At 40.6% G+C, this 72,089-nt stretch overlaps 1 long non-coding RNA gene across 2 annotated transcripts; it reads left to right on the forward strand.

The window, feature by feature from the left end:
• Window positions 1-5,476: 5,476 nt before the first annotated feature.
• LOC138918522 (uncharacterized) lies at window positions 5,477-29,544 on the forward strand. 2 transcript variants are annotated; one of them, XR_011427978.1, is made up of 4 exons: window positions 5,477-5,656; window positions 26,477-26,533; window positions 27,463-27,612; window positions 29,475-29,544. It is a non-coding gene; the product is annotated as an uncharacterized lncRNA (long non-coding RNA). The 2 variants fall into 2 exon arrangements; XR_011427977.1 differs by lacking the exon at window positions 29,475-29,544 and having other exon boundaries at window positions 5,515-5,656; window positions 27,463-27,750.
• The last annotated feature ends 42,545 nt before the right edge of the window (window positions 29,545-72,089 follow it).

A 72,089-nucleotide genomic window follows, 5' to 3' on the forward strand; every position in this document is an offset into this window, starting at 1 on the left:
AGACTTCACAGATGGACAGTTCTTTTAATCGAGAAGGGGTTGCTTTACATAGGGTGGATATCTTTTATTTGTTAATTGTTATTACCATGAGTTTATAAAAGAAATTTAAGGAATTGTAAAATTGTGAGAATTCATAAAATGTAGGGAGTGTATAATCTGTCAAAAGGTTAGTTCTTCAGATATATCTGGCTTTGTGAAAAACTCTCAATATTGCCCTTATTTTTTTCTATGCCTTCCCGATAACTTTTGTGGTCTAGTATTTGCAAACTTCTGCTCTGAGAGACTAAAATGTGAACCACATACATAGGGCATATGCACAAGGAGTTAATCTTAAAGAGCCCAATGAAGTATAAGAGTTGAGGCAAGGTTTTACTGGTTATGCAAGAAGAAGCTAGATTGTCAGGCTGAGGGATAAAAATGAATTACTCTCTCACAATACTGGCTTGTAGAAGGCTTGACTGAACAGGCCAAGCTAGACTCTAAAAGGAAAGGAGGAGTGAGCAGTACCCTAGGCAAAAGGTTTGGAGCTCAGCTTAAGAGGCTCAACCATGGGACTTTTCAAAGCTATGTCTAAAGGTGACGGAAGTTCAAGGGATGCATGGCATATGCTTGGAATTGGAAGTCCTGGGATAACCAGATACTTGGGCAAGTCCCTTAAACTGCAGAGGCCTTTGCCTCTTGGAGCTTCTACATCTGTGTGAGTTGATCTTGGACTCTGGTGTCTGCAAGAGGGAGCAGAGGAGAGGAGATCTTTGGAGTCTTAGTGGCCTTCTTGGATCCTGAATATTCCACATAGAAGATTGTCTATTCTGTTGATCAGTGAAGGAAGCTGTAGAAAGAGCTACATGAGAGGGATGCTTTACTTTAAGCTAAAGCAGAATTTGACTACTAATTCATTGTGAAAGTAAAGGAAAGACAGGAGCTGAAGATTAATCTGTGGTTTCTGTCTTCAAATCAGAGTTGCTGACACTTGCACACACCAGGAACATAATGTTAAGGGTGCCAGGAGAATCTACTTCATCTGGATAGAGGGAAAAGGAATCTACTAGAGTATATAGTATTATCCAATTTTGTAGTCCTCTTCCCTCTCTTAAGAAAAACACCAATCATTAAGGAACTACCATGAGAGCCTCCCCTTGCACTCGAAGACGTCCATGTTTTGCACAGAGCACCAGTGCAATCATTGGAAGTGACAGCTTGGACATTAGATTCTGCTCATCAAAACCCAGCTCAATAGTGGATCAGTAATTCCGGGAAATATGAGTTGAGTTGCGCAAACTATTCTTTTCAGAAAATTACCTAAATCATTCCCAGACATCGTAAGGTTTTATATGAGGGGTTATCATACAGAAATACAAATTTATAGCTACTGAGGTTTATTACAGAAAACGTGGAAAAAACATGTATGAAAACATCTTTACCTTAAGAAATACAACAACAACAACAGTAATTTGTCTTTTTTTTTAAAGATTGGCACCTGAGCTAACAACTGTTACCAATCTTCTTCTTTTTCTCCCCAAATCCCCCCAGTGCATAGTTATATGTTTTAGTTGTGGGTCCCTCTAGTTGTGGCATGTGGGATGCCACCTCAGCATGGCGTGATGAGCGGTGCCATGCCCATGCCCAGGACCCGAACCCACGAAACTCCAGGCCACCAAAGTGGAGCGCGTGAACTTAACCACTCAGCCACAGGCTGGCCCCTGTCTTTTATTTAGTGGGGATTTTATTAGTCTTTCTGTTAAGCTATTAAAGTGGCCTAGAATCTCTGGTGTAAAGGGATTTTGAATTCTTGCTCAAGGAACTTGCACATCCAGGTAAAGTGGAAGTTCACAAATGCTACTAACTGGGTAAGTTGGAGCCTTGGGCGTTGGTCTGGCTGTGTTCACTGTGGGTCTATAGGGCCGTCACATAACTTCTCTAGATCTCCACTTCCTCATGCATAAAATCAGAGGGTTAGATTGGATGACCTCTAAGATCTGTTCTGGTTCTAAGATTTTATTACTTTCTAGTTCTCGAAATGAAAATATAAAATGGCTCCTGGCAAAACTGTATGAATTTCCTGATTGTTCAACTAAACAATGATGGTTGGACTTTGTGCCAATCCAAAACCCTTTCAGAGTGGCCTGTGTTTTTTCTGGCCTTTCTTTTCCATTTGATTACATAGGATTTTTTGGTGAAAATAAAAATTCCTTTTTGAAATTAAGCATTCCTCTACTGTCTGACTCATTCACTTATGTTACAACCCACAGCTTGAGATACAATATTTCCTTTCATTCTGATGAAATTGTGATGTCACAAAATTTGAATTGATGCATCCAACTGAATTAACCAGAAGGATCACAATAATTACAAATGAAATTGCTCTTATCTATACACATATATGTCTAGGTAATCAGCAATGGTGGGAAAGGAAATATAGGCAAGGCCCTTGGTAAGAGTTTGCCAGGCTGTGGCCCTATGCTAGTGCATTTTTAGACTTAACTTCCTCTTTTAGAGATTGTTGCAAATGCTTGAGTATACCCTGGGAATGAAGCAATTCAGCATCACCTGTGCACAGTGGACCACCACCAGCTAAATCATATCACTTGCCCTTTGATCCCAAATTCATTAACCTCAGAGGTGCTAATTGTAGGGCCATAGGACCTTGCTTTCCCAGCACTGGCCTGCGTGCCCTATAAGAACCATGTGTCCTTCAGGCTCCCTTCAAGGCAGAACACTAACCATCTGGCATTGTAACAATCCAGGGCCTGGCCAACCTGGATCTGCTTATCTCAAAGAACATCATGTCTTGAAGAAGACATGTCTTGAAGACATGTCTTGAAGAGCCCTTCCACATGAGCTACTGGTCCTTGGAATGCTGATCATACAAGGACAGTCCTGTTTGGCAAGCATGTAGACTTTGTTTCCCTGACTATTTAAGCAACCCCCTCTCTGTTCGTGGTAGCAGTGTGCAACTCGGTCCAGCCCACTGCTCCTGGACTCCCTGTAAGTAAGTTGCCAATAAACTCTTATGTCTTGTATGCTGTCTCTGGGTCTTTTCTTTGGTCTCTCTGCTGTGTGTACAGAACTGCTCAGCCAATGCATGAAGTCAGACACTAATGTTTCTTAAATACGTAATTTCTTCTAATGTAAACAAAGGTAGTTATCTTTACTTTGCAAATCATAATACTGATAGACAGCTTATCTCCAGAATCTTTGGGATTCTCACCAGAGAATTATATTCTGGTTCATGGACCAGTTCTGGTTCATGGTGGGTCCATGCTTCAAAATTGAGAAATGCACACTATTTTAGCACCAATCCCAAAAATGTCAACAGTATTGCATCTTCAAGTGAAAGAGCCAAAGTGATATATGTGTTTTTTGCTCTTTGTTTTCGATATGAACTCTTGATGACAATGCTGAATATCCAATGTCATTAAAACGAGCAATCTGACATGTTGGTGAAGAGCTCTTCAATTTTCACCATAACAAAGAGGGTTACCCCTTCAGCTGATTGTTTGTTGTGGCAATTTTTAGAGAGTTTTAGAGCAGGACAATCCATCCAAAGTAGGACAGAGAAGTTAAGTTATATAGAATTTTGCTGCTTACACAATGTGTTCATCACCCTGTCACTGGGGACACAGAAGCTTTTATTATTGACGTGCCGAATTAGTCTTACCCACAGATCAAACTTAAGAAAATACACATCTGCTCTTGTTTTCCAGAATTCAGTTATTCCTCTTGACTTCACTATTTCTGAAGCTAGTACAACTTTTCCTCCCACTTTTGAGGCTTGAAACATTGAATTGATATTTAATATCTCCTTTCTTCTTCTTTACTCTTCACCTCTGATCATTTGACAATTCCTAGCAATTTTGCCTTTCAAAATTATGTTTGTATCTGTTCTTTGTATCCCTTTGGCCAGCAGCCAAGATTAGGCCATAATGACTTTATATGCAGACTATGGCCCTGACCCATCCAGTTATCTTCCTGTTTCCAGAATTTTCCTCATCCAATCCATTTTGCACATCATGTTCAGATTAATTTTATTAAAGGGGCACCTTATGTCATTCTTCCACTTAAAAATCTTCAGTGGTTTCCAATTTTCTACAGAATGAAATTTCAGACTGTGGAGACTGGCATTGGAAGATATCTAAAATTTCCATTTCCGCCTTCAATTTCCTAGTATTCACCACCTGAATCCTAGGCTCCAGCCAGTCTAGTAACTGGAAGGTAGTAAAAGTAGAAGTTTACCAAGCATATATTGTTTGTTTCATCCCATGGGCTTTAACTTTTTTTTTTTTTAATTCCTTAGATCTGCAAAACCATAAGGAAAAGAAAATGAGAAATGTTGAAAAAATGTAATGAGGTGACTTGGATAGGATTGTAAAACAGAAAAGGACTTTGGATAACAACTGAAAACTTTGAAATGAGAATAATGTATCAATCTTGGTTCATTAGTTGGAAAAATGTATCGTACTAATGTAAGATGTTAACAGTAGGGGAAACTCTGTGTGGGGAGCGAGGTGTATATGGGAACTCTGTACTATCTTCACAATGCTTCTGTACAACTATTCTAAAATTAAAAGTTTATTAAAAAAATATGAGAGTAGGGTATTTAGGAGAACCAGGATGTGAAAGACAGAGATAGTAAGGTACAATGAGAAGTGAAGTGGTGTGGGCAGAGAGAGAGGGAAGAGAAAGAAATTGATTAGATGTTGCATGTCAGAAAAATAAATATAAGAATTTCTTTAAAGTTCTTTAGCCCAATTATCGATTTGTAATGTGATTATGGACTCCCTTAACTAAAAGAAAAGATTCTGAGTTCAGATCTCTCTCTGAGAGTTGAAAGTAGTCCTGAGATGTGCAGACTTTATCACTTGGAATGGATGTGGCTTTTGTGGAGTAAGGGTGGAGATCAGTCTATGCCACCAAGAGCCCTTGGTGAGCTGGCCACGCCCCCTCAGTGAGGCTCTGGATGGGCTTTTGTGTGGCCATCTGAGGGCATCCTCGTGCCTTAAAAAAAGGACACCTGAGTGTGCGCCTGTTTTGGGGGTAGGAAGCTTACTGGCAGGTTCTGGGGCTTCCTTGCACATTCTCGAGTGTCTGGTGATCAGCTTCACGTTCCCCTCAGCTTGACTAACCTTCAGACAGGTTTCTTCCTTTCTCTAGGTCCCTGACTTCCTTTTTCTTAGAGCATTTACTTTAGAAAAACTACTGTTATATTTTTTTCCCTCTTTGAGATGAAAATCTTCTACAATCCAAGAATGACTTTCTCAAGGACCTGGGAGCCATCCCTTTGAAATATAATAATCAAGAAATATAGGACCCCTATCTCCCAGTCTTTGTGGGAGGACAGGAGCCTAACTTTGGCAAGGGACAGTTAGCAAACACAGATGGCCTAATCACCTTAACCAACCTCCCAACTAATGTCCTCCAGTACTTTTCCACTAGCTCACCCCAGGGTTTAAAGTCCTCCCACCTTTTGTTTCAGCAAAGTTGAGTGCAATTTCTCTCTCCTATTGTAATAGTCTTGAGTAAAGTCTTCCTTGCCCTTTTTATCAAGTATCCAGTGAAGATTCTGAGCAGGTCCTCCTGCCCCAAGAGAAGATCCTGAATGAGGCAAAGAAAACATAGCACAGCCAGGCCGTGCAATGGAATGGTGAGCAGAGTTGAGGTGAGAACTTTAGAGGTTGAGATTACTTTCAGAGGACTGAATGTAAACTTTGGAAAACTCATTTAAGATACTGAGATACTATAGAATTCTCTGTCTTGTTGGGGAATACATAACATTTATTTTTCTAAATCTATTCTCTAACACGTTGGTGATCAGCATGCTTATGCTCTCCTACTGAGCTAGCAGATGAGATTTCTCCAGGATACTGAAGGGAAGTTCAAATGAGAAGATGCAGGACAGTTAGGTGTAGTCTGGAACTTTCAATTCACGGATATCTCTGACACTTCGTTTCTGAACTTTCTCATTTAGGGACAACACATCTGTAACTGTAGTATGGTTGGGAGATGTGGATCTCCCTTTGAAACTGCTAGTGTTAAGGGGTCAGCGAACTAAGACCTGTGGGTCAGATCGGCCCCTGCCTGTTTTATGAATAAAGTTTCATTGGCTGTCAGCCATGCTTGTTCATTTTTGTATTGTCTGTGGCTCTGTTCATGCTACTGTGGCAGAGTTGAGTAGTTGTGGCAGAGACAGTGTGGACCTCAAAGCTTAAAATTTTATTGTATGATCCTTTATAGAGAAAATGTACCAACTCCTGGCTTATATCACTAGTCAAACTGCATTAATACAATGTTTTCTTTCCACGAGAAAAAAAAGGCATATACTTAGTTATCAATCCATACAATTCAAATAAATATACAAGCGGCATGAGATAATTGTTAATAGTATGGGTTATGGTACTCATAACTAGTACTCAAATACATAACAGATACTCAGCCTGGCTTTGAAATGTGTCTTTCCCATTTACTAGCTGGATGACAAGTCAACTTGCTAGTAACCTCTCTATGCCCCAGTTTCCTCACCTGTAAAACAGGTAAATCATTGGGCAACTTAAGGAGATTAAATGAGTTAGTAAATTTAAACACTCAGAACATGGGCACATAGTTAGCTTCATATGTGTATTAGCCATTATTATTATTGATAGCGGTATATCACTACTATAGACAGAATCTCTCTTTTATGAGGAGGCATGAAGAACCAACTTGGTAATTATTGACTAAGCAAGCCTGTGATCTACAATAGTCAATGCTTGGAATATTCTGTAAGGAGATGTTTACCTCTTCTCCATTTTATTTTCAGCACTGTCCTACCCATTCCTGACATTTTACTATTTGGTGTTCCATTTTAGCAGGGACTTTCCTAATTTGTTGATAACCAATATTGGATACCATATTTATGGAAAAACTTGTAACACTCAAAGGAATAAGTTGCAAATGGTGGGATTTCATGTATAATGGTGGCAGTGGGGAAAGTAGCAGCTATCCCATTTTTTTCCCTCCCCAATTACAGTACATTCTGAAATTTTACTTCTCCCTTCAAGTTTGTTTAGTACATTCCCAACCACCACTTCTTCTTTTTGTCCCATCTACTAACTCTCCCAACTTACAGTAAAGGAACTCTGAATTCAGTTGAACTTGTTTCTCAGCTGTATAGCAGGGATAAAGCTGCTCTGCCTATCCTTTGGAGTGTTCTTAACATCAGGTATGACTAAAATCCAAAGTCTTTCCCATGTTTTAAGTCTTTCCAAAATTTACAGGTCCTATGTGACATGCTTTTGGCTACCGCTGATCATGTCTGCCCCGCTCCCTTTTGCTTGATTCTCATTACAATGCCTCCAGGGTGCATTTCCAACATGAAATCGAATTTAAACCTCAAGGTTTTTGCACTTGCCTGGAAAGCACTTCCCCCAAGTGACTTCTTTCAGGTCTCTGGTTAATTGTCATTTCGCCCAAAAGGGCTTCCTTGACCATCTTATTTATATTGTCACCATTTGCCATTTTGTAACCTCTTACCCTGCTTTTTTTTTCATCACTTGTCATTACTTGCTTGTCATTACTGATCTTTTAGTTTATTTATTGTTGTCTGCCACCCCTCTAGAATTTGAGCACCATGAGGATAAGATTTTGTCTATTTTATTCACTGCTGTGTTCCCAGAACTGAGAGCTGTGACTGGCACACAGCAGGTATTCAATACAAATTTGTTGAATAGATGAAAGGACATGAGGGTTTGCATATTAACTTGCTTTGAAAATCACAATGATGGAAGGCAATTTAAGAGAGGAGGCTGAATAACTTTTGCTTTTTATGTTTCTTGCCCATGCCACTGCTAAAGCATACTTTTTTATCTTTCCCGACCAACCTAGTTCTTTGCTGGACTCCCCTCATTGGCCCCTGGATTCCTTTCATCAACTTTCTCTCACTAGCTTTCCATCTAATTTCCAATCTCATCTGAAACCTCATTGTTTCTTGCTTGCTTCTTAATCTCCAATCCCACTTGGTACTCCATAACTCTATCACCGAGAGAACATCAATGCATCAGAGAGCAGAGCTGTTCTGGAGGTGTGAGACAGTGACACAATTAAGTAATGGATAAAAGATTTGAAAAGTCATAGCATCTTGTGAGCTATTATTAATTTAGAAACTATCAAAGAAGCTCAAAGTGCATGAATTCTATAATGGCTTTGGAGAGAGGAATCTTTGGCAAACACTACAAAATACTGTACATGACTTGAAATCGCATACCCCCTTTGGATAATTCTTCCAAATCATTTCTGACAAATATCAGGACAAGGTTGGGAGAGAAAATTTGGTGGGAAGAGATCCACAGCCTCTATTGTTTTGATGTTCCTTGAGTTAGGTTCTCTTTCCCCTCTCTCACCTCTTTTTGGTTGTTGCAGAATTTGGAGCAAGGATAGCTTCCTTCACCCAGACCATGGCCTCAGGGACCACATTGATCCTTTAAATTGAATTCTTTTGTTTTTAAAATAAGACGTCTGAAAGGATCTCTTAATAGGGACTCAGGAAAACAAAGAATCTTGACAACAACAATAAAACAACAAAAGAAACAAATGAATTAAGACAGGTCTAGAGGGTGGGTGGATAGACCAGTTGAGGTCTTTTTTAGGATCTTGTAGGAAGAACATAATAAGGTTAATATATTGCTTCTCAGGACTATGATTTCTAAGCATTTGGGGAACAAGTGTCATTAGCTAATCTTCCAAGCAGAATATCTGAGGAAGAAAGAATTTACATCAAGTGGAGAGAGGATTAGGACCAAAAGATTGGTCTGTGGATGATGAGTGATTGATTTTGAAGCATCCCTCAAATTGTCTCCAATCTTGCCCCTCAGAAATGTATGCTAGGCTCAGAAGAGAGGCAGTAATCAGAAGTGAGTCAGAAGTAGAGGGCCTTGAAGAACTAAGGATTGTTTCCCCCTGCCATAAGGCTTTGTAGTAGAGGATAATGCAGTTCCAGGGCATGGGGTGATAGAATGGGCATTGAGGTGATGAGGTATTACACTTGAATGTGGTGCATGTTGGGAGAGCAGTTGGGACCAGGCCCACACCGGAAACATTGGAAAATGTCCGTGCTGTAACCTAGGAGCCATGTGGTCATGCCAAGAGGGGCTGAGAAAGTCTTCAGAAACTGGCTGAGAAAGATGTATAGGACCTGGATCCTCCTCGCCCCTCACGCCTATCCCCGCACCAGTGCCCCAGTGATAGGAGTAGATTTATCGCTTCACTTTTATTCCTGGGGTTCATTTACATTTCTAGGTTTGTGTTGGGGAAATGAAGATTGGACAAAGAAATGGGTTTACAGTCAAGCTCAGCTTTCTAGGCATGCAGGTCCCATTTCTATACCTTCAGCCTGTCTTGTACTTTGTCCATCTATTCTTTGGCCTCTGACAACGAAGCCATCCCTAACATCCCAGCTATCATTTCGGGACTTGTTACTATGTGTGCTTACATTGTGCTATCTGCTTTCCGAATTTGTGTAATCCTTCCCAAATGCCAGGAACAAGAAATCATTGTGATCCCAATTCTACTTGCTCAAGTTCACATAGATAGTAAGATACAGATGTAGGACGTGAACTTGGTCTGGTCTCTCTGATAACAAAACCCAGGCATTTAACTTCTATCCTATAAAGATCTTTTATGTGGCTATAAATAAAAACACTTAGTATAGGGTTTGTCCCATTGCAGGTACTCAAATATGTTAAGGAGAGTATTTTTTATCATGGAAATAAGGCTGGCCCATACATCTAGAGTCTTAAAAGTGAATTTTCACCACCCTTCCAGAGAACAACCACAAATATGGAAGCTAGGAAAACGTTTTAGGTCAAACAGATATTGGTGTGACCTGAATTCATTTCCTGGAGTTAAAAGAAGATATTATCCTGACAAATAGAAATGGCAAGCAATAGGATATATTAGAATATATGAGGAAGCCATTTGGTGTGAACCTAATTTGGCCTGACTTTGTTTTTCCAAAAGGGCCTGACATGGCCATTGAGCATGCATTGCATATCTGCTTTAAACATTTACTATGGCAAGAACAAATGACCTTAAGATAAAGGTGCAACTTCTTCCCACATTGGCATTTCCTTAAGGATAAGCACCTTTCCTTAGACTAGGAACTGATTGCTGTGCTCGCCTTTGACCACCCAGCTCACGTGTGACCACCCAGCTGGAGACAACAGACCTGCCACCCTGCTGTGTCCACCGGGACAGCAGACCTACCTGCTGTGTCCATCAATCGCTGTGCCGACAGAGCAGTCTCACGACTATTATAAAAGGGACATTTCAATCATATGTGGAACATCCTCTTTGAGGGTATATAACCACTCTGTACACCCCACTTCTTTGGTGCCCTTTCTTCCTTTGGGAAGAAAGGCCCTGGGCCATGGTCTTCACATTTTAGCTCAGAATTAACTCACCCCAAATTTTCATTTATAGATTGGTTACAGATTATTTTTGTCGACAATCCCATGTTAATAAGCCTTGAAACTAGAGATATTGGCAAAGTTGGCAGTGTGGGAAATAGATTTAAATTCAGTCAAGTTAAAAAAAAAAACCTCAGTGTAAGCTAGCCTTGAGCCACCAGGGAGTTCTCCAGGCACCAGCTGTCATATTCCTTCCATGCCCACCTCTCTTTGCTCTCCCACAAGTCCCTCGAAATCCCTGGCTTCTCTCTCCTCCCAGCCTTTGTTCCTGTCAGTCATCTCTTATCCTCTTCCACCACAAGCCTGAGGCCACAAGGAAGGCAAGCATTCTCTCTCCCATTCAAGTCTCTTGGGAAGAAGAGGTTTTGCTATCAGCAGCCTCCTCTTTGAGAAAAAGGTCAAAGTTTATATAAGACTTGCTTGACTTTTAGGATCAGCATCCATTTATCCCTTCTTCCTGAGTGAGATAAATTGTGAAGGGTTGCAAGGAACTTTATTTTACGTCAACCTCTCAGGGCTGCTCAAAAGTCAGTTAGAGCCACCAAAGGCAATTACTTCTTAAACAACACAGTTTTCCTGAGTTCCTCGAGTCTGTTGGGATGGGAAGGGGGAAGGAGAGTGGGCAGTCAGGTAGGACCGGATGCTGTGCCAGCTTCTGTCCTTCTTTAGTCACTTATTCTACCTGGAGGATTGAGTTGAACACGCAAGAAGGGATTATTACATTCTCTCCCCTCAGGCAGGGCTAGTAATTCCTCAGCCCCACCAATTTTTGATTCCCTGGGTGTGCTCAGAGCAATTATAAGTAAAGCAAACACCCAGTGCTCCTGCACTAATAAATTACACAGTCCTCACCTAATTAATAAGGTAACAGTGCCCTGCCGAATTATAATCATAAGGTATCAACCATTTAAAGAATCCATTCTTCAAGAATAGCAAGTGGAACAGAACTCAGTGAGGGCAATAGGGAGGCATATCACATGACCAAAGGCAGGCGTACCGAGTCTCGACAGGGGTGATGGAGTGCATGGGCTAATGTTTCCAGCAGTGGCCTGCAAATTAATGACTCTGAGCCTTTCCAAAGATCACAGCGTTTTGGACAATCTCAGGCAAATCATTTAGGCATGTTAAGTCGGCAAGAATCAATCTCATCATTTCTGAAATAGTCCCAATAAATGCCGATAGTTTTCCTTTCGGTGGTGCTGGGAAAGACTCATGCCATGCCATGATACCTTGAGCAGAACAGTGACCAGTAATTATGGGGAATTGAAGCTATCTCTTTACAATGTTTTCCCTAACAAGCCCAGGTGGTTTGGAAAGGTAGCATAAGGCAACCCTGGACATTTGTTGTTTTGTACAATATTTATTGTTTTGTTGTGAAGCCCTCCCACTGATGCATTGCGAATAATAGCAAGGTTAGAGCTCCCTGTTTCCTTAAAGCATCCAGTGGCTGTCCATCAGTCGAGGAAAAAAGGCTGTGAAAATTGTTGTTTGATTTTAACATTTCTCTGTTGAGGCTCAGTAATGATGTTAATAAACCGCAAAATGTACTCTGGAGGCAGCTTGCCCTGGAGGGCACCTATCCAAACATTCATGTGTTCAAAAGCCTGATTCCATTTGAGATCTCTGCAAATGAAGGAAAAGCGAGGTATCACCATTTGTAAGGAGAATACAGTTGTTAAATGATTACCTTAAGGGGGAGAGGCAATAAATACGTTGTGTTTCTCATTCTTTGTAGGTTATTTCCTTCTCTACGTATTATTTCTCTAACTCCCCCTGCTGACCCACATTTGCTTTCTAATCCCCAGTCTCTTGTCTGTGGTTCCCTTTAAGTGTTACGCTTTGTAGTTTATGTTGGATCTTAAGGAAGTCTTAGGGCATGCTGTCATCACAAAAAACCCTCTAGAACATACTCTATTCATAGCTAGACCTCTCCTGAATGATCTAGAATGCCAGATCATACACAATGCTAGGGATAATACATGACGCAGTTGATATCTGCTGGAACTGAGCTAGGACTCCCACAGTCTTTGGCCAGTTACATACTTCTACCAGAGTTCCACGGGAACAGACAACTTGTGGCTACTTCAAGAAAATCACAGTCTCCTGGTGAGTTAGGGGGGATCATTGAGAGCTATAGAACTCCTTTCGCTTGGCATCAGTAAGTCTAAAGAATAGATAAGAAACAGAGTAAACCTCAAAATATAAGCAAGGGCAAGCCCTCAGGAAAGTATGTTAAAGCAAAGAAGGGGACTGAGAATGGTCGCCCCACTGCCTGGAACAGCGCTCAACTAAGGGTTGAATTGTGCCCCCTATGAATTCAGATGTTGAAGTCCTAATCTCCCGTTCCTGCAAATTTGACCTTGTTTGGAAATAGTTTGACTGTTTGGAAATAATTTCAAATGTAATTCATTAAGATGAGACTATTACAGTAAGCCCTAGTCCAACAGGACCGATATCCTTGCAAAAAGGGGAAATCTGGATACAGACATGCACAGAGGGAGAACACCGTGTGAAGATAAAGGCAGAGATTGAGTGATGCTTTTACAATCCAAGGAACGCCAAGGATTGTCAGCAAATCACCAGAAACTCAGGGAGAAGCATGGAACAGATTCTTCCTCACAGCCCTCAGGAGGAACCAACTGGGCTGACACCTGGATCTCAGACTTCCAGCTTCCAGAACCGTGAGACAATAACTTTCTGCTGTTTAAACCGCCCAACTTGTGGTACTTTGTTATGGCAGCCCTAGTAGACTAATGCAGGTACCCGTGCCAACCCTCTGTAAAACTGGGGCAATAAAGACCCCCTACTCCTGAGTTGTTTTGAGGGATAAAGTCAAATACTTAGTTCATGACACACATTTGAAGCTGAATACATTTTGGCTGTTCTTATTACATAATTATTATACCTCTCACTATATATGTTTGAAGAGCCTTCCTATTCCCCCTTCTGTAATTCTCAACACAGTTACATTATTAAGTTCTGATGTTGATTGAAAGCTAACTCCCTCAACCGCACAGAATGATTCAATGGTTTATAAAACCAGGTTTTAATTTCAGAGCTGAGTTAAGGAGATCCCATCCTGCCATTGTGCTCGCATAGAATGGCAGGGATGTAATGCAATGTAATACACATCCACTGGGAGATGGCATGAGAGTCGCCTCCCATAACTTAATCTTTAAAGCTACTTATGGAAGGCTTTTGTTGAAAGAGACAGGGTTTTCGCAATTAAATTGCCATATATTTAAAAGATTTCATTATGGTGCGATTCTATTATTAAAATAGGCAGCAAATAAGCAGTGTGGGCTGCCTGGCTGCAAGCCCACATTACTGAGACCAGCATTCTTTGTAATAGGTGAAAGAATATTAACCTTCAGATAGCTCTAAAATAACACGTTCTCAAGAATATGCAAATGGTAAGTTGTGCTCCACAACTCGTTAAAAGTGAAAGATAACCACTGAGAAGACTGATCTTGCTAATTTATATGGCAGGCTATTGGCTGCTAGAAACTCCTCTCTTTTGAGGGAGGGAGAGAAGTGGATGCTAGGTAGCTCAAAGCTGTCAGGATTAGCAAGACTTTGATGCTTTCCTAATGCCTGAATGATGGCTGGTCCAGATCTTTCATCTCTATCAGCCTCCATCAGCCAACCTCCCTATCTTAAATAAGGCATTTATCTTTCAAAAGACTACTGGGACTCCAATGAAACTTAGTGGACCCAGACAAATGGAATGCCTTCTCAAGGGCTTGTCATAATTCTCCGTGTGCAACCCTTCTATGGTTGACAGGAGCTGGTTTTGTGGATGTTGGGTTGCCAATTTGAGACGGACTGAGCGTCCAAATTTACAGTATGATTTTCTGAAATCAGCCGCCATGCTTGACCAAATTGATCTTTCTTAACGTGTTTCTATTTTGAGGTTTTGTCTACTACAACCCACTGGAAAAAAAAATCTTCCAAACTTTTCAAATCTGGTTTTATTTTGCACTTGCTATTTGAAAAAGTAGCTGTTGGGAATAATAACTGAAATAAAATTATATCAGACAAATGGTTGTTTCCAACCAATGTGCTGCAGGAAATAATCAATAGCTCCAGTGTGGGAAAATCAAATATGTTGACATTAATATTACTATTGTTTTCCTCTTCCCACTAACATTTTAGATTGTGCCTCTAAAGCATTTATCTTTCAAGGTTAGCAATCTTATTTCAGATGCTTCTTAGTAATTCAGCATTGGTATTTTATAAGCTGCTAATTGTTGTCTCCTGCATATGTTATATAATTTCATTAGTCTGTTTTCATGTTTGCGTATGCATATATTATTTCTTCTCAGTAATAGGAGGTCAGTGTATTTTAATGTATTAATCGGTTTCTGTTTGCATATGTATATTTTTCTCTGCTCACTAATAGGCTGTCACTGTATTTTTACATATTTATATAGTTTATGGTGATGTTTGCTATTAGTTAAAATATACACATTTCATTTTCTAAACATAATTTATTTTTATGCATTTTATATATAAAAAATTACTCATGAAACAAATAACCAAAAAGCACTAGCAAATATCCAACCGAACTGCCCATGATACTTGTTCACAACCAGTGGTGACACTAGTCTCCATTGTGAGAATTCTCACCTATAATGACTTGGTTGTGGTCATTGCTGTCGTGGGCTTAGCATTGTCTCTAATCGTGGTGGTATTCTGCCTATGCTTGGCACAGCCTATATCAATGACATGTTCACATATTTGAAAAAGGTTCATAAGCTCAGATTTTCTTGATTCTGTGGTGAGAGCTTTTCAATTTAAGTGAAACATATGCATTATATTTCAGGTGCATAAAATCTGGTTATAAAATAAAACCTTTTGCTCTCCCACCCCTTCCCAGGCTCCCCATCCCCCAGGTTTATCCCCTAGAGGTAACCACCTCTAGCCACTTCCCCACAACTCCTGGCAAAGCTACCAACCGTCGTTGGTGTTGGGCCCCAGGCGAAAGAGATCATCAGCTTTTTGAAGAAGCTGAACAAGCCACTGGGGACCACTAAGGCTGACATGCCCACTGTTTCTGTTTCTATCGATAATTCTTTGGCTATTTCTAGTTCTTCAGGTGGTTGTCTGTATAACTTTGAACGCTATGTTTTTATACCTCACTTCCTCAATTTACTGATTTCAAACAGTATCTGTTGTCACCCTGTTGTGAAAGATGAGGAATATAGCATACTTACATAAGCCTGTGTCTTTCTCTCCTTTTATACCTATCAGTTTGCTACTTATTGTTTTTAGATCTTCTACTGGCTACCTTTATGATTTCAAGTAATAACTTGAACCTCTGTTTCTTGATATATCAAATGTAAACAATGTCTCTTGACTCCTTATTACATAAGATGAGAATTTTATTCCTTCTCCCAACTCCTATCAGTTGGACCATTATTTTTACACCATAACATCATAACATTTCAACTCTATAAGGCTGTATTTAGGTGCAGATTTTTTTTTTTTTTTTTTGAGTCAGTGGGTTCTCTCAAACTAGGCTCTTTTTTTTTTGACATTGGGGAATTTTGTTTTTATTTTCTGAGAATTATTATCTATCTTCCGTTTTTTCCAGTTTCTCCTTCAGAAACTTTGATTAGATGAATACTGGATATCCCAGAGTGAAGTTTTCATCTTTTTGTAATTTTGCTCCCTGTTTTGGGAGATTGCTTCACCTTTATCTTCCATGTCTTCCACTGAATTTTTCATTGTGATGATGAAAATTTTCATTTCCAGTTCTCTCAGATTTCTATCTGTTCATGGTATCCTCTTCTAATTTATGGCTGAATTATCTTTTTAAATCTGCTTACTAGTTATATTTAAAAAGTTATATTTTATTTCCTAAATCATCTCTGTTTCCTCTGGGCTAATTTTTCCAGTGTGTTTGTCTTTATCTTTTTCTGTGATGTCTGGAGTTCCTTGACTGTTTATACTGATGTCTTCAGTGCTAGGTAGCTGGCAAGGGCTTCCTCTGGCATTGTGTGGGTGTGCTTCCCTAAGAGGGCTGTTCTTACAGAGGAGTAACTGCAAATTCAGTGTCTCCTCCCCACATGGCGTATTCAGGTTCTTCGGAGAGCTGGTCTTCTGCTTCCCTCTGGGGGCCGGCATCACTACTGTTAGCATCTCTGCACTGAGTTATGGGGAGGGAGACAAGTGTGCTGCACCATCCTGAAGTTTTCCTGATTGATGTGCCACTCCTTCTCGTGCTTTCAGAGTCCAGGCCTCTCCAAGCTTCCTTGACAAAGAGTGGGCTCTACTTCCACTGCAGCGCTCTCCAAACCTTCTTCTGCTCATGTTAAACTTCAGTATGATTCTGTTTATGTCTGTCTTTCAGAAATTCAGCAGTGTCCCTTAACTAATGAAGATTGATCTCCAGTTCACAATGTTCTTTTGGATCAATTTCCCTTTTGGACAATGCTCATGCTATTTCATTACTATTCTTTTTGAGAATGTGGGGGTAGATGTGTGGGCAGTCCTGTGAGGTAGATACAATGTATGACCATCTCAGGATGCAGCTGTGGGAATACTGGCTTTTCTAAAGTGTCTTCCTGCTTTTTTCAAAGGGGAGCAGCATCAAAGCCCAGATCTACTTCTAGGAATACATTTAAAATGAGAAATGTACTCTTTTGTTATGGAAAATGTGAACACATGCAAAAGTAGAGAGAATAATAGTACGATGAACTCTCATTTGGTCATGACCCAGCTTCAACAAATATCCCGTAAGACTTGTTTCCTCTTCACCTCTGTCCACTCTGTCCCCACATGGAATGACTTTCAAGCAACTCTTAGACATCACATCAGAATAAAAACTAGCAAAATGGGAATAGATTTTCAAGGCAGACTTCAGAGGCTACTTTTGCCCTTCCTGAGTCCGGTCTACTATTAGGTGAGCGACCTCATGTGTCCACTGATGTCTGGGATTCTCCTCTTCTCCTAGCTAGACACAAGCAATAGCATAGACAGCTGAGAATGGATTTTTTCCCCTCTCCTTTTCTAATTTATTTTTTTTTAATGAAAGTGTAAGTTATGCAGTTAATATTTATAAATACCAAAAGCAGGTAAGTAGAATACAATAGCTTTAAAAGGATATATAAAGCTGCTTCTTATATATTGGCAGTAGGACTGTTATTTTCCTCTGGGCTTCTTGTACTGCATGCAGGAGGAGGGCGTACGGACGTGACAGGAGTATGAAAGTTAGTGCTAGCAGAAGGCTCCTCAGGCAAATGTGGTAGAGATTAACATAAAAAGCCAAGGGTGGCCCTGATAAAAAAAATATTTCTGAAGACAACTAGCATTATGCTTTGTCTCTGGCTAGAAAAATAATTCTATATAAAAATAAAAAGAGATCCCAAGGACTTGTGTAGTGTCACATGTGTTCAGTACTATCAACTTTTCTTAAAGTTTCCACTGTCATGTCTATATGAATAATTCCCATACAGCTCTCTTTTCAGCTCAGATTTATTACTCAAATTTCAGGCTTTTTATCTATGTATGGGAAGTACCTGCAACAGTATCTAGGACAAAATAGGAACTCGGATATTGATCTTGATGGACTATTAGACATTTCAAATGGATGCTATATCAGAATTTTACAGTTGTTTTCATCTCAAAGCCATCTTCTCTGGTTCCACAGGTTGTGAGGGGTACCATTGCCATCCTTGTTTGAGCAGATGCTAACTGTGGTTCCTCCTTGTCCTTCATTGGCTACATTCAATTGTCCACCAAGGCCTGTGTTTACTTCCTTTGCATTCTCTCCCATACACACTTTTGAATTTCCACATTCACTACCTTAATTTATCTCCTCATTAACTACTGCCTGGACTAGAACAGTAACTTCCTGACTAATCCCTTTGCTCCATTCTTTCCTCCTATCTTTTGTCCTGAGATCAAGTGTCTCAAAAATCCACTTTGATTGTCACTTCCCTTCACTTTTCTGACCAGAAACCCTCGGTGAGTCCTCATTGCCTACAGAAGGAAGTGCAAATGCCTTTGTCCTGCATTGCAGGCTCCCTACACTGCAAAACCAATGTACCTTTGCAGTCTTCAGGCCACTTATTTCAACTCAATCACTTTATTTGTTATTCTTCTTTATTGTCTGCTACTCTCACTGGAAATAAGCCCTGTAAGACTTATTTCATCCACTAATGTATCTATCCACAATGCCTAACACAATGCTTGAGATGTAGGAGACATTGGATAAAAATATATTGGATGAGTGAATGAATGAATGTTCTTCACTCCACTCTATAATTCTATACTGAATCAATCTGAATTATTTACTATTTCCTCAGTTACAAAATGGTATTTCCTACTTCCTCACTTTGGCTTCTGCTTTTCTCTCTCTTTGGAAAGTTCCCATTTTTCCCATCTCGACCTTTAAGACCCACCTCAAAATCTATATACTGCATATTGCCTTCCCTCATCTACCCTCTAAGGGTCCCTGGTACTTGATTTGGATGGTCTCAGAGCATTTTTCTCATCCTGTCTTATGTTGTAGTTATTTATGCTATATCTTGGCTTTCTGTTAAAAATTGTAAACTGCTAGAAATTGGGAAGCCTATTTCCCATATTTTGGAAGCATGATTCCTACTTTTTTCTATCTTCCACATTGTGGTACCCGCTAAGGATATTTGAATCACTCACACTTGCGTTCACTGGTAAATGAGGAATTGAGATCTATAAATATTTCACCCTTTTCTTCTCCACTTATTCTCCAAATCCCAAATATGTTCTTTATAGTGTCAATCATTGACTGGCTATTGAGTTTTCTTCTATTTTCTGTACATTATATATTTATTATGTGGTGAAGTTCATCACTGGCATTGGGATTTGCTGACCCAACACAATGTGATTTTAGACTCAAACTCTATAATTGACCCTTGGGTTCCTGTTCACTCATTGTTAATCTGGATAGATACACTGTACTGAAACCTAGCTCCAGCTCTGAGAAAAACACTGTGTAGAACAGCTTCTGAATTTCATGTCCTTAATTTGAAATTGCATTAGTCTTTCTAAGGTTAAACTCTGGGAATTCAGGAGCCAGTTCAGCCATTTGCTAGCACCTTTTTAGTAACTTTGTTAAAATTCTTTCACTTCTTTCTGACTCAGCTTCCTGACCCGTGAAGTGGGGGGAATAACAGGGCCTAAGGCACAGGTCTGTTATAAGGGTTAAATGACCTAATACAAATGCATTAATTATGCCTGGCATGCTGGAAACAAGCAGACAAAAAATATGACACTAAGTTCCGTGATTTTCACGTTCTTCCCCAACTCTTTCTCAGTAGCTTCTCTTCCACAGACTCAAAGATTTAGCAAATAGATACTGAGCATCTAATACATGTGAGATTTTATTGATGATTCCTATGATACAGCAGTGATAAGACCCAATTCTTCCCCTTCAAAGAGCTTCAGAACTGTCAGGTCCTGACCCAGAGCTACATAAATGGCTTCAGATCATTGCACATAATGACTAAGGCTTGAGATTGTGGTTTAATGGAACATTGGATGAGGTGATGGAGACCAGGAGTTCTCAATCTGACTCTGAACCCTGATCTTTCTTACCCATTCTATATATAGGTTTCCTCACATCTCGAGTGGAAATCATGCCACCTATCTTTTCCTAATTTAACACAATGTTGAGAGGACAAAGGGAGGTAATGTCTGTGTAAGTAATGTATTAAGCTCAAAGTAGCACTGTCAGCACACTCTTTTTGAAAATGTGAATAAACAGTTGAAACATATTACAATATACAAGATCTCCCCTTTCTCTCTCCAATTTGGAAACTTTGAGTGTAAAATTTATGAAGTGCCTATTAATCTCAAACCACAAAACAGGGAAGTACAGCTCAGATTTACTGTGATAGAAACCAATCCCCTAGACCAGGGTATCCCTTAGGAGAATAGAAGAGAGAGAGAAGGCAGGTTATTGAACATCTGCTATATCTTAGCACGGGCTGGGCATTTCACATGAGTCATCTCCAGGCAGAGCCGTACGTGGATGCATCCTGTCTTTGATGCATACCTTCCCCTTATGATGCCCTGGGAGCCTGTAGGTGGTTCTTTTCCCTTTGTCCTTTCTTACCACTCAGTGCTCAATGGATGCAAGACTTCTCACCTCCTTCCTTGCCATCCCCCCACCTTCTGCATCCCGTGCCTTTGCACCCTGCTATGAGTCAGGCTCATATATTTCAAAATACCATCACTATTAAGATATTGATGAAGGATACTGGTATTATGAGGGCTTTGTATATTAATTCAAATAGTAGTTTCAAGGCTGAGAATTTCAGGTAATAGCATTTAGCAGGAGATAAATTTGGAGGACAAAGTGGAGATTTTGCTACTTCTCAAGTGACATCACATACAATACCTTTCAACAGGGCTTACCCTGCTTACATCATGGTGTCAAGCAACTTGTGGATAGTTTGACTATGGAGAAGACAAAAATTCCGTCATCATTATCAATTCTCATGTATCTGACTGCAATAAGACAATGACCTTTTCAGGTGTTAAAATGGGACATAGCAAAAGCAAGAAGAGTACAGGAGAAAAAATGTTACCTGAAACCAACAACATTTTACTTATGAGTTCCCTAGGTTTCTGGATAAGTGGAGAGTCTCAATAATAGTATCTTTTTTTGTTTCTCTGACTCTACTGTTGGCTCTGGACTTCCAGCCTACTGAATCAGTCCTTGATAAAAGAATAAGGAATGATAATTCTGATCTCAAACATTGACAGTGCTATCCCTGTCTCAGACTCATTCATTTAGTTCTCAAAAATGTTTTCTCTTTTTAAAAGGATTCTAAAACTGAATATTCTATTTCATTTATTGTGATATACATTTCAGTTGTAATTATCTGCATATGCAAGTGCCTTTTGCATGTATGTATAGTTTCCATGTTTCTACGTTTCTTAAAACCCATTGTGAAGAGTAAGAGATAACCACAAACACTTTTCCTATTTGTTTAAGTTCTGGTTAAAATGGTTTGCTGCAGGAGGTGTTCATTTTTATAACCTGAAACTACATTCAAGTAATTGGGTTTGAGTTTCAACAACAATGTCAAAGTATATCAACAGAATTTATTTGCTTTTGTCTTTTAGGACTCTTCCACAGGGTCAAACTTAGAGTTGCATTTCACAATTAATCTTTTTTCCTGGACAAGGGCACATTTCTTAAAACAGTATTTTATGATTTAGTAATTTAACATTTCTGATGAGGAACAAAACCTTAGGCAAAACACCAACAGCTTTTAAGAAACTTTTTATTTGACTTTTATATTACAAAACAGTCTCAGAATCTGAAAAGAAATAGAATCTGGCACATTGCTAGGTAAACGTTGTCAACTCAGAACGTGACTGATTGATCCAAAGTGCTTAGAGGGGAAACTAGAATCAAGTTAGTTGAAATTCACGTGATTCCTATGGGTTTGTACAGAATGCTATTACCTCTAGAATGGGAGACTCTATCTCCTTATCATGGAAATTTCTTTAAATAGACTAATGCAAGCAGGGGCTGCACAGTTTTCCTCCTCTTCTTCAAAAAAGCTTTTACTTTGGTCGGACTTTGCAGATATCGGTAGAGACCCATGACCAGGCAGCTCTCTTTCCATTCCTTCCTGTCCTGCCCCATCTTCTACACCTTCGCGTGCCAAGCCCAGCCATTAATTTACTTTGACCGTGTTTACCGCTTAATCCTAAAAGAGCAGAATTCAACCTTGCTCTTTGATAATTAATGCAGATGGTTTTCCTCTTATGGCAATTAAACTGTGGTAAGCAATAAAACAAACTTTGAAAATAAAGCAGCATTTTTCAACATATATTTCCTTAAATACCAGAGTCGTTATACTATGTGAAAATCAAAGATTTGTGATCAAATATGCGTGGTACATGCTGTGTCCAGTGCTACTCAAAGTGTGGTCCATGAACTGGTGCCCATCCACAACCTGCGTCCTGTCTATGATGTGATACATACAAAAGCTGAGAATAAACATTTAGAGACTTGAACGGGAATATCAGTGCTGTTCAAAGCGTGGTCTGTGAACTGATGCCAGTCCACAATCTGTTTCCTGTTTGTAATGTGATACATACGATAACCGAGAGTAAATATTTAGAGACTTGAGTAGAAATGTGAACCATAATTTTATGTCTAAGTCAAATAAAAAATTCACTATATTTCATATGATTTTTGTTTTTACTTCTTTTCTAGTAAATCACTTTTATTATATTTTAGTAAAGTTATGCTCTGCTATGAGGTAGGAAAAAAATGCAAAACCAATCCTTCATCATGGACAGTTAGAGAAACACTGATATATATATATATATTATTGTCCTCTGAGAGATTCACAGTATGTAATATGTAATAAATTAAAGGCTCTGAGAAGTCATGCAATAAAGAGACCCCTTTAACTCAGTGTTTCCAATACTAAGAACTTTTTTTTTCTTTTGGGTTACTTCTATTAATATTCTATGTAATTAACATTCTCTAGAACACGTTTTGGAAAATACTGAATTATAATGAGCAATGTTTGTAAAGAACTTAATGGTTTAAAAATCACAGTAGTATCTTATCAAAAGTGTACTAAAAATGGAGTCAGTAGGCAAATATCACACACTAACATGATGCCGTATTACATATCCAGGAATGTATGTTTTAGCATTTTAAAGTAGTATAGTAATCCCTTTATCTGCAGGAGATACATTCTTAGAGCCCCAGCGGATGCCTGAAACGGTGGATGTGTTTTGTTCTATACATACATACATATATACACATACCTATGATAAAGTTTAATTTATAAATTAGAGACAGGAAGAGATTAACAATAACTAATAATAAAGTTGGCTTTGGGGCTATTATTAAGTAAAATAAGGGTTACTTGAACACAAGTACTGTGTTACCGTGACAGTCTATCTGATAACTGAGACGGCTACTAAGTGACTAACAGGCAGGTAGCGTATACAGCACAGACACGCTGGACAAGGGAATGATTCACAACCCAGGTGGGACAGAGTGGGACAGCACGAGGTTTTATCATGCTACTCAAAATGGCGTGCAGTTTAAAACTTATAAATTGTTTATTTCTGGAATTTTCCATTTAATATTTTCTGACTATGGTTGACTATGGATAACTGAAATGGGATAACTACAGATAAGTAGGGACTACTGTACCTACTCATGTACCTTGAAGGTGTTTGAGAGAGTTAATCCATGTTAGGATGAACTACTTTTACTTAAGGAATAAGAAATAAAAATAAAGGCAGAGGAAGATTTTGACTATTTATTTATGTCAAAAATAGAAGGATATTGAACTCAGTTTTCATGCGTGATATGTTGCCACCAGTGATCATGTTGTGAATTGCTATCATGTTCATGCCCTGTCTTTAACTGTCTACAGTTTGGGTGCTATTTGGAAAAACTCAAAGCAGAGTCTGTAGATTTGGTTTACACAAGTAGGAGGCTAGGTCACTGGCTTTCTAAATTAATCCACACAAGAAATCCAACTTCTTGGATTCCCAATGATATAGGAGATCACACTACCTTACTCAAGTGACAGATAATCTGAACACAGTCAAACTGAAACTGCAACAAAGAAAACGAGGACATAGTTAATTTCTTCAAGGGAGGAATTTAAAAGTAAAGGTGCACAGGGACGGCAGTGTGCAAAGATGTTTCCCAGGGACCATGAGGGGCAGCTCATCCAACAATCTGCTGTTTCCTTCAAGAATTCTCTATGGTCCTGGGTTTAGCTGTAGCCCTTCAGCGTTGGAAACATGATTTTATTAGTGCTTCACAAATGACAGGCATTAGAATGCCAATTAGTGATATCAAAGCTCACAACATTGATGATTAAAATCAGATTATTGGGAACACAGTGGTGAAGGGTACACATTCTAGACACCGGTTTCCTAGGTTTAGATCCTGGCTTCTCCACTAACTATCTGTATGACCTTGGATAAGTGACTTAGCTCTCAGTCTTGTTGAGAGGACTGAATGAGATAATAGATGTAAAGTGCTTAGAATGTTGTCTGGCGTGCAATAAACAATGCATGATGGTTAGCTATTATAATTTACGTTGATAAATGCAATGTCAAGTGGACTGTATATTCAAATTGACTTGATTAGCTTATCTCACCTTGTAGGCAAGCTACATAGGAAGCCAAATTATCAGCAGCTGCTTAGTAATCATGGCACTGGAAGGAGTTACTTCTGTCTGCATGCTTTATAGCATTTGGCTATGACCACATGATGCATCCATTTTGATGTCCTTAGAATCAGGAAGGGGAGACAGTCCCTGTCAGGTTCATGGATGCAGCTGACTAACAACTTCCAGCAGACTGTGGGCAAGAGTTCGCTGTGTTAAAAGATATGCTGCCTTTTCTTGGTGACTCTGTATACTTACGTTCTGACCCTGATTTGCTCACTTTAGAGTGCAGCTCTCAGAAGACAACCTTATTTCCCTGCTCACAGAGATCATCTAACTGTTGTCCCACCATATACATACCTCCTATGAGAAATGTATGTATCCAAATTCAAAATATATCTAAGAATTGAACAGTGAAGACTGAGAATTGTATTAGCAAACAAACCATACTTAAAAGAATCATTCAATTTGAAGATTTGCAGAAACAAAGTCACAATTTCAGAAATGATTTATGGATTTTATTGAGTGCAGTTAAGTTTCTGCAGTTGCCTATTGAATTAAAACCTTAGGATTTATCCAAATTGTCAAGTGTTTGCTTTATTGAATTTGGTCAAATTTCTAAAGAAATGGAGTGAGCTTAAAGAAAATCATGCCTACCTAACAAGGAATCAGAGAATAATCCTGAGAAGTTGGACTCCTTTGCCATACTCTGGCCAATGTTTGGGCCCTTCTGGACTTGTGATCATAGACCACCTTGCATGCAGGAGGCCTCATCAGTGACATGAACCTGTGGTGAAATTAGAGTTGTGCGTGACCTTTCTCACTCATGGTTCAGCCTATTAAATACCAATATTTCTATGATCTTGTTAAATAATGTTGAATGGTTACAACTAAGCTTGCTCTTTTTATGAATAAAGTGGATTGAGCTGTTTTTGAACTGCTTTTGTTTTAGTATAAAAGTCAATGTCTGTGATTGGCTGCAATTTAACAGTGAAAAGCAGCAGATTCATTCGTATATGGATCATCGTAGAGCCAAATATTAAGAAGGATGAATATTCCTGTTCTTTATTATCCCCATTTAACATGGCAGATAGATTTTTGTGCATCATTCATTTCCCCTGCATTCTAAGATTAGAGTATATGAAAATAAACTTTTAATTAGCAATCTAGTGAAGAAAATAGACTCCTATTCAGATATTGTATTATGTCTGTTTTCCCCCACTTCTATTGCCTTTTAAAAATAATCTCCATCATTTCTACTTGGCAATGAACCTCTAGTATCACACTCAAAATTAACTTATAATTTTCATTAAGTGTAGTCTAGACTGTCTGTGTCTTTCCCCTAATCCAAACAAACAACTTGATTTGCCACTTATCCAAAACTTCCTCCTAAAGAGAAAAAGTGAAAGTAATGTACAATTGCTTTCAAACCCTAGATGAGGTAAGTACAGTGCTCAATAACTTCATCAAATAAGATCTAAATTTTATGGTGCAAGTGCCAGCCTTCACAGGTCAGCGAGCTTTTTCGAATGGTACACAGGCTGCCTATATCAAATTTGTACAAAAGAATTGATTTTGGTGGTTGGAATAAAGCCATTTTAATCTTGCTGCAAGCTTTCCAGAAATAATAGTGCTAAATTAGAAGATAAATTATAAATAGATTACTGTTTTTAAGTATTATTCAGAATGTTAACAACTAGTATATGGCCTTTCTACTGCAATCCTAAATAGCAAGTGTCAACCCGATTTTTAAAGTTCTCCAGTACCTCTCAGCAGTGAAGTGGATTCCAGGGGAAGCTGTGCGGTCTGGCTGACAGAAACATCATGTTTTATTCTCACCCTTTGTTTTTTTCCTTGTGGGGCTGCTGTGCCTGTGGTTGGCAGGACAGCCAAAGGAGGCAGACAGGACCTTTGATGCCTGGCAAGTTGCACCACTGGGAGGTGAGGAGAAACGTGTCTCCAAAATGGAGGTTCTTGGTGTGTTTTACTTCTGTGTGAGCTATTAATTGGCAGAAAGATTGGTTGGTACGTGTAACGCATCATACCTGGCCTTCTATAATGCATCATTCCCCCTTGTGATCCACCTTTTGCCTGTGGATCATCTCTCAGAATGGGATTTTTTCCTAATTTCTCAACTTACCCATTCTAAGACATCACGAGGGCTTTGTGTAGCACAAATAGGCACCGTGTCTTTTAAGACTGCCTTCCACAGCTGTATGTCTGCAGTGGCTAGGAACTGAATGCATGGAGTGCTCTGTACACATGAAAATCAGAGGTCTGTAGAAAAAGCCTTCAATTCCTTTAAGCAGACTTAGTCATTTCTGTCTCTGTACACCTGCTGCCCTTTCAACATCCCTCTGTTATCTCTTTGCACTTTTGTCTTCTTGACTAGGGTGGGAATTCGTGCCATCTTTGCTTCCCTCTCAGTATCTAGCATAGAGTCTGGCACATAGTTGGTGGTATTGTTTGTTAAATATCACCCACCACCCACGTACACCTTGGGGCTGAGGATTAAAATCTGGCAAAATCAAACAGAAATCTCAAATATAGAATATTTGCAACTGTGAATGCAGGGCTTAGAACTGAGTCCATATGATACTCAGGTGGGAAGGAATTCGGAAATAGTATTTATTTTCTTAAAAAAGTAAAGCAAAACTTTACTTCAAACCTTAATAAGAAAGAGATGCATACTTCCACAGTGTAAACACCTTGCCACTGCTGACTTCCCATCTGTAAATGAGGAAGTTGGATGGATCTCAATGGTCCTTTCAAGCTTAAAACTTTTCAACATCTTTGGCGTAAGGTATCAATTGTTTTATTTTGCTTTATTCCTTATACTTCGAAGATCTGATGTTCTCTTTGCTTTCCAGAATGCTCAAAAATATGGATTCAATCCAGAAAGCCTTTATCAGTCATGAAACTTACAACAGATCTTCACTACAACCAGGACGCTACAAAGAAAACTTCCGAACATCATTTTGGGTTTCTCAATGCCTAAGAGATTAAGATATTTGCAACTAGTATGTCAAATTACATATTTAATGTAAATATTGGTATCTGACAACTGTACTTTGAAATGTCACTGGAGAAGGATAATTAATTTTAACAGAATTATCTCAAATTGCCCTCCCTCCCACTATTAAAATGGCCTGTCTAGGTTTATAGTTGTTTATTTCATTATTAAGTAAAAATCATCTCTTGTTTCTCAGGGCCCATTGTGCCCACTCAGGTGGTTGTTGGACAGCCCGCCATCAAGGACAGCATAACTGGTCCACTTGATTTCAGTTGAACCTCCACTCTAGTCTTGGCAGTTCATTTCATCACTTGGAATAAAAGCAGTTCTCAGATATTTAATGTATTCCTCAGAGCTGAGGTATTTAGGGTTATTCCAGGCAAGGCAGTCCTTTATGAAAAGGGGGGCTCTGACTCTCTCCTTATGCCAGCCACACATCAAAAGACCTCCCTTCTCTTGCTCCATCCCTCATGTTCCGATTCCTGTCCTCACTCCTCCTCCCTGGGGAAGCACGTGTTCCTCTGTCTGTCTTTTATCATAGAAACTTGGACCTGAAAGGGACTTCAAAGATCATTTGTAAGTTTGACAGATGAGGAAGCTGAGGCCTTGAGAGGTCATAGGACCTGCTTGAGGTCACACAGCTAGTTAGAGGAGGGCTAGATCCAAACTCCAGGTCTTGACTTCTACACCAGAGACTTCTCTTCCATCAGACTTGAAAATGGGCCACAGCAGTAGAGGCATCAGAGATCCCATATTGCATTTTACAGTAATAAGACTTTCCTTTAAGTTTTTTCTCTCTTGTTTATTTATTTTTTTAAACTTTCCCAGTTCTCCCATTTTCTTACATGGAATGCTAATTCAACATCTTGTACAGAGAATTGACTATTTCCTACAAAATAAACAGTGGAAAGCAAGTAGCATGAGTAATTAGGGACATTCAAGCGTTCTTAGTGCTCCTAGCTCCTACAGCTCAGTAAACATGCCTGTCCTGATTCTTGGGAAGAGGAAGAGATAGGAAGAAGCTGCTTTCAGAGGATTGGGTACCATAGGAGGAGGAGTGTTTCAGTGAGTGAGCGAGCAGTACACTTGGCATAGCGATAGGTCCATTTTTCCAGAAACTATAAAACATGGAGAATCACCATCCCTAAAGTTCAGAGAGCCTGGCTTCCAACAACACTCATTTCTAAGACTCCAAGTAAAATGTCAACAAGACATTGCACATCACAGCAGAGATCCCAGAAGGCAAACCATGCATCTCTTTATGTTCCACATAGATCCACAGAGACTGTGGTTTCAGTCTCATTTGGGAAATTCTAGCCTTCTGCAGTAACACCAATGAGTATATGCCTGCTTGGAGGAGGCAGACTTTTATAGGATACTGGAGGGATGTCCTCACTTCTAAATGTCTAGATATTGGGGGCCCCTGTGTAGGAAGTTTAAAAAGACTAAACCAGGCATGATAGAGGGGCTGTGGTTTCTCTTGCCTTTGGCCCTTGCCGTCTTTTCTGCTCTCAAATCATAACTAACTTACAAACTACAAGGCTTGCAAAAATGTCTCTTGAGAGCACTGTTCAGACAGTTATTGGGATAGGTTTGCACCAATGATCTTGAGCCATGTTCCAATTGTGAGTTTCAGAGCCATTAAGGATGAAAACTGCTACCTGAGTGAGATCACAGGATACATACCCCTCTCTTCGGCTCATCCTATAAAACTCCAATCCTGCTTCTCTTCCTCTCAGAGATTCCCTAGTCTTCAGATGTGAATGGGATGAATAAAGCCATTAATCTCTATTTGAGTCATTGAAAGAATTTTCTTTTGACAGAAGGAGTGGTGATCTTAAATAAAAGGTTTTTATCTTTGATTTTTAGGGTGATCCCAGGAAAGACACATCTCAGGACACTGAATGGAGTGTTACCATGAGGCTGAATTAGAAAGAAAGGTATGAGGCATGAGTCAGGGCCTATAGAAGAAGCAAGTGGAACCAGATTAACCAACTACTTTCAGAAAGTGGATTTGTACCTAGAATCAGCCAAACTCAAGGTTAGGGGCATAGTTCTTTATACTACCAAGTCTACCCAAGACTTCTGACACCAGTAACAATTTGGGGGATCCCCAGGGCAATGCTTAATTCAAACCAGCTGGCTACAAACTTGGGAGTCCCCACAGAATCCCTCAGGTTTGGTAATTCACTGGGGTAACTCACAGATCTCAGGAAAGTGCTATATTTACAATTACAGTTTTATTATAGCAAAAGGATACAAATCAGAACCAGAAAAAGGAATAGAGGCCTAGGGTGGAATCTGGGACCAAGAAGGTTCCAAACACGAAGCATTTGTGTCCTCAGGGACATAGTGCCTTCCTAGCATCAATATGTGGTAATACACAGGGAATTGTCAACCCAGGCAGCTCACCCTTGCTTCAGTGTCCAGAATTGTTATTGAAGTCCATTGCGTAGACATGATTGATTGAGTCAGCCCACATGGTTCAACTCAGTCTTTGGCCCCACTCTCTTCAGAGATTGGGCTGATTTCATGTGGCCCAAAGCTCCAATTCTCTAATCACGTTTTTGGTCTTTCTAGTATGGCTAGCCCCCACCCTAAGCCTATCTTCATGGATGGCCCCACCAGGCACCATCTCTTTAGCATAAACTAGCTGGTACCCAGCATGAGTCACCTTGTTAGCATACACTATATGTATCATTTGAGGGATCCACCACCAAAAACAAAGACACTCCTGTCACTCAGGAAATTCCAAGGATTTAGAGGTTGCCTCCCAGGAGCTGGGACAAAGGCCAGACCTCTCTTTGGGTAGAGTTAATTCCTCACTGCACAGCTTGGCAATACGGGTTGACCCAAGGCTCATCTATGTGTAAACTTGTTAGGTTGTGAAAGGGTGTGGCACAGAGGGAGGGAATGAGTGGTGTGACCATAGCACTGTCAAGAGAGCCTTGTTCACCTGTCATGGCCCAGAACTGCATGTGCGAAATGGTGCTCACCAAGAGCGTGGGTGGGAGAGGTCAGCTGAGTGGAAATGAAAGCTACTGAGCATATTTGGTCAAAATAGTTTAATTTCTGGACTTGTCCTACTTTCTACATTCAAGTAGGTCACTAATGGCTGTGAAGTTTTCATCCTCACCCAAATGAAAACAGAAATACCTAATGGTGTCAGAATAGCAAACTTTGTTACAATCAACTCTCAAAATTCTCAGTCCTTTACAGTAGGGCCAAGAGAGGATGGGTTTGGAAAAATTGTCAGGTTACCTCCAAATTATTAGCATCTGTGTTTTAATGTGCTCTGAGGTTCGCATTTGCTCACCAAGACACGCTGATTTAGGGAACAGTCAGCAGTCTTGTTCTGTTCTTCCTTTGGAGCTGGAACAGGCAGTTACAAGGTTTGTCTCTGAGGCTAATGCAAAGCAAGAGGCTAAGCTGATTCATGTTTTTTCAGACTCTTCAGGTGGCAGGAACTGGGTGACTTATTGGGCTTCAAAGGGCTTCTCTTCATGAGAAGTAAGTGAAGGGAGTTAAGCAGTACCCAGAATAGCAAAAGACCAAGGGGATGCTTCTCTCAGCTCAGCTGGAGGTAGGGGAGGAAGAAGATGGGAGGCAGAGGATAGTAGGGTAAGGGTAAGGAACAATAAACCCTGGGCATTTAGTATTCCTCTGTTACTTCTCAGGACTTTTAGTCAGAGAGACTGTAATACTAGATCACTAGTCTTCTGTTACAAGGAAACTGCTTTCCACCATCCCCAGCAGGGGTTAGTATAACAAACATTGTGTATGGATTCAGAAGAGCTAGGTTTGAATGAGACTGCCTCACTAGCTGCGTATCCACGGTCAACCCACTAACCTTTCTAGCTGTGTTTTCTTATCTGTACAATGGGAATCAAAATATCTATCTTAATAGGTTATTATCAGAGTTAAATGAACTAATGAGTATGGAAATATCTAGCACGCTGTCTCTGACACAATGGGTGTTCAGCGGCATTTCTTTCCCTTGCTTTCCCTGCTTCCTTCCTCCCCAGCACGTCACATTCTAAGAACTCAAAGGATTTTGAGCAGCCACTTTGACACAGAATTCTGTATTGTCTCTAAAAGTCTCAAGCAGCCTGCAAACCCAACTTCTGCTTAATGGCTTCCTCTTGCCATTTCTCTTGGTAAGCTCTATATAACTCAGTTTGAAATTTAACCCTATTTGCCCCTTGTCAAGGAGACTGTGCTTGGGGGGTAAGCTGTTTCTGAAGAATTGTGCAATTTAGGAAAATTAAGTTTCAAGCCAGCCATGTGGCTCTGACAGCTTATACTGCTCAGTACTTAGCAATAATGGAGAAAATGCCAGTAAAAATGACAAAACGGCAGAGCCCTGACCCACCAGGTAATTGTATATTGAATATGTCTTGGCTCAAACCAGGGACGATTATGCTTAAATGAACTAAGGGCAAAACTGCATGTTGTAAGTCATATAAAACAAGGCCAGTGCCCCGGGTAATTAAAGATGCAAACTAGCAGCACAAGATGTTTGAAAATGGAAAGTGAATATCACCGACTTTAAAGGGGTGAGAACAGGAGGAAGGGCAGACCATTTCTGTTTAACAAATAGATTTCAGGCATGTGTGTGGGCACGCAAAAAGACAGGCAGTCATTCAAACCCAGCGCTATTTTTTTATATTAGGAGAAAAGAGATGAGAGAGACTGGTTGTCCAACTGCTCTTATCATCCTACAGATGCACAGAGAGGGGCAAAGAAGGTAAAGAGTTTGAAGGAGATAAGTGCAAACCCACAGAGTGAATCTGTGCAGGAAGGAGGATTAGAGCTGTTAAGTGCTTTAGTCACTGGGTCCTGCTAATCTTTGTTCTCTAATGTGAAAAATTCATTGGCTTTAGGAATGACTGTAGGTTCTTATATGAAACCAGGACTGACTGTCATTGTGTAATCCCCACCTATTTGCACCCTATCTCTTCAGTAATCAGAAATAGGCAGCTGGAGAAGGCAGGCAGAGAGATTAGCTCTCCATTTCCCAGCACATTGTGTTTTTGTGTTGCAGCATCTTTAATTACCGAAAAGTAATTCACTGAATAGTACCCTAGTGGCTTGAAAGAGTTAATGCAGTTTCCAGAAGTGTCTAACCTACTCCCAGAGAGTAGTTTAAGTAAAGAGAAAATCTGGTTCAATAAATGCTAAACAACAAGAATCAACTGATAAGGGTCAAACTCCACAAAACAAAATTGAATCAACAGCCCATTTAATCCAGTACCTTCTCAATAACTCCCCTTTTACTATAAAGCACTGTTTGACTGGTAATTTCCATGAGTTGATGGCCATTCCTCCTCAATCCTTTGAGGTCAGGTCAATAGCTTTATTCCCTCCACTCATTTCACCCACCATCTATCCAGCCATCCATCTATCCATCCATCTGTCCATCTTATTGATCATTTACTGTGCAAGGTTCTGTGGTGAATAAGACCCAGTCTTTCTCTGCAAAGAACTCGCTAGAAGAGGGAGATGGGATGAACTGGAAATACATAAGCAACTCTAATAATTTCTTCCAGAAGCCCTCATGGACCAACATTTTCCCATAGGCTGAGTAAGCTGCTCTTTTCATGTGCTTTCACATAGCTCTGTTTCCTTATATTCTAGCACTGGCACTGTTTCCTTATATTCTATCACATTGTGATCAGTCTTTTTATTGTCTACCTTTCCCTGTATGCTATGGACTCCTTGAGGGCAGAGACTCTGTTTCATTCATCTTCCCTCCACCCCCCACCCCAGTGTCTACCCCCTGGAACTGAGAAGATCTCAATAAATGTTTGTTGATGGATGAGGATATATTATTCTGGCTGTGAACCTACCTATACCAGGCATGTTTTTGATCTACCCAAATAACCACATATTGCCTAACAATTTTTAAGAGGTAATATCTGGGAATGGCCACAGAAACCCCAGCTGTCCTATTTATGGCTTTAGCAAAGTTGAAAATTTGTGTGTCTGGCACACAACTGCTTTCAGAATGAGAAATGCAGATTCATCATGAAGATAGATAGATAGATAGATATTCGATGTATAGAGTGGCATCCTAGATTGCTTTCTTTACTTTAAAAACTATTTTCAATCAATCTCCACATCCTATTTATTCTACTATCTTCATATCTTTAAAATCTGTCTGCTTTTCTCCATCCTCACTGCCGCTACCTTAGTACAGGCTACCATCGTCCCTCACTCAGTTTTTAGCAACTGTTTCAGTCTTGTTCCTTCTGCTCCCAAATCTATACTCCATATTGAAGCCAGAATGTCTTTCTAAAGTGTATCCAATTATGTCTTTGCCATGCTTAAGACCCTTCAGTGGCTCCCAGCTGCATACAGGATAGTCTTAACTCACTGTCATAGGATGCAAAGTCCCTCATGTTCACCTCTGTAGCATCATCTCCTGATGCTTCTCCATTGATTTTCCTGCCCCATGAATGTGCCAGGCTCTCTCTTGCCTCCTGGCCTCTGTGCTGCTTGTTCTTTGACAGGAGTGTCTTGTTCCAGCCCAGCCAAAGCCCCACTCCTTACCCTCTGTATATTCAACTAAGTTCTGTCAGGGCAAACGTTTCCAATCAAAATTCCTTTCCTGAGTGTCCACTGCCTCCTTCCCCTCCCAAAACACACGTGGGCTACAGATAATTTCTTTGTCTTCCCATGGGGCCCTGTGTCCTTTTCACACTCAAGTATAGAGGCTTCTCTGCTTGTCTATGTATGTCTCTAGTTGTTTGGTGGTGAATACTAAGTCTTGCTTACTTAATATATTCTCTAACACTTAGCTTATTCTCAAGCACAAAACACTTCACAATTAAGAAGTAAATGACTGAGAGTAAGAGAAAGGCTCAATGAAGGGTCAATTCAGTTAATTTTTGCCCAAACTGGATCTTTCTTAATTCGACTCATTTCGTGTGAATCCTTGATAAATTTTTGTTGATGGGAAAATTGGAAATAGAAAGTCAGAACATTCCAAACATCTTTGGTGAGTTAAGTCCTTGTTTCTGATACTTTATAAAAATTTTGAAAACTAGGATGACCAACTGCCCTGGTTTGCCTGGGACTGCCCTGATTTTTGTACTTAAAGTCCCACTTCCTGGGAGAATCTTCATTTCTGGTTTCAGCCCTGAAAGTCTCACATTCTGGGTAATCTGCCTCATTCCCGGGCTAACCAGGCACATGGGGATAGCTGTTTCCTTTAATAGTCTCATGCCTTGGAGGTCGTCTCCCTAGGACTTCTGCCCTACTGAGTTACAGAACCTCCAGCACCTCCAGGGGATGCAACTGATGGGAAACTTACAAAAGCTAAGTATGAGCTGAGGCTCTCTAAGATCACACCAGCTTTCTGTAAGCTGAGGAGGCAGAGGACTTACAATATCCTCTCAGTAGCCCATCTCATGGAGCCGAAATTCAAACCTGAGACCGAGCATCTGCAGAACTCCCTCTCCCAGCAGCCACGAGGAGCCCTGGGGTTCCTGAACTGGGAGTTGGAAGACCTGGAGTGTAGTTGGAGATTCCCCAAAGCTAGTTGACCAAGGACCAGCTGTTTAACCTCTCTGAGCCTCAGTGTCTACACCTGTAAAATGATAATACGTTTTCTGTATGAATCCCACGGTTGTTGGAGATTCAAAAGGATAGTCTATGTGAGAATAATTTGAAAGCCACAGGTACTCTGCAAATGTGAGTGACTACCATCATCCCCTAGCAATGTTATGTGAACACAAGCTGAGTTTTCCCACTAAAAGTTACAGTCAATATGATTCTAGAAGTGTCTGCTCTCAAGCATATAAAAAAGACCTGTGCAGAAACATGAAGCGAATCTGCAAGTGCATGATGTACAGCTGCAAATATTAGAAGCTCTTGGCCGTGATACAAGGCTGGCTGGCCACAAAAAGCAGTGTCTTCCTAAGATGTGGCCTGGGATAATTTCTTTTACAGAACTGAACTATACAAATTTCACAACAGTAATCTGACTACCTGATTATTATTTTGAGTGACATTTGCCCAGGTCGCCCTCAAACCAAACACAGGATGAGCTGAATTTTGAAAGCTGTATTGAAATTTAACATCCATCCCTTTATTACTTTAATGCTGTTATTTTTTGTGTTTTTTCGAGAAGCATGATGTTGCATTTCTATTTTATTCTCTTTCTGCAAAATCACAGGAAAGCTATCAATTCTGATGCTTTTCTCCATTTATAGCAGTTTTGGAATATAAGAATATAAAATATTTTCTAGATAGAATGTAATATACTACCTTTTGCAGAAAATCTATGTCATCCCTCCACACCAGCTCATCCCCCAACACACACTCAGTTACATCGTGATGTGTTTGCACCAAAGAAAATTACTGACCCTATGATCTGAACAACAAAATGTTCTCAAAATATATTGCCTCATCTGTTAGGTTTGATTAAACCATTTATCAGCAAAAAGTAAAAATTGCTTTTCTTTGCTTAGCATGTCTGGAGATTCAGGAGTACTTTGTGGGGCTATTGTTATCTCAGCATTTGTGGTTGAACTGCAAACCATTACCAGTTCATAATAATATGGAGTTGAGCTTAAATTAGGAGGAAAATTGTCTTATTTCTTTTGCTTGCACTGCTTGTCACATCTGGGTTTGACTCTGACTTTATTGTTGGCCAGATTAGACCATCTACAAGCAGTTAGAAATATAGTTTATATATGTATTTGCTTCTATTAACAAAGTCAGATCATCAGTCCTCCATCCATGATATACATGAATTGAATTCTTTTTTCAACTATAGAGATAGAATTATGGTTTATGTTTTCTTACCTTAGTGAAATATCTGACTAAAATTAGGAATGTGGCTAGACATTAAACAGCAGATTTTTAACCTGTATAAAGCTCATTGATCCCGAGTGCTTCTGAATTGCTATCTTCATCTTTTTACCTCTTATCTCTATTTGTGGAGTTTGTTACTCCAGTGAATGTGAATTAGATGGTTGCACGGTTTGATCCTCTACAGCTCTATGAAGGTTATGTGGCCTTCACATACGTGGTCAATCTAGATAAGTTTCTAGATGAAACTACATTTGGTGTAGGATGATTTGAACAAATTGCAACTCAGTCCCCTTTATAGACATACTGCCAGCAGAATGCATAAGACCAATGCTGTATTTATGTAGCCACAAAATTGGACCGTGGTTGATTCTTTTTGAAGGTTTTGGAGAGATTTTGCGGAAGAGATTGGTAACACGCATTTATTCTTCTAATATTTATTGAGCAGCTGCAGTGTGCTGGGTACCACACACATCCTAGAGATGAGATCAGGAGACAGTCCAGTCTGTGAAGGAGTTTAACATCTAAGGGGCTGCCAGACTTGCAAATAAGCACTTACCAGCGACAACTGCTGTAACGGAGGGTTTAAACCGTAAAGAGAGCCTGGGTGTCGGAGAACCTCAGATTTGCCTGGGGCTGTCAGGGAAGTTTGCTCAGTGAGAATAGAGTTTGAGTCGAGGCTTGAAGGACGATTAGAAGTTTAAACAAACAAACAAAGAGCACTGCAGTAGGGGAACGTGGTACCAAGGTCTGCAGCCCAAAGAGAGCACGGTTGCTCAGTGTTGCTAGGGATTACAGTGTGTTTGGGGTGGGAGGGTTGCGCTGGGAGAGGCTGTGGGCTGGGTGGGACACAGGTAGTGAGGGTCAAGCTGATCACAAAGGGCCTTGGTTGCCAAACAAGGAACTTAGCTTTTATACTGTACAGAGCTTTTAAAAAATCCAGGCAGAGGTTGTGACAAATGTCAGGAGGGAGGGTGGCAATTATACATCTCTGACAGTCTAGCTGCCCCCTCCCCTGGAGTGACTGTAAAAGCTAGGGTACCCTTGAGAATATGTCAAATGTGAGTGGCAAAGAGCTAAGGTTCCTGCTTCGGCAGTCGTGAACTATAGAGCATATTTGAGAAGGGGTATATGGCATCATTTTACTAATGAGGGGGTAGGCTCAGATAGGTTAAGGGACTTCTTCCCTGGTTAAAGGTCTAGTGATGTTTGAGGCAGGATTTCATTCAGATTGACTAAACGCACTGGTGCTGTTTTCATCTCACTAAAAGGCTGAAGAGATGATAAAAAGGGACAGGGTAGATAAGGATTTAGGGCGCAGCAGAGTGACAAGCTGAGGGCTGGGTGATGGTGTAGAATGGAAAGAGAATAGCTGGGTAAATTTTAAGGGAAGAGGAAGATGCTCAAAGGATTAGAGAAAATAATAGATGGGCATTTGATAGAAGTTCTTAGATTTCTGGCTAAAGAGCCATTTCCTAAGGGGAAGTTTCTGGAGAGTTATAGCAAAGTTCAGAAGGAAGTCGTGGTAGGATACTAACACCATGCATCAATGACACTAAAAACTAATTTATCCGTAAACTAGCATATTGATATTGAGCTGAATGATAGTTGGGGAATTGGGAGCCCAGACACACTGTAGCAGAATTCAGTATAAGACAATGGCTTGTCCTCCAGACAATGGCATTAGTTATTAGAAACATGAGAATTACCAAGGGCACAGACTCTGGCAATGGTGCTGCTGTGCAATGGTACTGCAACTCAGCTATTTCACTCATTCGAGCACAATCCCTTGTGTCAGGGATAACTCATAAGCAATGCTTGTGATGTTGCTTTGCTATTTTGCAAAATACACAGAGGATATGTGCACAAAAGAGGAAGCATTTCACAGTCAAAACCAACTGGCTGGGGACAGCAACTCATCGCCCCATGGGCTTTCTCTGAGACCTTTCACACTTGGACTCCTTAATTCAGAGCTGGTTCCACCCCAGGTGGTAAGTGATTTGATTACTATGAACATATTCTTCATTGCTTTAACATTTGGCAAAGCTCAGTTCTCACTGTGGCCTTCAGTTTTTTCCTTGCCTAACACATCAACTTGACACATTCTAGAAGCTTCTTTCTCTTCCTCAATACCCTGGAAGCCTCCAGTGAGCAAGAATTGGTGCTTTGGAGATACAACGTATCACTCAATCATATTCAAAGATGTGAAAATTTTTTCTCTCAAAGTTTACTGAGACTGTTTTAGCATTCAGCAAATCAAGGATAAGGGCTCTAAAGTGTGGTCGAGGTCAGACAATGGGTTTCTTTGTTTGGTATTTGTATTGATATTTTCCTTGGACATGTTTCTTCCTCAGACATCATTTGTAAGGACCAAAACCTTTTTTCCTGATTTGTGAGATTATGAGGACATGGCCTAATGCGTGGGTAAACTGCTTTGAGTTCCTTGATACCAGCCTAAGGATAAATGAGACAACTCAACCCTCAGTAGAGGGACCTAAGCTTGCACCTGCCATGTTGTAGTAGCTTATTGGCAGGTTTCTTCATCACAACCAAAAAAAAGCAACATCATTAATGCTGATAACATGTTAGATGAACAGACTAATTAGGATTACCAATATTTTCATTGCATTTTGCCTTTTAAATTTTGAAAGTGGACCAATAATATTCAGTTGCACCTTTCCTTTTTAAAAGAATGCTTCTCTCTCGCTCTCTCTCTCTTTTTTGGGGGGTTTATTTTATGAAAAACAATCTGGCGGTTGAGTTCTGATTAGAGGTGAGGCAGGCTTCAAAATGCAGGGATGAGATATTAGAGCAAAAGATAATGCTTGAAACCACACTTTTAACATTCAATTTCAGTGCTGTCCAGAACAACTATAAAACTGGGGAAAGGTGAGTAATAGATCTGACAGCTGTACTCTAAAATGGACCTTATTAGTGAAATATAAATTATAACCAGGCATTTCCTATCAGCATCCCGTGCAGTTAATGATAAGCAGTCAATGAGATTTATATACCCTTAGCATTTTTATAATGAGTCTGTTGCTTTGATGACAGTTTACTGTCAAACATTATGCTCAGAAATTTACAGCATTTGATTCAAATGAATAGACAGTTTAGTTTCATTGCAATCTGTTCTCATTTTCCCTTTTCATGAGGCTTACACTTTCACTTCTCTCTTTTTCCTTTTTTTTCCCTTCCCTCGACTAAGCTCTTAAACACTACACTGGAAACGAAGTTGTGAAGTGGGTGCGCATTGACCAGCAGAAGGCATGCGTGAACTTGAAGGGAAAAGGTTTACTGAATTCCAAGAACAGATTCAAGGAGCCTAAAGAGAAGGCATGTTACGCTAAAGCGTTAAAAATTTGCAGACGAACCGGGATGGTGGCTGTAGGCAAGTTGTGAAGTGTAATAGAAAGAGATTGGCAGGGAGAAGGGCCTTGAACTCTGCGAGGGGGTGGCCCATACACATTTGTGGAGAGGAGATAACATCTTGCTCCCTCCTAGAAAGACTGCATATCAGTTCCCAGAACTGCCCACAGTGCTGAGGACAAGTGCCCAATAAAGGTTGCTGACAGATGGACTGCAGCTGGAGAGGGCTGCCAAGACGATTCAGAGGGACCCTCTACAGAGCCCCGCTGCCCCCACAGGGTCATTTTGCCACATAGTTCAAGTGGACACAGCTGTTGGATCTGATGGCTGCTTCTACACAGTAGGGAGTGTGACTTGGGGTAGCAGGTGCCTGATTTTCAGGAAATAGAACTGCTTCTCAGAAAATGTGGTCTTTCAGGTACACAGGCTTTGAGCACAGGTGTTTTCCAAAAGTGGTAGAATTAGAATGGTATTTATGCAGCATTTTAAATATAGCTCAAATGGGCTAACAGCATTCTTCTCTCTTCTGTCCTACGCTCTCTATCCTGTTTCACTCTTTACGTCTCCTTCACCTACCCAAGCCCCACACATCCTCTGGGGTGGTGGGAGGGTGAGCTGGAAATACACACCCGTCGTTGAGGTCCAGGATGGCTGCCACCTGCTCCCCTTCTGTTCCTGTTCTGACCCTGTCTCCATCTCAACTCTAAAATCTTGGCTCTAATGTACCTGTGCCTGGCCCTTTGGATTCAGTATTGGATGATCATCTTCTTGGTTTTTGAGTCTTGGCTTTTCTGAAAGAACCCAGAGATGGAGATAAAACATATTACTCTATTTATCATATGCCAAAAATATGAAAAGTTTTTCCCTCAAAGTTTACTGAGACTTTTTTAGTGCTTAATATATCAAGAATATGGGCTCTAAAGTGTGTTAGAGATCAAACAACGCGTTGCTTTGTTTTGGTATTTGTATTAATATTTTCCTTGGACATGTTCCCTGCCTAAGACATCATCTGTAAGGACCAACAACTTTTTTGTTGATTTGTGAGATTATGAGGATGTGGCTCTATTTCTCTGTTTCTCTGGTTCTTTGTAGACAAGGCTGCTTCTGGTCAGAATTACTCTTTAATTTGAGCTCAAACCATGTCAGTGACTATTTCACTGGTAGTTAATCCCAAGGCCCCAGCAAGGACCTGGGCGGACATTCAGACACACATCATTTGAATGATGATTTCAACTATGATACTAGCATCACTATCTGTTTAGGCCCACTACACACCAGGCTCTGTACTAGACATTTTACGTAGTTTACTTTTTAGTGTTTACTACAGCTTTGTGAGAGAGTACTATTATCCACATTTTACAAATAAGGAAACTGAGTCTCTGAGATGTGTCAGAGCACAGATTCAAATCCAAAGCCCAAGATTCTTTCAGCAATTTTAGAACCATAAGTGGGAGGTGATATAATTCAGGAAAATAAGTAACTCTGATTTCTCACCCCACCATCCATCTCACTGTCTTGTTTTGTGGTCTCAGCTGGTAAATTTTTCTCTCTTTTTTTTTTGTGAGGATACTGTTTCATGTGATCATTCTTGCCTCCAAGCTGATTGTTGACAAGTGTTAAATTTAAATAATGCTATGCTTAGGAAAGAAAGGGGGAGAAAGCTTTGGAATTCTCTGAGGCCTGAGTCAGGCGAGACAGCAGACTAGGTACCAGGGCTGAGTTATCCTTGAGGAATCAGTAAGTTGGTGGCTTTGGTGTATTCACAGGAAAAATTCCCATGTTGCTTCTGTTAGGAAAAAGGACACTGATAGTGGCGGTCTCCAGCATACACTTAAATCAGAGCACCATGGTGAGAGCAGGCATCGAGGAGGAGTGGTTGTCAGGGAGAATTATGAAAGCAAGTGAGCACCATGGTGACAACTTCAGAAGACATTAAAGGGTCTGAAAAGGGTCATGGACAGAAGGCAAAGTTTCTCCAGTGTGCCCGGGAGGTCATGTAGCTGAAGGCACACAGCCCTGGTGACTGAGCAGCATACTGAGTAGAGGGCTTGGAGCTAGCAAATAAGAGGCGCATATTCCGCCATCAGGAGCTTAGATGCAGATGCAATGTGTGATCAAGTGGTTTTTGCTCAGACTGGGCGCGAAAATCCTTTCTAGCTAAGAACCAATATTCCTTTAATGTAGCATAGTACGTGCACGGGGCTGTCTGCCGGTTTTTGGGGCCTTTGAAATACAATATTACCAAAGTTGCTGACATTTTATTCATAGAAGATGAAAATAATGCATTGGTTATCAAATGCCTTTTCATAAACATCATGTTCATGCATTTCATATAGCCTTTCTCCAAGATTTAAAAAAAAATAAAGCTTGTCCTTAGAAACTAAGAGAGTGCACGTGGAATGGTTCTAAATGAAGATATTAATATTCACATTAGAGCTAAACCTCGCTAATTTGCACTAATGACTGGGAAACCTATTGCAAATTACCAAATTAGTGAGTAAACCAGCAACCAGGATTCAGAAAACCTAAAGACGCCACCAGGAAATGAACCCTTTTCCATAATTTCATCAATGCAATTGAATTTTAACTACTGAGAGTAATTCACAGTCTATATTTTGCCTATCTTGCAAATCTGTGTGCATTTTAAAGAGCAGTGGTGGGCTATTAAAATAAAATTTGTTTTTTATCCATGGTCATGGTTAAGAAATGTATGTAAAACAAAGCAAAACAAAACCCTTGGAAAAAAAGAAACTGAAGATTTGTCTAAAGGATTTTCATTTTTTAACATATTTTTTAATTGTAATACCAGACATAACTGTTCATTTTCTCTTTTAGTTATCAACCAGAATATGCAAAAACTTAACAAAATATTGCATAGAAGACTCATAACCATCAGTGAAATCTCTCAACTAACCAGGCACTTTATTTGTGAGAGATAATTTTCCAAAGCACAGTTATGTGAAAATGGAAATTGACAAAAGTGGGAGTAAGGGTAGGAGTCGCAGTTTGTCAGCAGTGACAGTAGCAGATCCACATGCTATGACAGTGTGTAGCACCTAGGACCATCTGTGACTTATCCGTTAATATGCTGTGGGGTTTTCTCTTATTCTTAATAAACATTCACTTTCACACCTAATTTTGTGTTCTTTTTCTTAACTGTATAAATTTCTGCTTTCACAAAACTTGAATCCTCCCTGGTCGTTGGAACCAAGGGTGTGGGCTTTTACCGAGGAGAGTTAGCAGAGTAAGAAGAGAATGGGCTGAGGGTAGCATCCAAGAACATGGATATTTGAAGAGGAAGAATACTCTGGAGAAGGAATGAGCTCTGGGCTCAGAGAGCTCCAGAGATATAGAGACCTCACCTCATCCTCCCTTGTCCTCTTCCCTAGGTAGAGTTCTCCTCTATCTTCTGAGAGGCAAGAGGGTCTCTGCCTTCCCTGGCACTCACAGAAGATCAGAGCTTCAGCCTGCCTGGATCAGATGGGGCCTGTGCAGAGAATGGGAGTCTATGTAGCATGTGTCAATTTGTATGGGTTATCTAGTAAATACTCAGAACCACGTGTGACTCGGAGTTTTGAAAACATACCCTCCATCTTGTTTTTCTCCATCGTCCTGTGCCTCTGCTAGTGTTTATTAAGCTTGATTTTCTTACCTCACTTACAAATTCAAGTTACGGAGTACACACCAGGTGCAATTGGTCAACTGTGAATAGATCTGGAATTGCTTAGGCTTGGCCAACTCCATGAAGTCCTGAGGGCAACATAGCAGGTGTTGGGAAAAGCTGAATCTAGGCTCAAGTCTGCTGTACTTCCCCACACATCCTCTGACTTCAGTAGTAGTGATATAAAGAGCTCTCTTTCCTTACGGAACAGGGACCATAAGGCAGGAGATTGACTCTCTCAGATTACGTTAGAATGAGGACTAAGAAGGCAAGAAAAAATAATCTACCAGCTGTAACTATGTTTACCCTTTTGCCCTCAAACTACATATCACATTGCAATGAGAGCCCATGAATTTCAAAGACAGCCTTGGGCAAGAAGGAAAATGTACATCCCAGGTATAGAGATTGGGGATGGGAATTTTGCCATCTTATATAATAGATTTCTGTAAAACATCTTGCCTTTGTCTGATTTAACTACATACCTTTGGAAGCTAAAATAGAACCATGAAAGAAGCATAAATAATTATTGTATTTAAAGAACTTATGATAGAACGAATTATTCGTGTTGATGGCTAATTTTAACTTTACCTACCCCTTAAAATGCACTGTACTTGACAATCTGTTTGAGGCTCTATATTCTTTGAAGAAATAAGGAATATGAATAGTATTTTTCAAGGGAAATGGGTTGTTTTTAAGTGTTAAAATCTTTGAGATAAAAAAGGAAATAAAGCTTTGTTTCCCCTCATGATTATTTAAGCAGAATTGTATGAGTTTGTTATTTATTTATTTTGAAGCTTCAAGAATTTTGGAGTGTTGAGCTTGTTGGCAGTGCCTTGTGCTTTCTCCTCCACTGTAACAGCTTTGATAACTTCCTTGGGCTGTTTCCCCGGAGACCATGATGGTAATGGTCGTAATAGGTACACTTAGTCTCCATCACTCTTATAAGGATGCAGTTGGTGTGAGCGGGTGAAAACTTCTCATAATGAAATCCCATTCCAATTACTATAGTGTAGAACTTAAAGCCTCAGCAGAATACACTGGGAACATTTCAGCATCTTCTTGTTTTTTTTTTTTTAATCCAGCTCGGTTATTATTACTTCTTAAACTTTTGTCTGCAGGAATCCATCAATGTCCTTTTTCAAACTCTCTGAAATGCTCTCCAAAGAGGATTCAGAGATAGGTAATTTTCTCTTATCTGAGTTTTCGTGAAATTTTAGTTCAAGTTTTATTGTATTTTTAAGAGCCCTCGAGATGCCCATAGAGATAGCGGAGAAGAGTTAAAATACACAGGCTACAATGCGTTTATAATCTTAAAATATTCTTTAGGAAAAATAATCAGCGTAATCATTCCTTTGTTCAGTAGAAAGTCTGCCCAAGCTGTTAACATTTCCAAAGGTTTGAAAAACCAACGCCCTTAGCAGGTTATATGGAATTTTCACAAAATGTGTTGAAAGTGTTTATAATACACATTAGCAGACAGACACAGTGAGTACTCTTACAGAGTTGACAAGAGAATGTCAGTTTTTGGAATCTCTCTGGACTATGACAATTTAATCCTGTTAATGCCTTGAATCTGTTAGGATGATGAAAGGAAGATTTTCTTTCTCTTTGTTGACTTAAAATGTCCTTCCATGAAACAACACTCTGGCAGAACAGTCACATATTCAAGACAGAAGAGGCTAATGGATGTTTCTGGAAGTGTTTACTGAGATTTAGCAATTGGAATTAATTGTTTCATTATACTCTATATCCATGTTTGGGAATGTTAGAGTCTGACACCTTCTCCTTCTGTTTCTTCATTTTTTTCTTCCAATTTCCAGATGTGTTTTTAAAAAGAAGGCAAGAGCGGTTTCATTGCAGTTATCTTTTATTGAAAGACTCGTTTATTCAGCTTCTGTCTTCAGCTTCTCTTTTTAACAGCTTTCCTAGAAAGCAATGAATACTATCTTCTTGATCATCAAATTTCCAAACTGAGAATAATTACCCTAATAAGGTAACATTTTAATTAAGATAATGAAAATTGTTTTTCTCATTGTCCACTTAATTAAAATTAATTCTATTATCCACTGACATCATGATGTAGAATTCTGGCATATACATTATGGTTAACAGAAATTTATCGAGTTTGCTTATATGAATGCCATCTGCTTATAGGCTAATTTGTCCAAATAAAACCAGGAGAAATATTTAGGGCCATTTAAACTCAATTCATTCATGACTCAAAATATTGTTTAAGCACCTACTATAAAGAAGATATGATGCTATCATTTTTAAGGACACAAAAATGTGTTATGCACTGGCCTGCTTTCAAGCAGTTTACAACTAACATAATTATTAAAGACAAATAGTCACACGATGTAGTAAGAGAATGTCAAGTCTGACAGTGTGAACTGCCAGAGGATGGTGAGCTCACTGTGGGCTGCTGCGTTCAGAGAAGGCTTCCTGGGTCGCGCTTGATAAATGAGGTGTAAATAAGCTGTGGTATCTATGAGGCAGAGGTATGATTAGGCCTGTAAGAGAAATAGAAAGGGAGAGTCAGAGTACTGCAGGTGGAGGAGTTGGCACAATTAAAAATGCATCGGTAGAAGGTGGCAAAGGATGTTGGGGTTAAGTGGGAAGGGCAGTGGACAGGTCAGTCAACTTGGAGTAGGAGGGAATAACAGAGGAGAGGCAACCAGACAGGAGATGGTACTAGAATGCCTGATAAACTCATTTAAATGTTATTCAAACTGGGATTTTCAGCTATGACTTCAGCAAGTTAAGATAAATAAATTTCTGTCCAAGTGAGAATTAACCTTGTTGTCTCAATAATTGATTCAAATTTCAATATTGAAGACAGGATGACTAGACAGTATGAGCTAATGGTCTTTATTTTGTTCACCACACTTTTGACAGGAGCAAATAAACACATATTTTCTGTTCAAAGTGTGTCTACATATCAGCCAATGTTAATGGTTCTCAGAGGGACCCCTTTGTGTAGGGGGAACACATGGCCTTACATATGAGTCTGTAGATAGACACATGCACATACACAGATCCATCTATATACATATGTGTGTATTTTGGACAGAGAGTTTGTATAGAGGTTGCTGAAAATCCCGGTGTATAGTAAACAGCCCTTGCTTCACTATACCCAGGGGAAGGGTTTTCTTTGATATGTATCTCCTCCTGTTATTTACAGGCACTTCTGATGATGAAAATGAATGGACCAACCATGCCACAGTCTGTTCTTTTCTTACAAATGTGAGTGGTCTTTGATCACAGCTCCAGGCTGTAATCAATAATTAGCCTATATTCAAAGACCTCCTGTGAAAACCACCAAGGTTTTTGTCTTTTCAGGTAAACTCGGCGAGTAAGTGGCACTATATACCATAAACTTTTCGAAGGCCAAGCTCAAGAGCACACATCAAAATAGTGCTACAGTAATTGTTTTAAAAGGATTCTTAATCTATAGGTAGAATAACTACATCTAATCTTGCCTTTCACCATGTACTGCTGAATACAATTATTTAAAGTCGTTTGTCTGGTGAGTTACTGAACATTTCATAACAAATCATCTTTTCTAGGAAATAATTCAGTGTGAGACATATTGATGACAGGTTTAGATTTTAAAAAATGGTAATTTATAGTATCAGCTCAGTTGTCTTGATGACCTTCACTATACTATACCAGTATTTTACTATTCTTCCCTGTTCCTTGCCTTCCAACATACTAGAGAATAATTCATATCCTTGCTAACCTTTGCAAATGATTTCCCCGAAGGTTTTCCTTCATCAATATGGGGGAAAACTAACCCATTGTCATCATCTTTTAAAAAGTAATTAGCCATGAATAATTTTTCCATCCTGACCTCTCTCTAACTGAATTGATTTTCTTTTTCTTTTATTTGAAGGTAGATCTATTAATTGTGGCCATGTTAGAATGCTATCGCCCTTTCATTTTCTCATTTCTTACTCTCTGCTTTTCTGTGAATGCTGTGAGTTGCAATGGGCTTGTAGAGTTTAATGCCATGCAAACACCTCCTTGTTTTATTATATATTCTATTGCAAAGCAGAAGAATGGATTTGTCTATCCAGCTTTATTAGGTTCGATTTTGGAATATTTTACTTAATGGGTTATTTTCATGGCAGTCCCCATGCAACATTTATATGGGAAATGTTGTGCTTCTTGATTAAAAATATTCCCATGGGAATTTTTTCCCCAGGATTTTTCTTAAAATTACCTTTTTACTGGGCAGGAGTTGGTCACCCTATAACAAACTTGAGACACTGAAATACAATAATTGGAGGAGGGCCATGACAAAGGATAAAGGAAAAGCAAGCAGGCCATGCCTACATAGTTCCTGCTTATAACGCTTAGATGGGATTTAGTCTGTGTGCTCTACTAAGGAGCTACCCTGGAAAATTATTCAAAAGCTTTGGCTGCTACAGGCGCCAAGAGGTTAGTTATGCCTTTGCTTGCTAGTCTCCATTAGTCACTGATTTGCTTCTGGGCACAATTCGAGGGATTAATTTTTATCTACAAATCCCTGTGAGGTTGGGTCCTAGTTATCTTGGCAATAGCATTTCTACTCACTCTAAAGGCAACTAAGATTCACAAGGGAGACTCCTTGATAGAATGATATACGATGAGAAGCCAGGGCTCCACACTTAAATAGGTCACCTTAACGTGCTGTGACTAGAATTTGGCAGTAAACAGGTATTTTATGTTCTGCCAAGATTTTACTACCAGATACACTCTCCTCTTAGCTATTTAATGAGACAAGTTCTTTCCCCCCTTTTCCTGTATTGGAGCATTGCTTAGATTTACATCTGATTCAAAAGCAGCTGTTCCCAGTTGCTTCCTGGTACTTAAGGTCTGAACTGTGTCTAGTGTTAGCAATTTGAACAGCCTTTGTAGCTTGGATATTGATCTATATGATGCTGGTGGCTTGGTAAATACTCATGTAAGCAAACAGAAATGAAAATAGTGCACAGCTCATTAGTAGAGTGTTGAAAGCCTCGGATACACTCTGAATTCAAAACCAACTCAGCCAAAAAACCACTCTTTCTTGGCAAAGGCAATCTCTCCTTGCTTCAGTTTCCTGAGTTAGAAGATAGGGATTCCACAATTTTCTAAACCTTGGCTTTTATGGAGAATGATAAAGATTATTCATTGGAAGTGAAGTTGCAAGTAGAAAGTGCTCCAGAATGTGAAAGGAAATAACACTAATTAAAACTATATCTATAGAAGAGGGTCTATTCCTAGTAATCTGAAAATCTCCTCAACAATGAAATGCAGCTGAATGTGACCTTTTGCTATTTTGGTCATCTGGTTAAATGTGATGGCCTTTTTGTTGTCCTGGCAACTTTCAGGAAATTGAAACAAAATATGGATATAACAACACCTGAAAAAGACAATTTGATATATTGTACTCATTGTCTAGGGGTTTGTTGGCCAACGGCTCTGAACTTGTTACCTCCTGAAGGTAATGAAGAAAGAAGGAGAAAAAGATAAGGCTGACATGTAGCTTACGCATCTAAAATATGATTGTTTTCTGCCTAATCTGGTCCTTGGAGGAGGACACCACCACCCAGCCTGCTGTACCTGCCTGAAACCCCAAACCATCCGTGTGAACGTATTTGTGGATGTGGTATCTCCTGAGGGACTGCTCCATGCCTAGTGGGCACTCTGCTACGTAAACAAGAAGGACAGGGTTCCTGCTCTCATGAATCTTATGCGCCTCATGAAGAGACAAATAAAGGGTATAAAGTAAAAAACGAAAAGTGACAGATTGCTCTAAGCCCTGGGAAAAGGACACAGGAGGTGCTGAGGTAGACAATAGTGTGGGTCCTTACTTCCACGGGGTGGTCCTGGAAGTCTGCTCTGAGAGGGGACATTTATGCTGAGGGTCAAAAAACAAGGAGGAGGCCTCCAGGTGGAAGTTGCCAGAAGAGTGCCTCAGGCAGAAGGAAGGAACAGAGTGTGAAAAACCTTGACATGAGAACAAAGAAAGAGCCTGGTGCTAGAGAGTGGACTGTGAGAAGGGGCTCTAGGATCCGGACGTGTTGGAAAGGGTTCTGGATTTCATCCCAAGGGCACTGGGGAGCCTTCTAAGAATTTTAAGTTGAGCACTAATATGATCGATTTTCCTTTCAAATTTTGCTGCTGTGAGGAGGATGAACCGAGGGTTCCACCTCCTAAAGGAGCTCTTGAATGTGCTCTCTTCTCTCTTCCTCACTGCCACCACCTGTCCTGGCCACTGTCAACTCTCACTTCACTAAGCACAATAGCCTCTTGACTGGTTTCTTCATATGCATCTTTCCTTCATTGAATTCATTCTCCACACTGTAGCTAGAGTGATCCTTGCCCTATACAAACTTGGTTTTGTTCCACTCCTGCTTAGAAACTTGCAGCGGCTTCCCATTGCTCCTGGGTTATAGTCCACATCTTTCACTTGATGCAACCTGCACTGGCTGGGCACCTGCCTGCCTCCCCAGCCTCAGCTGAGCCGGCTCCCCCACCTCTCTGGACTCCAGTCATACAAGGTCTTCTTTTCATTTCCTGAACGTGTGATCATATTTCTCCCTGTCTCGGTGCCTTTGCACATTCTTTTTTCTGTCATTCTAAAATTCTATCCTCCACCTTTACAATTCCCAGTTCCCCTAACTCAGTGGTTCTCAAACTTGAATGTGCATCAGAATCAGTTTTGCTATTTCTAAAGTGGGAAAATAATACATATCTCTCTAGGGATATCATGAAGATTGTGTAGTTAGCTCTTGAGAAGTATGAATAAAAGTTAAATGTTCCTTGAAGTCCATATCTCCTCTCTCTGTTGCCGTCAGGAAGTCTAGAATCGGGATTTTGTAGTCAGGCAGTGAGTAGCATCTAAGTATACGATTCTGGAAACCTCTGCTTAAAGCAGAGAAATGACTGCATGGCTGTCAGCTGTAGAAGGCTGCCTCAGGACTCAGAAAGCTAGTCATACCTCTCACTAGTGGCATCTCTCCGTGCATCATCGAGTGGACATAATCAGCACACTGCCTCATAGTGGTATGAAGATTCAAAGGGTAATACATGTAAGTTCTATGAATGGTGTCTGACACAGTACTCAGGAATATTTATCACTATTTTATCATTATTATATTTTTCTAGTTTTGATATGCTGCCTGTTCAAAGAATTCAAACGACTGTAAAGAGTGGGCTTAACTTTAACTTAATCAGTGGAGTACAGCATGGAGACATTGGGGCTTCTCCAAAAGGACAAATAAACTGCTAGGATGTCAGAGTGACCCAGGTCAGGCCTAAGCATCCCGTCTGTCTGTAGCGTGTGGAGCCCAGAACTCAAGGCCAGAATCCCGGGCCTGGGCTCAAGTTGGCTCTGCCTGGCTTTGGGGGAGACCTCTTATCTGGGGAGGGGTTATATTCTCGACAGCCATGGCCTTTCTTATCTCCGTGACTGTGCACATGTACATGTCCCATTTCCAGGAAGTCTTCCCCATGGTCTGGGTGACTGATGCCCTGTGTGCTTCCCATTGCACCTGGGCTTGCTCCTATTGGAAGACTGATCACCGTGGGTGGTAACTGTAGAGAGTCCATTTCTATCAGCCTCACTAGACTATACGCAACTTGAGAGCAGCAACCCTTAGTGTTCCTACTGCTTAGGACAGATTAGACATTCAAAACAAGCTTGTTGAATGTGTGGATGTATCACAGCAGCTTTCTTCTGTGACTGGAGGGGTGGGGCATCAGGAGGCACTAGTTAGCTGGCTGGAGCATGAATCCAGAAAATTAGAAACTAACAGAGAAAGAGGATTTAGGGAAGGAAGGTGTCACTGAAGATAAAACATGAACTACCTTACGATTTTGCCTAGAGTCAGTATGTTTAGAACAGCTTTTATTTACACACATTTTCAAGGAGGCAGTGCCGTGAACAGAGAGTGGGCTTCAACACACTTAGATATTATAGAGTCCCTAACAGGTAATGAGCACACAATCTTAACTGTACAGTATATTTTTGTAGCTGCAGACCAGAAAGCCTACTTATAGCATCTTCTTGATACTCCCTCTTCCCTTTACCTCACCTCTTATTTATGCAACATATACTGATTAAATATATATTTTGCACAATGACAAACAACAGAACACTAGCAAAAAGTAACATACCTGGCAATGCACTTGAAGGGTTAACTCCTAGTTATCTGCCTAGCAAAGTAGAGCACTCAGTTCACGTCCATGAGTTGAGAAGGAAGGTTGTGCTATAAAAATGTAAACTGCCTTCTGATTGGCAGGTGCAAGGAGGCAGTGATTTGGCATGCTTGTTCTTTATATTCCCTTTGAAGAACAGGATACTGGTCCAGCAGGCTGCCTATGGACAACTTAGGAAACAGAACATCAACACTGAAGGCACAGGATAAGGATCAGACTTTTCTTCTTGCACCATGTTTTAAGTCAAATAGCCTTGGAGGCTATATCTCCAATGCCTGCCGTTCCAGGCAGCTATTCTTCCTTTGGCCAGACCTGTTGGCACTTCAACATATGCATGCAACTCAGCACAGAATGTCTCCTGCTTAAATTTTCAACTTTAAAGATCAAATTTAATGTGTGCAAAAAATGAACTTGGAGGAATTTGCACCTAATCTTGCCTGGTAGACTCAATTTTCAAATTTTTCTGAATGATGAATGCAAGCCCCACCTCCAAAGAATAATACATATAAGAAAGGATATAAATTTCTTTTTGAGGCTGTGAGCTTCTAGATCACTGACCTAGGTCTATTAAATTAGTTTTCCCCTCCCTGAAGTCCAAGAACCACTCTCCTGCTCTAGGCATTCTCTAGCTTGTACGGTGCTTGCCTCCCTCTTCACTGGATGAGATCTCTAGGTCAGCGTCTGTGTCATTTTCTAATATCCTCCCCCAAATTTAAACACATTGAGACTAGACCACAGATAATTTGAAATAAACAGAAGAATTTTTATTCATATATAGAAGCTTAGATGGGAAATATAAACCACATTTTGAAGCAGATATTTGGACTTGGAGATATTTTAATGTACAGGAAAGAACAAAACCACTAAATTCATTTATATGCCTAGTGAATAACGTGCACAAAGGCAGTATATATTTTAATCTTGGCCTTTGTCCCGTTGCTAAGCTTTTTCCTTATTTTTAACTCCATTGTTTATGACTAGGTGGTGCTTTCAAGTGTCTATCTCTGATAGCTCTGAGCATCACTGTATATGTAACATCCTCTGAGGGTCTTTTTAAAAAACAACTGTATTTTGATTATCAACTGAAATGTTCATTTAAAGACTTAGAAGACAATGAAATTGGGCAACTGCATCCAATTTAGAATTGGTTGGAAGATTCTATCTATCTATGTATCCACCCATCTATCTATCTATCTAGCCATCCATCTATCTATCTATGTATCCATCCATTACATGCCTATATACATACTCTCCAGATGCACATAAAGGATCAAGGACATTGTCAAGCTTCATTATTTCCATGTCATCTTAAGTCATTTCATAATACATTAATGAGTAATGAAAACAAATGATCTCTTAGCAGAGGGCATCAATTGTGCAAACATTTGAAAACTTGTTGATGGGCTCTGCAGAGTCTAATCTGGAAGGGACAAAAGACGAAAACACTACAAAAGAAAGAAAGACCAGATGGCCACTGTAACATGATAGAAGTGATAGAAAAATTTTGAGCGTAGAGGGAGAATACAAAAATACAACTCTCCTCAAATGCCTGAGAAGAGTAGTTCTCAATTTCCTTGTGGATTAATTGTGAAATTATCCTACCAATCTTTGGTCCAGTTCTTAATGAGCACCAATTATTGTTAATATTTTACCAGATCTCCTATGGGGCATAACAGGGGGTTAAAGATAATAAAAATTTATAACAGGTCATTTTCAATAACAGTGTGTTGAGTCTAGGCAACAACAGTGAAGAAGAGGTCAGCAAGGAATGGGTCCTTGGATGGGATGAGAGGATAGATAGCATTTAAACATGATAAAAAAGACACAAGAAAAGAGTTGACATTAAAGAACATGGAGATATCCCAAAAAGGATGAAGGTCAATGATAATATTGTATAAATTATTACATAGTAAAAATAATGCACAAGCAAAGCGTGTCTTCATTTTGGTATGATTTCTAGAGTTTAGATTGATGATGAGCTGAGGCTTAGGAAGGTTGCGATGTCTGTTACATACATTATTGACAATAAAAGAATGTTATTACACCTTGCCTTTGCAATTTTGACAAGACTGTCAAAGCTGTTGTGTCAAAATAACTGTTTATGTCTCCCCAGATGGAACAACTGTATCGCGTCAGAGGCAAAACTTCCTGCTTGTGAACATGATGGCCAAGCTCACTTTATATCTCACCTCTGGGATCCAGGTTTAGATCTCTGGTTATCAGCATCTCTCATACAGAACCAGTGGAAATCCAACTCTGTCACTTATCTTAGTCGTTCATTGATTAATGTGTAAGTAGGTGACCCAAAGGGAAACTGCATGATTCTTCTTGAAATATAAGATTTTCTTCTGTGATTCATTTATTTACTTTGTTGTTGATGATTTCAGTTTTTCTTTATGTAGAATACTGAGCATTTTATAAAACTATCTCCCCAATAGTGGAAATACGGAGCCTCTGTGGAGAGGTAAGATATAGAGTAAAAGATGATCCCATTAACTGCACGTTTCTTCCTAGGACTGTCTAAGAACATGCCCTCCAATGGGCACTTAGCCATCTTTCTGCATACTTGGATTTGGTAGTCATTAGAACTGTTAGGGAATATTCTGGTTCTCCACCTTCCAGGCACGTGGTAGGATCCCCACTCTCCTTTTGAAGGTAGGCTTTGCCCTGTGACTTGTTTTTGCCAATGAAAGGTGAAGAGATGTGATGTGCATGGCTTCCCTTTTTCTGCTTTGAAAGCACGTGTTGCGATGGCAACTCTGCTCACTTGGGTCCCTGTCTGAATACATTGGGCAGAGCCCCCACTGCTACCTTACATTGAGCATTCATACAAGTGAGGAACAAACTTTGTTGTGTTGAGCCACTGAGATTTGTGAACCTAGCCCATCCTGAGTGGTACATTGGGAAAGAGCAAAATCATTCAGTCTACGGATGCATATGTGAATCTATAGTCTCCCCCCGACATCATAAATTCCAAATTAGGTATTTGTTTTATTTTATCATCGTAAAGGTCCCCAAAACAGAAAGATAAAAACTTGTAACATTTCCGAATTATTATTTCTGGTAAATTATTACTGCTTCATTAAACATTATATAAAGCTGTTAAGTACTAATTATTTGTAGAGTAAAGTTTTAAAGTTATAATTATGGCAATAGCTATGACTAACTCACTAACAAGGATTGGGATTGCATTGCCAGCAGTGCCATGGGTAAACTTTGTGAGCAGGTGACAAAGGATGATTAAAAAGAAATCTAGGGCTACTGCACCAGAAAGTGTGATTTGTTATCTTGTTTTGACAAGTGCAGTTTAGCTTTAATTGTACGTGATAACAATCTGTAAGGAGAGTGGAAATGTACTGGGATTTATTCTGGAAAGGTGAGCCAAAACACCTCAAGACTGCACACTGTTCTTAAGTCAGCTGAGAAACGAGGTGTGACATTGCCAAGTTTCCATGCGAAAATGATTATGTTTGTAGATTGAGAGCGAAGGAACCTAAATTATTCTATTGTTTATTCTGGTTGACCGACAGACAGATTTACTTAGTCGAGGACGTGTGCTGCCAATAATTGAGTGTCTTCTATTTTTCAGTTTTCAGAAAACTACTTGATAATTCAAGTTTTTTTCCCCAGCAAGAATCACTCCCATGACCTGTGTTCATTTATATTCTTCTGCGATGGTTTGGTTGTAATCCAGGGTTTTCTGGCTGATTAACTATGCACCGCTTGTTTCAAACCAGGCAAACTCCAGCATTCGCCTCGTCTGCTTGTTTCTTTTTCATGGGCAATATTATGAGATTTCCCAACTTCTCCTGGAAATGCGGTTGTTAGTGCATAAAACACTTTAGTTGAACCTTAAAAAAATGAAAATATCACCTCACAACAAGTCTACCATCATATGGAAGAGAAATCATCTCTCTTTCTCATCTAGTCCAAGAAAAAAAGAAAAAAGCAAAATAAGAAACTGAAAACTGAATTACCCATTAGCTGTTTGATATCAAAACCTTCTTAAATGTCTTGAGGCATTGTTACTTAATCTTAGATTTTTTTTGCTGCCTTAAATGTAATCTCATATATATTTTTTCCAATTCAAGTAGGCTTAATTATTATTACAATAACATAAACATTTGCATGTAAATTATATATTAGAAAGAAGGATACCCCCAGAAAGTGATTGTATGTAGTTTTCTACCTCTCCTTCGATTCTATTACTTTAAATTCAGGCAATACAATCTCTCTTTAAACTTCTCCCAGGATTACTTTGCATTACTCCTTATTTGTTCCTTGAAAAGCTTCTGCAGATGAAAGGTTATTTACTATAGCCCTTGCACTCGCTAAAACTTAATAAGAAAAATGCTTGTAAGCAGCACAGTGGTATCTGTCAGAAAGGCAATAATTTGGTTTCAAAAACCTGTCTGATCCTTTTTCTTTTCTTTAGACTCTGCCAACTGATACGAAATTGCCTATCAGTGACACGAATGGACAAAAAGCAAATGCCTATGGGAACCTCTGACTCAGAGGTCCTCAGTCTTCCGTTTGTTTATATGGGTGCTTCTAAAGGTGGGGACTCGCACACTGTTAGGAGGTGCTGGGGCAGGACAGCATTTCAGTAAATATGGAAGGTAGGTGTGTGGTTTGAATGGCTCCTTAGGCCCGTTTGATAAGGCCTTGCGATGAAGAGCAGGTGTCAGTTCTCCTCCTCCTCTTGAAAATCATTGCCTTGATTTTGATGGAGACAATGTTTCAATAGCGCGTGCTAGTGAGGGAATTAGATAACCTCTAAATTCTCTTTAAATGGAAATATTTTAGGTACATTTGGTAAAATTATTGAGAGTTTCAAATAGCTTATTCTTTATAGCCATCTTTGTGGTCAAGGGTGTGCACTAAAATTCTGGATCACAAATAGAATTATTAGGAAGGGACCCTTTACTCTGTCAATCTTGAATAGGTAGGCCCCTATCTTTCTGCTATGCAGAGCAGAATTCAGAGGAAATGGGGCCATAAAAGTCACCTCCAAGGGTCTGACAAGGTTTTGGTACTTCCCCATGGATTCTAGGCACTCTCTGTACTTGGCCCATGTGACTTATGAGTTGCTTGCTTAGGTCCCTTCAGTTTCTGGGTTTCCTAAGGCAGCACCTCAGTCTGTGCATGAGACTTTTCCAGTTTTTTTCCCCTAAATTTTTGAATTGTTTATGGCTCCCTTGTCTCATACCTCTTCTTCCCCCTTCCCCATGGCATTCATGGCCCTCAATATTATATGGCCTCCATGTACAACCTTGACCTTCCTGACATGTACATTGTCTTCCAGCCAAGTGTTTCTTGAGAGTTTTGCTCCCTCCCTTAACTCCAGGCCTTGTCCATGCTCCTCCCCTTGTCTGGAAGGTGCTTCCAGCTTCCACTGAACTTGTGACAACCAGTACATCCTGAGAGGCTTCCCAGTTCAGTGAATGGTATCATCATCCACTAAGTCTCCTGGGATAAAAACATAGGGAGTATCCTTGATTCATTCTTTTCTCTCCCTCCACCATCTACACATCAGCAACTCCTGTCAATTCTATTACCAAATATATTCCCCACATTCTGAAGACTTCTCACCATCTCCCCAGTGACCACTCTCATCTGAGCCACCAACTTTTGGTTCAGGAGGACTAAAACAGGCCTCTAACTGGTCTCCCTATTTCCGTGTAGGACCCACATGAAACCTTCTCCACTCAGCAGCCAACGTGATCTTTTAAAAGTATAAATCAGATCATATCACCCCTGCTTAACATCCCACAGTGACTTCCAATGGCTCTAGGTATCTGACCTCTGGTACCTCTTTAACTCACCTCCTACTTCTCTTTCCTTGCTCGTTATATTCCTGCTTCACAGAACTTTTTCTGTTCCTTGAACAACTGAAGCATATTCTCCTCAGGAACTTTGCATTTGTTGCTCCATCCGTGTGGAATCCATTAGCCCCAAATCTCTGCTTCTTAAAATTCAAGTCTAAGATCAAATGTCACGTCCTCAGAGAGGGCGTCCTCAATCACCATGCATGAAGGAATCCCTGCCTCCCAGTCACTCTGTATCCTATTAGTTTGTTTTGTTTTCACTGACGTTCTTATTTATACTCATTTGTTTATTGTCTGGCTTCCCCCACATAAAGAGGGATATTATTTTTCTTGTTAACCGCTCACTGGATCTCCAGTGCCCAGCTCGAGGCCAGCCTCTATATTGGTTGTCTGAGAGGAGCAGTCTGAATCACTATCTCCTTCATGAATGTCCTTAGTGTTAGCTCCTCTTACGGCACCTACCCCACGTTTATGTACTTGTCTCTTCAGTTAGATTTGAAGCTTTTCAAAGGCCTGCGCTCTATTCAACTTTTTATCCTCCAGATTGCTTTTTGTGGGGTGGACACGTAATATATACTTACTGAATTCAATTATATCCTTCTGTTGTTGAAGGAAATTGAGGAACGTATTTAGGTAGTGCTCTGTAGCAACAACCTCGAACAGATACTCTACGGTACGTTCATTTTCAGCTATAAATTCTCAGGTGTGCTTTCTCCCCAGATTTCCCCATTCAAGAGCTCACTCTACAGAACCTGCTAATAGTCGACGGGTTCAAAAGGAAATGAAGCAGAACTAGCAAATAGAGGGGCAAAAGAAAAAACTCATGTCTTCAAAGGTTTAATCAGTACCTACTGTGTGTTGTGAATTCCCGACAAAATATAGGAAAGAGCATGGATTGGAGGTGTTAGGAAGCAAGATAGCAGTCATCAAGCAGAGAGAAAGGAATAAGCAGAGAAAAGAAATGACAAAAAGGAGACATGTTCAAAATTCAACTTTTTAGTCATTCTAAAGAGGATATAGAGAAAACCTTCCCAATTTCTACAGTGGTATTGGTTACTGAGATTTCCATAGCAGGTAAAGAAAAGACACTCTCAATCCTCTGTAATGTGTAAATTGCTTTTAGTTGCTCTCCCCAGGAAAGCGAGACGTGTCAGCTTGGAAATTGTTAGGCTGCCAATCCTATTGTCAGGCAACCAGGACATTTGAATTCCGATGTGCTGAAATTCCATTTGGGGATGTTCCACCACAAATCCTTAACATATAGAGAGACTTCTGGCTAGAAAAGAAGTCAGCTTCACACATCAAATCTCTTTTCAAATATATTTTAAACAGCTCCACTCAAAGAATCCTGGAAACAAGTTACAAATGAGGTATTCAACAAGGCTGGGGACAGGTGGGAGGCAGAGCAGCCAGTTATTTCAGGAAGAACAGCAGTCCTCCACTTTCACAGCAGAGTCATTCTTCCATTTTTATTCATTTGAGAAACATTAGGGCCAAGGCAGTTTATCACAATACGTCAGAATTTAGGCTTGGAGTCACGAGGCTTGGTTCAAATCCTGGTTGGGTCACCTGTTGTCATGGTTAGCTTTACGTGCCACACATGAATCTAGGTGTTGCTGCAAAGGTGTTTTGTAGACGTGGTTCACGTCTACAGTTAGTTGACTTTAGCTAAAGGAGATTATCCTTGATAATCTGTGTGGGCCTCATCTAATGAGTGAAAGGCCTTTAAGAGCAAATCTGAGGATTCCCTGAGGAAGAAGAAATTCCGCCTGTGGACTGCAGCATCTGCTCCTGCGTGAGAGTTTCCAGTCTGCCACTGGCCTGCCCTACAGATTTCAGACTTGCTCAGCCAGACCTCACAAGGGCATAAGCTAATCCCTAGAAATCTATCTCTCTCCTAGTAGGTTTATATATAAACCAGTAATTTTACATATAAATTAATCTCTACTATTTTCTTTCTCTAGTAAAACCCTGGCTGATACACCTAGTAACTGAGCTGACCTTGGGAAAGTGCCGTGTCCTCTCTGTGCCTCAGTTTCTTCATCTATAAAATAAGGAGATCAATAATACCCATCTCACAAGCCTGCAGTAAGGAGTAAGTGTGTTCATAAATGTAAGGCCCTGAGACTGTGGACTGGCACATAGGAAGAACTGTTCTTAATTATTAAGCACCTATTGTTTGCTTATGGCAGCAGCTGGGAGAAATAACAATAAGGAAGATGAGATGCCTGACATTAAGAAGCATGCCATTCCTCAGAGGGTTCTAAGGCACAATCACAGCTAAAGTCAATCGGAATATAACTCTAGTGCATGCTCATGATTAGGGAAAGTTTGGCTTACAATGCTAATGATACTATTAATGAGGATAGATTGTATTTATCTACTATGTGCTAAATATGGTACAACTTCATTTGTTTGTTTTTCGTTTTTGAGGAAGATTAGCCCTGAGCTAACATCTGCTGCCAATCCTCCTCTTTTTGCTGAGGAAAACTGGCCCTGAGCTAACATCTGTGCCCATCTCCCTCTAGTTTATATGTGGGACGCCTGCCACAGCATGGGTTAACAAGCGGTGCATAGGTCTGTGCCTGGGATCTGAACTGGTGAACCCTGGCCCGTCAAAGTGGAACATGCGAACTTAACCTGTGCCACTGGGCTGGTCCCTATTTGTTCATTTTTTTCATCCTTCTTTTATTCATTTGTTATTTCACTTAATAAACATTCATTGGGCTCCTTTTATATATTTGGCATAGTTCTAGATGCTAAGGATATAATGGAAAATTAGACAGAAGGGGCCCCTGCCTCCTTGTAATATATATTCCAGTAGTGGCTACAAACAATACATTAGTATAAAAAACACATAATATAATTTCAAGTATGATAAGCTCCATGAAGAAACATAAAGCACGGTAAGAATGGTCAGGACAAGTCTGATGACACTTAAGCTGAGAACTGAATTACAGAAAACAGTAGCTTTGCAAATTTCTTGAGGAAGATGATTTCAAGTAGGGAAAACAGTAAGTGTAAAAGCCCTTGGAATAACCTTGACATCTTGGAGGGAAATAAAGAAGACCATTGTGGCTGTGCCCATACGAATAGTGGGAAGAGTAGTAAGGAAATGAAGTTGGAAAAGGAAGTGGGGTCCAGATCTCATAGGGCCTGGAGGCCACGATGAGGAATTTTAAGTGTGATGGGAATATATTGATGCCTTCTGAGTGGGAAAAGCAGATGTTTATTGTAGATGCTGAGTAAAGCATGGGCTCTGGTGGTTTGGGGATGGAGGGAAGAGTGAAAACAGGGAAACTGCATAGGAAGCTGTTGGAGTGGAACACGGGAGGGATGATGACGGCTGTCACTCAGGTGGTAGAGATGGAGAAGATGTGAAGTGGATGACATTCAGGGTGGTTTTTGGGAATAGAGATGTGGGATAAGGCCTGAAATTAAGATGCAATTGCTGTCTTGACATCTTTGAGCTTCACAGGGCCCCAAAGGCCCCTGATGTTGCCAGATGTGCTCCCAACCGACCAGCAAAGCCTCCCCACCCACTGGCTCCTGTGTCAGTAGGTCCAGCTACTCTACCCAGTCCTCAACCTAACAGGTTTCACTTTTCTGCCAGCTTTTGAAATTATTCAAAGCAGCCAATCAAGTCCTCCCACTGGGACCAGGGGCCACTGCACCCTCTTGTTACTACACAGCCTGTCCCCACTGCCTTTGTTCACTCTGTTCCTCAGTGTAACCGCCTCGTGGCCCTGCCTGGCGTGTGTTGTCCTTCTATCCTGGGCTGTTGAGTGCATATGACTAATAAACTGCTGCCAATCTCCTCTGCCAATGTTGGGTGTCACATGTTTGGTCATCTCTTACTGTTTAAGGCAAGAGATCCCTCCTTCACCAATAAAGTGAACAAGAGGCAATCAGGATAATTGATGTCAAAAACAGGATGGCCCAACCACAATCAAGGGCCTCCAGTCAGCTTTCATAAGGTGCTCTTTGGTAACTAACTGGTTCCTGATGCAGCCAGAAGGCCTGCGCTGTAAGTGATTGGATGGAGACAGAAACTGAAAGCTGTGACTTTACGCAGCTAGAAATCCAAAATATGCTGAGGGAATTTGTGCAGAGATTAAAAAAAGAGGAGAGGGGAGCCTGCACTGCAGGGAAAGTCAGGGCTGTAGCAGAGGATGTTTTCCATCCACTAAGTTCTGGGTTTAGGCCCAGCTATCTTCTGCTGCACCACTCTGCTGCCTATGGCTCTGTCACAGCAGAGAACCTAATTCTCAGGGTTATAAAACAAAAGCAGAAACAAAAAGACATCCACGGCCCCCCTGTGGCACAGCAAAGGAATTAGTTCAAACCTGACTTAAGCCCAGGGTCCTTAGCCATTCAACCATCGCCCAAGGTGAGGCTTCTAACTCTGAGAGAGAGAGGCCAAGGGGGGCCCGTCTGCTGGCTCCTGTCCTGCTAGCTCCTTCGGGCAGGCTGAGCTGGGCTGGGGGATGGGAGACAGCTGGCTGGCCTGGGTCTTCTCAGGCTGAGATGGCAATTGGAGCCACTTCAGGAAGGTGAGAAGTTGGGCTATGTTTTTCTTAAGTTTTTTTTTCCACTTCTTCAATAAACATTATATATAATATATATGTATATATAAATTATATATATCTAACTGGAATTATATATAAATGTTTAAACGAGTTTATACATGTATAAATCACTGTAACCTTAATGCTGTGGTTCCATGCACTTAGCCCCCAGACCCAATACCCAATATTATTGAAATTACTGACTCCATTGCGTCAGCGATCAGTAAATATTTGCTATTATAGATTTGGTTAATGTGTTCTGTTTAGGGCCTATTTGAGCAGCCTCTGAGCTGCAGTTTGCCTTCATTTCAGAAGGAACATTTCCGCCTTCTGAGGCTCCCCGTGGGGTACTTCAGCAGCCTCGCCCTCGCACACAGTCTTTGCAAGGAAGCTCTCAACTGCATCCACCTTTCTCAGGCGCATATGTATGATATTATACTGATGACATTCGCCCCTGAAGACTCTCATTTGGCATGCTCATTAAGACATACAAACACAAAATAACTTACAAAACAGGGATAGGTGATAGCCCCCCATAGAGTGTAAGGCCCTGTCACTTTGGTTACATTTTTGAAAGTTATTTGGTAAAACAGGAGTTGTTCCGTTTCTGAGACTATCAAGAAAGAGCTATTGACCTTTTTAGCACCCAGATGTTAATGCGAGTCCTGCATCTTTCAGTCATTCTGGGGCTCTGAAGGCAACATAGTTCATGTTTAAAAATTTTACTTAACCCATTTATGCTCTTGCTAATCAGCCCACCTTGAACGCAGTCCTGTCCAACAAAAGCCTCTAGAATCTGTCCAAATTGAAATCAACAGGAATTCCCATTAGTGCTCATAGAGAGTCCCTCACTGTAGAGGGTTGTTTTAGCAACCTCTCTCATGGAGTCTCTGGATTGCCTGTGATGGCCATAAGTTGCCTGGGGGCTTCTGATGCAAGAAACTGTGCCTCCTCAGCCCTGCACTATATATCACCGGAGTGGAAACTGCTGGCCACTTATTAGGCTCTCTTAGAAACAGATGGTCTAATAGACCCTGAGCCTATGGCCCTCTATACCAGCTGCCCACTACGCCTTGAGCACCCCGCAAACTTGGCACAGCTACTGAGGGCTTCTTGCTGCAGGATGGAGCCAAACATGGGCCTTTTGGCACATTCCACTTGTAGGGGGAAGTAGCCTCCCCTGTCCTCAATCCCTCGACATATATCATGGTGCTAGAGGAGAACACCAGTTTCCCAGACTCTTGCCTACCTGGGGAGCCCCTTGGGATTAATGGACTTAATAGTAATGGGATTTTATGAATTTTACAGATAAAGTCACCACCATCATATGTGATGGAGTTCAGTGGAATGTTGCTGTTTTCCATCTCTTAGCCATGATGTCCTTGATAAAAGATGAAATTCAAGGTCAGCACAACTGACCAAATGTCAGGCAGTCGTCTTAGCACTGGATGCCCTAGCCAACAAATTACCCCATTTGCACCTTTCTCAATCTCTTGGGCCAGTGCCTAAGTGTTGCCCCATTTGGGGTAAAGAATTCTGGGAATCTCTTGCCTCATAGACACCCAAAATATAAATCAAGGTAATAGATGTCTCTACATATCCTAAAGCCACAACACAAGCCTTCATTAGAACACTCCTTACCTTCTTTGGAGTAGTTCCAGACATTACTGATAGTGATTATGGCATCAGTTTCACTTCTCAGGATACATAATGCTAGGCTCTTGGAGAAGGCGTTCAATGGAACATCGTCTTCCCCTATAGATCCAGGCAGCTGGTTTAATGGATAGGCCTTAGGGGCTCGTCAAAGAACTCCTACTTAAGTTATAAAGTGGCAAGTGAACCCCCCGTCCTATTGGATGTCACTTTTGTCACAGGAATTTGTTCATCTAAATTCATACCCTCTAAGAACATGTACCCTCTACACTCATGCCACACAGGTCCCTAAGTTGCCTTTATTGGCCGCAGAGGAGGATATCTCTCAAGTTCATGTTTTTTGACAACCACCCCACCATGTGGGCCTCTCTCATTTGGTTAAGTGCCTATGACACTTCCTAGGGAGGTACTTCTCTTACTCCCTGAAAATCTCAGTCATCACCAAGGTTTAAACTGATAGCAAGATATCAAACAGTTGATTGTGGTATAAAGACTGAAATTAAGATGGAATAGCAATGCTGTCTTGACATCTTTGAGCTTCACAGGGTCTCAAAGCCCTAATCATGAGTTCCCCTGCCCTTGCCAGGTATGCTCTCCACCCAGGTAGTTCCCACATTACTTCGACCAGCTATACTTCACCAGGTCCTCAACCTAATGGATTTCACTTCTCTGTCAATCTTCAAAATTATTCAAATAAGCAGTCACATCCTTCCACTGGAACCAGAGGTCACCCCCAACTCATACTACTGCAAAGTCTGTCTCCCACAGCCTTTGCTCGTTCACTTTCTTCCTGAGTGCAACCCTTATGTGGCCTTACCTGGTATATGTTGTCCTTCTACCCTGAGCTGTTGAGTACATCTGACTAATAAACCTCTGCCAATCTCATCTGTCCAGTGTCATGTGTTTGATCATCTCATATTATCTAGGGAGGGGAGTCCCTTATTCACCAACAGGATGACTAAGAGGTGATCAGAATAAGAACCAACAGCATTTGCTGATGGATAGGAGATGTCATGGAAGGGGAGGATCAAGGGTTTTATCCAGATTTTTTACTTGAAAAACTGAGTAAATGCTGATGTTGTTTATTGAGAAAGGGAAAGATAAGAGAAAAATAGTTTTGGAGGAGGAAATTAAGAAGAGCATTTAGAGAGATAAAAGCCTATATTGTCAAACCAGATGGAAAGCAACAAAATGATTTTGAGAAACGATTAGGGACAAATCACTTCCAGTCGGGAGAATAAAGACAGGCTCATGTGAAGGGAGGTATGAACTGAGCCTTGTTGAAAAGATTCCCATAGCTAGCGGTGTTGAGAGTATACATTCAAGCAGAAGAAAATGGCAAACCAAGGCATAAAGGTAGAGAAGCTCAGAAGGACAAGCGAGTCGGCTTAGCTGATTGAAAATAAGAGCCAAGGCTGTAAACATGCTGGGCCCTTCCTTATCAAAGAACTTAGATACTAACTAGGTCCATGTTGAGATTTTAAATCTTATTGGGAAGGTATTAGAATGCGTTGCCAGCAGTGACGAAGGTTGTGCATTCAGAAAATTGCTCTTCTACCTGTGTAATGTCCAGATTGGAAGGGGGCATGGTGGAAGTTATGAGAACAGGTAGCAATTGTTGCGATTGTCTGTGGTCAGAAATATAAGGGTCTTCCCTGAAATGCAATCGGGAATGGATGAGAGAGACATTGCAGGAAGGGAATAGATATAAAAATCATTTGAATGGGTCTTGGTGGGTGAAGGAGAAAGAAAAGTTATTGTTCAAGGTGTTCATGTCTGGGACAACTAGGAAATTGTATAGTCACCAGCAAATATGAAGACCCCAGGAGGAGAAATAGGTCTGAGTCAAAGAGGATGATTTTAATTTCAGCATGTTGAGTTTGAGATGTGGCTGGGACTTTTATATTGAGGTAGTTGGAAATATGGGTGACCTCTTTGGAAAGGAGTCGGTGTTCCAGTTATCAGCTTAGATAGAGAAGCTGCAGCAGTGGCTGAGGTGACCCTGGAGAAAGCTCTCCTGACCTCATTTCCTCCCTCTTCCCCTAACTCACTCCACTCCGGTCACACTGGCTCCCTGCTGGTCTGGGAACTCATTAAGCAACCTCACACCAGGGCCTTTCCAATTGCTCTTCTCACTGCTTAGATCTCCCTCCCTCCAGAGTCTGCATGGCTCACTACCTCTCTCACTTTATTCAGATCTCTGCTTAAATGTGCCCTCATCCAAGAGGCGTTTGCTGATCACTGTATAGAATAGCACTCTTTCTTCTTCCCTCTGTCATTCTCTCTCCCCTTATCCTGCTTTGTTTTTCTTAACAGCACCAATGAATATCACATGTTTATATTTTGTATGTCCCTACCCTCACTAGAATGTAAGCTCGGTGAGACTGAGGACTTTGTTTTAGTTAGTGCTCTATCCATGTGTCTGGTACACAGTGTGCATAGTGTTGCTACGGATTAGAAGGCAGAGAGGAAGAAGGAAGAGATAGAGAAGGAAGCTGGTGGGAATGAGATCAGAGGCACGGGCAAGAACACCTTGTTTATATTCTGTAATGGATATCTTGTTTATCTGTTCATCCTTTTTCTGTTGTGGCATCCGGATTTTCCCCTGGGTGACCACCCTGTCCACTGTCAACCCATGGTTCAGGTGGCCCTGAGTCTGCTCCCCACTCTGTGTGGCATGTGATTCAGGCCTGGCTAGTCAAAGCATCAAGTTCAAGATGAATGGCACAGAGATACACACCTGATCCACTTCCATCCACAGACAGCAGGCTGAAGGCAGCATGGAATAGTAATTAGGAGTCCAGACTCTGGGTCCTGACTATTGGGTCCACACGCTCCCTCCATCACTAACTTGGGTAAATTACCTCACTTCTCTGTGTCTCAGTGTCATACAGGATTGTTCTGCAGACCCAATGAGTTAACATAAGGAAAGCTCTTAGGTCAGAGTCTGGCACAGAGAAGAGCTCTGTAACTTCTTATCATCTGGTGAGGAGAGAAAAGGGTTCCTTTCTGTTGAATCTGAAGCCAAGACGCCATAATCTTGGAGTTGCTGAGGGCCATCTTGTCACCATGTGGAACCTGAGAGTAAAACTGAACTGAAAGATGGAGAGATATTGACTCTTGATACCTCTGATTTGCTTTAAGTAAATTTGAGTAATCAGTCGGTTGTAATGAAAGATTCATAATCAGTACAACTTCTAGGCATGCTTCCCTTCAGTTTGATGTGTACCCCTCGCTTCCTTGCTTTAGGTGAATGTGTGACTTGTCTATATCTCACAACTCCTGAAAGCACCAACCAAGCAACCTAGCTCATTTTTTTTTTTTTTTTTGTAATTGTTTTTGTTTTCCCTGCACTCCTGTTTGCTCCCCTACTCTGGTGCGCTGGGCTGGAGAGACCTCAGAGCTCCATTCTGTGCTCGTCCTCAAAGCAAGGCCAGCCCTTCGTGGTTTTTTCTCCTGGGCCTCACTCTCGTCCTTTTCCAGTTTGTTGCTTTTTATACAGAAAACACACACCTCCATCCACATTATTGTTCCATCTCTTCACTTCACTGTCAAATGCTGCTTCAGAATGGGAAAGAAGAGAAGACGGGAGAGGAGGAAACAGATATGTGCCAAGCATGTCTGCAGCAGCTCCTCGCCCTCTCCAAATCCAGGGTTACGACCCCTCCACTCGCTTCTTCCTCCCAAGACTCTCCTCTCTGTAGCCCCATCTCAGTCCTCTGATACCCCTGGGCAGAGAGAATTACTGGGGGCTACTTAGCTTTAATCGTTGGCATTTCTCCCGTAATTGTATCCACTCAGTTCCTAGCACAAGGTTTGAAGCTTGCAGGTGCTCAGTGCCTGCTTCTCATATGGACCAGCTCTTCCTCCTCTGAGATTGGAGGCAAAGAGGAGGAATTAAATACACGCACAGAACCGTTTTGAGCTGTATAAGAAGGAATCATTTCAATAAAGGGAGAGGCAAGACTCTTCTTTGAGGGTGAAAGAGAGGTTGGGAAATGAGAAGAGGATGTGGAACACTTGGGATGGGACATGGGGAAGAATTTCAACCAGAGATCATGAAAGGATTGACCATTCCTGCGGCAGGTAGGACTGCCATTCCTGTGGGTGGTGTCTCCCTCCTCAAGCTGGCCCCACTGACCTCACCAGCCTCTTGACAGTCTACCCTTCCCTCACTCTCCTTGTCTAGCCACACTGGGTTTCTCTGGGTCCTCAGATACATCAAGCTCTCTTTGACCTCCGGGCCTTCACAGATGCTTCCTCTGTGCCCAGCAAACTCTTATATCAGGTCCCAGCTTTGGTGTCATTTTTGCTAGGAGATTTCACTCACCTTAGGCCCTGGTTAGCAACTCTTGCCATTTGTACCTATAGCTCCCTAAACTTTCACATCACAATGAACATCACACTTGATCTTTATTATTTATGTAATTGTCTTTCTCCACTGCTAGACTGTGGGCCCCAGAAGGACAAGGATGCTGTTTCTTCTACATTAATTACTGCTGTGGCCCAAGGACCTAGCATATTTCCTGGCCATATTAGGCACTCAATAAGTGTTTGTTGAATGATAAATTCTGGTGTAATTTTAAAATATTCTTAAGGCAAAAGATAATAATCATAGATCTTTTCTTTTGCAATGAATCATACCTGCTTAAGCTGTTGCCTTCTTTCTACCATGTCACATAAGGCTAGGTGAGGGGATCAAGCCCTTTTATATATTTATGCATAGCACATTATGCTATGCATAAATACAGATACTTGCCTTGTGAGATAGAAAATGGGGATAGAAAATCCACTTAACTCAAACATGATATTTTTCTCTAATATAAAAGGATTTTTTTTCCTCCAAAATTACTTCAACCCCTGGCTTCACATTAGGTGCAGCTGTGTAGATGGAGCCAGCCACTGTTCTGTTGTGCCTGTATAGATCTGGTGACCCAGAGGCAGCGGCTTCTATAACCCATTACCTATCTTCTGAGCTATCTAGTCTCTGGAACTCACTTTCTGTTATAGTAGACCCTCTGTGTTCTCTCTCTGACCTCTGCAATCTTACTGGGAAGAGGAGAAGGGGCAGAACTGAAAGTCTGTGTAAGTGGAGGGAAGAGAGGGACAGAGGCATTCTCCAAATAGAAGAGAGATCCTTTACTGTGACAAGTTGCACTGCGTAAAAGTGATTCATGTGTGCATGATAGCTTTCTTTCTAGTCTCCTTCTGACACTTGAGAGTTTGCTTCATCATAGCTACTCATCTACCTTAGCCAAGAAATTACAAATGAAGCAGAGAGAAAACAGCGAGCGAGTGCGTTTCTGAGTTTGACAAGCAAAGTAAAGTTAAAACAACAGTGACTGGTGCTTGTTTTCAAAGCTGACGTTTGATGTTTATGGTGCTTTAGTTAATGAGATGTTTGAGCAGAGAAACAATGGTGTTCAAGTTAAGTTCAACTAAAGATTCAAAATACCTTTATACCTTTTGTTTCTATCTTGTCTTCCAGGAACAGACTAAGAGAAATCTGTTTTTAGTGGCAGTGTCTATGACAACAAACTCATTTCATTTTCTCACTTTTAGGCACAATGATAGACAACACGGAGGAGCTTTTGATATCTTTTCTGCATACATAATTAAGCAGCTGGAGACTGCCTCCCACTCCCAAAATGATTTGAACCCGTACCTAGTTAGCCTGGGATTTAAGGGCAAGGCTGTGGGTGGGGACTGGACACAGTTAATAACCAGAGACTCGGGCATCATCACTAAGGAAGAATCACGTTGTCTTAATCTTGGATAATCAATTATCCTCCTTCATAAGGTGTAACTCTAGTCTTTGATGAGCGAAGCTATGGATTCAGGAGGATGAATTCCAAGTGAAGCAAGAGAGAGTGAGGCTCTAAATGCATAAATATGTTTTAGTACTCATCATATGCAGGGCACGGCCTGAGGCACCGGGAGGGAAGCAAAAGCATGAAAAAGGCAATTTCTGTTCTCCTTGCAGGCTTACACAGATAGCGAGGGTACCTGTGTAACTATAACTCAAGGCAGCGTCGTGGCTTTATTGATTGGCTTAAAGTCAATCTCAGTCTATGGACACCCAAACTCAGCAGAAGAATCTCAGGGGAAACCAATTTAGGGAAAAACCCATCTGGCAAGTCTTTGCCTGTTAGTGTTCAAGGCACGAGAGGTCAACTATTTTCATAGCCCAAGAGCCTAAGTGTTTTCAGTGACACGCTGGTTATCATATAGCAGATTGTCTAGGTGACTTTTTTTTTCCCCTAACAAATTTGATTAATTAGAGTATTTTAGGATTCTAAGCTTCTTTTGCATGTTTTTGTTCTGAATTAATGATTTGAAAGATCCTAAATAATGGGATATTTTCCAGCACTTCCACCCATTGGTCTGTGTTGACTTTATCTCTTACCGCAATGACTTCTAAACTTGCATGGTCATTAGAACTGGGTGGATAGCTTTATAGAAATACAGATTTACCAACCCAGCCCGGGGCTACCCAGTTAGAATCTCTCAGACTTAAGCCCAGGTATATATATTTTTATAAAGCTTCTCAGATAATTCTGATAATTATCTGGTTGAAAGACTGTATTATACTATGTTACAGAGTCTCTTGTGCAGTATTTTAAAAAATGGGAATGCATCGAGATGAATGCTCCTTTTGATGTGGGTTAGATAGCCTTGGGTTTGAAGAGTAGATTCACTGCATTTCATCTGCAACATGACTTCAGGCAATTTTCTTGTAGCCTCATCTGTAAGATGGAGTTAATACTACTGCCTAACGAATAGGATTGCTGTGGAGATCACTGTTAGAAACAAACGCAGCACAATCACATCAGGGAATATGGTACTTAATAAAAGTTAGCTATTATCAATAGTGTTTGAATGTTTATATTCATGTTAAATATGTTTTAGTGAATATTCTAAATGTTTTTATTAAAAGTCAATCTCATAAATCTGGACTATTCAGAATTTTCTGTAATTTTTAAGGATAGGCATTATGTCATTCTTTATCATTTTTCCTTTTGTTGGCATTTGGGACAGTGCACGGCACATATTGACTGCTCAATAAAACAATCAGGTTGATCTGTTCAAAATCTCCACATCTCTACAAATATTCCTGACTATGTGAGTACATATTGGGCAGAGATGAAAGTTAAAACATCTCAGAGGTTTGTTCACATCCTTCACGTATGGCCTCTGAAGGATATGTGGGTATACATCCAGTATACCCACTTGGCATTTCTGATTTTGTAAGGTGAGAACACTGGCCAACAGTAATCAGCTAGGAAAGTAAGGAAGCAGAACGCTATGATATTAGAGAAGTAATGAAGAGACGAACACTTAGGGAGCATTTGTTTCAGTGCAAGGTCACTGTTCATTAATACTCATACAGATAGCTTATTAACCACCCAGAAAATTCACTTCAAGTTTTCAAGCTACATAATACTCAAAATCATCACCTGAATATAGATTAGGAGATGCAGGCGTGCAGCACAGAGAGCTCAAGCAGTGCTGTAAACCATAAGCTTCACTGACTCTAAAAGTGGAGATTATCCCATGTACGACTTATCCCACCCTTTGCACCCCGCCACAAACCCCGGTACATGATACGTCTCTTTTCAGTCAATTTTTGAAAGCTTTTAAGAGGGATTCAGCACTCTGAAGAACAGCACTCTATACCAGAGGATGCAGGATGAAGAACATCACCCAATGCAATGGAAACTTTGCCCTGGGTACCCACTGAACAGTGATGGTGCGTGTCGGCCAGCCTTGCTGGTCTGCTCCTTTAGGCATCTTTTGATCCCCTATTGAGCTTAGTGTGGCATGTCCTTGCACATTGTAGCATTATATTGAATGAATGAATGAAATCATTCATTCCAGTGTGATATTTTTTTAATTTAAGCTACCTGCTTCTCATGCCAGGTTCATTATCTAATGGGGTGGGGTGGGGGTAGAAATTTACTCATTACAGTTCAGATGTGCAAGATAAAAATAGTAACTGTCTTATAATCAACCTTGCCTTACCTAGAAGCCCCTTTCCTAATGATGGCTACAGAAACTTCAATTTGCCAGGTACATGGAGTTCAGTATCTGCTGGCACAAAAGAGGATTTATATTGTGGTAAACACTTAGTCCAAAGTTCAAGCTTCCTGTCTGTTTCTCTCAACACAGAGGGCCTCTCTTGCCTCTGTTCTTCGCAAGATGCCATATGGATACAAGCAGATGCTTAAGTGTCCACATGGGAGCAGGGCAGGGACCTTTGTTTTACTTACCGTCCTCTGGGATTTTGTCTGCATTCTCTGAAATGTGTCATTCCATCAGGTCACTGAGCAAGAAAATGGGTGTCCCCTGATATGTGCCTGGTCCTGTCTTGTGCTTTGGGTGTTATGCTGGCAGCCATTGC

Source organism: Equus caballus, chromosome 17 (assembly GCF_041296265.1).
Source record: "Equus caballus isolate H_3958 breed thoroughbred chromosome 17, TB-T2T, whole genome shotgun sequence".
Taxonomy (NCBI): Eukaryota; Metazoa; Chordata; class Mammalia; order Perissodactyla; family Equidae; genus Equus; species Equus caballus.